Here is a 72,089-nt window from a genome sequence, read left to right as displayed (position 1 = left end):
GGGGCTGGGTGGCTACCACCCACCCCGTCCAGCTGTAGCGGCTTCCCAGGGCCACCGGCGACATGGCACCACAGACTGGGTGGCTTAAACGGAAACCTGGCGTCTCACAGTTCTGGAGGTCAGACATCTGAGGTCGAGGTGTTGGCAGGCCTGCTTCCTTCTGAGACTGGGAGGGAGATTTGTTCCAGGCCTCTCTCTGAGCTGATGGGGGTTTGCTGGGGACGCGCTGCTCTGATGTCTACTTTCACAGTCCTTGTGTGTTTGTCTCTGTGTTCAAATTTCCCTTTTTTAAGAATACCTGTCATACTGGATTAAGGACCACCCTTGTGACCTTGTCTTAACTAGAGACGTCTACAGTGTCTCTTTCCAAAGAAGATTGGGTACTGGGAGGTAGGGCCTCAACATGATTTTTTTTTTTTAATTGAGAGAGAAAGAATGAGCAGGAGGAGGAGAAGGGGGAAAGGCGAGGGACAATCTCAAGCAGAGACTCCCCACTGAGCACAGAGCCCAAAACAGGGCTCCAAGCCATGCCCCTGAGATCATGATCTGAGCCAAAATCAAGAGTAGATGCCCATCCAACTGAGCCATCCAGGCACTCCTCCAAATGAATTTTTAGAGGCCATACCTCACATTAGCTTATAGCATCCTTCTCGCCAGGCTCCTTGCAACCCCCCTGCCAAGTCCACTTGGCCCCTGTCACATACCACCAAGTAGTTGCTGACTTTTGGTCGAATTCCTCCTTTCTGTCACTGAAGACTGAGGCCCCAGTCTTTAAAGCCATGGTCAGCTGCAAGGTCTGAAGTGGTTGGTGACTGCAAGTCCACATTAAGTGGTCCTTCAGGGTTGGGAAGTGGCAGAGAGGGCACCTGGTGCACACGGAATGTGCCTTTTCTCACTTCTGGTCTGTCTACCTCTGGATCCCACTGGGAGAGGAAGCAGGGAGACATGCTGCTGCTTCACGTGGTCCCCGGGAGACAGGTGAAGAGTGGAGAAGTCAAGAGGGAGCATTGGTTTGGTGGGGGGCAGGTGACAAGCGGGGCTGTGACAGGTGAAGCCTGAGGTGACATCCTAGGAGAAATGTCCAGGAGGCAGTGGGGAACACAAGACTGATGTGCCCTCCGAACCAGTCAAATCAGAATCGCGTCACATTTAGCCAGGACCTCATCAGGATGCTATTGTGTTAGAAATTCATGTACCTTTGTAATTTTTCCCCTAATGTAAGGTGATAATTAGGAAGCATTCCACATATTCACAGAGTAAAGATTTTGTGGTAAAACATAGCTTCTCAGTGTTTTATTTTAGATGAAAAATGTTCCTTTGTGTGTTACTCTTATGAACAGCAAGAGTGGGTTTTTTTTTTCTCTACCAAAATGCCAGTTAAATTATATTTTGATAATTTTCTCAATGTGTCAGCTGCCAACAGCACTTTAAATAATAAGAATTAGATCCCTCCTAAATAAGGCGGTAATTCTATTAAAAAATGCTGGAGGCCCCGGAGCTCAGGATCTACGGAACTGAACCACAGGCTTGCTGCAAGGTTTACAAAATCCTGAGAACCCGAACATAAATTTACCTTGCTTTGCTTGGGATCCGCCAAGCACTGTTATCCTCATGAGGGGTGGGTTCATAGCCCTTTGGAGGTGACTAGGGACATTCATGTGGTTCTTATTTGGGAATCTCTGAACTCCTTGAGATCAGGTGGGATGTACTGTCTTCACTTACAGAAGAGGAAACCAAAGCTTAAGGACAAGACAGGACTCTTCCAGGACCATGCAGAGAGTCAGTGGCCCAGCTAGGAGTAGCCGCAGCAGCCACATCCTAGAGCCCCACACTCCTGGGCCATGGCCTAGAGACAGGTAGTAGCCTGGGCCATGATAGTATTTTGGGACCAACGGATTATACTTTTTTGGGATGTTGGAAATGGCCACCCATTTGCATTCCTAAATGGTTTGGTTTTGTGGAGTTCAAGTGTTGAGGATTAGAAAAGAAATAGGTACAAGTATTAATTATTTATGCCTATCACCGCGCGTGCCAAGCATACACTCCATTCTTGCGCTAATTTCAAGACACATGTTAACATGACACAAAACCCCATTGTCATCATCGCTATCATCATCATCATCCATTTTACAGTTGAGGAAACTGAGGCCTACACTATATATAAAAATATAATACAAGATATATAATATATATAAATATGACACATGATACATTATATATATAAATATCTGTATATATATATATGTATAAATTCTGCTAAGCACAAAGCAAATTATTTCCCAGGCTGTGCACATACACACTGTACATTCTTCTCAGTACAACACTGTGTCTGTGTGGAGACACACTGCTATGTCCTCGTGGAGATGTCAAATGCTCCTCTGTTCTCTTTTCACTATTTGTCTAATTAAAAATAAAGGTTTGGAAAAGGCAAGGAATCCAAGTGACCTGGAATAAGGAATAAATGTAAGAAGAATTTGTGCTCATGGAAAACTTTTGGAGAAAATTTCCCTGACTCATAGAAAAATAATTCTAGTTAGAAAAAAATCAAACAAACGGGTGTATATATATATATATATATATATATATATATATATATATATATTTACCCAACACCTAGAGTTCACAAATGTAAATATTTTGCTATTTTTCACCTTGACTTAAATATATATATATTTACCTACTCTGGAGATAATCCAGGCCCACTTTATCACTCTCTGATCCTAATTCTCTTTCTCTACCTCCGGGAGTCTCCAGGATTTTGAAATTTGTCTGCAGTCTTCCATCCACATCGTATGCTTTTATTACTCAGTATTTTTCTGTATCAATTTGTAGAGTATTTGTGGAATTGTGGCTGAACTAGCATACTGCATTTTAAAAAGCTTTCTAAAAAAACATGTATTCACAAAATATGCCAAACATATAAAAAGTACAGATCGCAATATAATAGACACAGATATTTATATAATACAGACTTGACACATGTGAATATTCTGGGGTTTTTTTTCAAATATTTTTTCTTTTTTTAAGATTTTATTTATTTTAAAGAGAGAGAGAGAGAGCACAAGCAGGGGGAGCAGCAGAGGGAGAGGGAGAAGCAGACCCCCAGCTGAGCGGGGGAGCCTGATGTGGGGCTTGATCCCAGGACACTGAGATCATGACCTGAGCTTAAGGCAGATGCTTAACTAACAGAGCCACCCAGTGCCCCTCAAGTATTTTTTCTTAAAGGATATAAAACATTACAGATTTGGCTAGTGGACCTGCCCTCATCCACATAGCACCCCCTCCTCATACAATCCTATGCCTTTTCTTTCTTCCCGACGAAATCTTTTCCAGATCTCTATGTTACTTTTTTCTGTTTTCTGCTGTATGAAAGTAGCTCTAATTTTACAGAATACTGTGTTGTGTGACTTTTAAAAATGATTTATATGCTGGTATCCTCATCTCTCTTTCTCTGCCTCTACCTCTAACTCTCTTCATTATTTGAATCAATTTTTGAGACTTGTCCATCTTGACACATGACACTTTATTCATCTTAACTGCTGTTTAACTCACTATTTCTTTATTCATTCTTCTTTGAATGGGTATGGAATTCGTTTCCTTATTTTGTTCTGTGACAACCAGTACTATGGTGAGCATCCTTACACGCGTCTCCTTATATATGTCTGCTAATATTTATCTTGGCCATGAATGCGTCCAAAAGTGGAATTGTAGATCATTGAGTACATATATTTCCAAGTTACTAGATTTTACCAAATTGCGCTTCAATGGAGTTGTGGCAATTTACACTTCTACTAATAGTACAGAAAACTACTGTTTTCTTCATTTTCACACTGACACAATGCTGTTAGATTTTTAAAAATTGCAGATTATTTTTTTTAAGATTTTTTAAAAAAATTATTCATGAGAGACACAGGGAGAGAGGCAGAGACACAGGCAGAGGGAGAAGCAGGCTCCCCATGGGGAGCCCAATGTGAGCCTGGATCCCAGGACCCTGGGATCACGACCTGAGCGAAATGAAGATGCTTAACCAATGAGCCACCCAGGTGCCCAAAATTGCAGATTCTTGATGTGAAATGATGATATGGGGTTCTCAGGCTAAAACTTGCATTTTTCTGATTACTAGTGGGTCAGATCATGTTTCTTTGCTTCTCAGTCATTGAGATTTCATCTATGAATTATCTTTTAAAAAATATTTTACTTATTTATTTGAGAAAGAGACAAAGAGAGCATGAGAAGGGAGAGGGGCAGAAGGAAAAGCAGAGGACAAGGATACTTCCTGCTGAGTGAGGAGCTTGACATGGGGCTTGATCCCAAGACCCTGAGATGATGACTTGAGTCGAAGTCAGAGGTTAACTGACTAAGCCACCCGGGCATACCTTCTATGATTTATTTGTTTATTTATTTATACAAATTATCTTTTAAATATATCTTTTAAACATATAATTTAAAAATTGACAATTTCTACGATGTTATTTTTCTATCTCAGTGATTTGATAGAATGTATATATATTTGCTTATATGGATTCTTTATATAATTTATATGTACCTATTATATATATATATTGTTTATTATTATATATTTATATATTTATATATGAATATAAAATATAATTTTAATATATAAAATATATTATATAAATATATTTATATATTTATTTAGATATATTTATATATTTATAATATATATAATTTATATGCTCTGAAAATACCTTATCCCAATCTGTGGCCCATGTTTTAACGTTGCTTATAATGTACTTAAATCACAAAAGTCTTTATTCTGAGTATAATTATATTTAATTAATCTTTTCTCAGTTCTTTCAAGAGTAGTCTATGAATAGAAACATCTTTTCATCTGTTTAAATTATCATTATTAATCTATCAATATTGAATAATAGTTTGGCTGAATATAGAATTCTAGATTATATAGTTTTCTTCTCTCAAAACTTGGAAACACTTGGCTTTTTCCTCTCCTCCTCTTCCTCTTCCACCCCTACTTTTACTTCTCTTCTTTTTTGTTTTTTAACATTTGTTTATTTATTTGAGAGAGAGAGACAGTGGGAGGAGGGACAGAGGGAGAGAGAATCTCAAGCAGACTCCACACTAAACACAGAGGCTTTAGGGGGCTCAATCCCAAGACACTGAGATCATGACCTGAAGCAAAATCAAGAGTTGATGCTTAACTAAATGAGCCACCCAGTTGGCGCCTGCTTCTCTTCTTTTTCTTCTTCTTCTTTTTGGTCTGATCTAATTGGCATTCCTTATCAAAAGTTCACATTTTCTTTTCTTGGCAAAGCTAACTATAGGTTTATTGCTCATCTCTATTTCACACTGAGGCTCTCACTTGGTCTCCCAGTTGACCCATTCTCCAGCTATCTAATTTGCCTTTTGGGCTTATACATTTGGATGTTTGTTTTATAAGTGTGTGTATGTACATATGTAATGTGTGTTATATACCTTATAACTATGGATAACACACATTACCTATGTAAGTATCTCTATTTCTTTTGTCTTCATCTGAATTTTAAAAATCACAAGGTTGATGGGGCACCTGGGTAGCTCAGTTAGTTAAGCATCCAGCTCTTGATTTTGGCTCAGGCCATGATCTGAAGATCATGAGATTAAATCCCATGTCAGGCTCTGTACTCAGCTTTGGTCTGCCTGAGATTCTCTCTCTGCCCCTCACACTTGTGCTCTCTCTGTCTAAAATATGAATACATCAATCTTTAAAAAAGTAGAAAATAAAAATCACAGAGTTGATATTTTAATTCCAAGCAAATGCAACATAGATTATTTTCCTTCCTTCCCTTTCTATAACTCCTTTTACATCAGTGGGAAATCTGTATCCTATTATCCTTACTCTGTTTACTCATTTGCTATCGTCTAGAATACACAAAAAGCAATTTCAGAATTGCTTACCCTACCACTGTTAAAAGCAAACCCACTAACTAAAGTTCAGAATGTATTTACAACTTTTTTACATATAGTTTACATATTTTGAAAAGAACAAATCTAAAGTGCCCAAATAGAGGTGTTTTGACAAATGAATGCACTCCATGTAAGCCACGCTACTATCAAAGCATAGAACATTTCCAGCTCCTCAGAAAGTTCCTTGTATTCCTTCCTAGGAAATTCTCCCTTCTTGATTCCCAACTGGAGGCAGCCACTCTTCTGATTATTCACCAGAGATCAGTTTTGCCTGTCCTAGAATTTCATACAGGGGCATCTGGGTGGCTCAGTAGATTAAGCATCTGCCTTTGGCTTAGGTCATGTAGCAGGGAGCCTTCTTCTCCCTCTTCCTCTGCCACTCCCCTTGCTTGTGCTCTCTCTCTCACTCTCAAATAAGTAAATTTTAAAAATATGTTTAGATAAAAAAAATAATTCCATAAAAATGAGATCACGCAGTATGTTCTGTTTTGTGGGTAGCATTTTTCACTTAGCATATGTTTGTGAGATTTATTTATGTTCTTGAATTTAACAATACTTTTTACTTATGAATTTGTCATAATCTATTTACTTGAATTTAATTTATCTACTTGAATTTATAGTAATTTATTTATATTTATATTCTTGAATTTATCACTTAGGTTCTTAAATTTATTAATTCATTTATGTTCTCAAATTCACTTGATTTTATTGCTGATTGATATATTATTATTTTCTAATTCACTTATCTGTGGGACATTTGGATTGTTTCCAGTATTTAGCTATTATGAATGTAGTTGTTATGGAGATTTTTGTACACATTCTTTTGGATGCATATATCTTTACTTTTATGGGGCAAATACCTAAGATTAGAAGTTTGGGGTAAAAGGTAGGTCTATAATTAAATTAATGTAAACTACTAAACTTTTCTAAGGGGGTTATGCCATTTCTATATTTTCACTAACAGTGTAAGAGACATATGCTCCACATAATCACAATATTTGACTTTAACAGTCATTATGATTTTAGCCTTTCTAAAGGGTGTGAGGTGGCATCTTGCTGTGATTTTCATTGTATTTCACTGATGACAAATGATGTAGAGAAGTTTTCAGGTGCTTACTGGCAATTCTTCTGTCTTCCTTTGTAAAGTATTCCCATCTTTTGTTCATTTTAAAACACAGCTTGTTTTTCTTTTTATTGTTGAGTGGTAAGAATTCTTTACTTTTATTCTGAAGAAAGTCCTCTGTTAGATAAGTGTTTTGCAACTTCCTCATTTATTTTTGTGTCTCTGGATAAGCAGAATTTCATTTTATTTTAATGAAGTCTATTTTTTTTTTCTTTTATGGTTAAGGCATTCTGTGTCCTAAGAAAACATTGTCTACCATCAGATCGTGAAGATATTCTCCTATGTTTTCCTGCCTAGAAGCTTTAAAGGTTTAGCTTTCATAAATTAAAGATTTTTTTTTTTTGTATAGTGTCAGATAAGAGGTGAGGTTCATTTTTGCTCCCATGTGAATATCCAGTTTGTTGAAAATACTCCATTCCTTACTTAATCCCTTTGACATTTTTGTTGAAAAAGTAAAAGCCACATAAATATGGGTCTCTTTCTCAATCTCTTATTCTATTTCATGGATTTATTTGCCTATCCTTATGTCAACACCACAGTCTTGTTAAACGTAGCTGAGTAGTAAGACTTGAAGTCTAGTATGGCAAGTCCTCCAACTTTGCTCTATTTGTCAAGGTTGCTGCAGCCATTTAGCTTCTTTTCATTCCCACATAACTTGCTTGTCAATTTATTCTATGATTTTTGTCTTCTTTTCTTTTTTTTCTAGCCAGCTAGACTTATCATAAAGATAGTGTTGAATCTGATGGGTCAATTTGAATAGAATTAATAACAATATTGAGACTTTGATCCATGAACATGGTATATCTCTCTATTGCCTTTAGTCCTTTTTAATTTCTCTCAGCAATTATTATAGATATTATTATACAGATCGTGCACATCTTTTATTAAATTTCTTACTAAATGTTTAATGTTTTTAAAATGAAATTAAGACATTTTATTCTCCATTATTTATAAAGTTTATTATCATATATTGATTTTTATATTCTCAGATTGTATTAGTTCTAAATACTTTGCTTGTTTATTTGAAAGATTACTGAATGTTTTCTAAATAAGTAATCACTTTGTCTGAAAAAAGAGACAATGTTACTGTTTTCTTCCCCAAGTTTGTCTTTTATTTATTTTGCTTGCCTTGTTAACCTGACCAGGAACAACTTTACCTTGTTGCTCATGTTAAGGGAAAATAATTCAGTGTTTCTCCATTTAGTCTGATGTTAGTCACAGGTTTTCCTATCAGTCCTTTATCTGGTTGAGGAATTTCCTTCCTCTCCTGTCTTGTGAGAGAGATTTTATAATGGTGTGTTAAATTTTGTCAGATGCATTTTCTACCTATGGTTGATCTTCAAATGTCAAACTTTTCACTTCTGGGATTTATTCAAGATGTTTATAATTTTTAATATATGATTAGATTAAATCTACTGATATTTTGTTAATGTTTAAAAAATTTATACTATAAATAAGCTTTGGTTTATGATGTACTTTTATCATTGTTTTCAAGTCTTAGTATCTGGGTTTTTCCAGTCTTATAAAACAAGCTGGAAAGTGGTCTTTGCTCCTATATTTTCTGGTAGTGTTTATGTGAGTTTAACATCACTTCATCATCAAGTGTTTTATAGAATTCAAGAGTGAAACTATCTGATCCTGGAGTTTTTTTTTTTTGTTGTTGTTGTTGTTGTTGTTGTTTTTTTAAGAAGATTATTTTTGTCTTGTTTTTTTCCTTGATTGATGTATTCATATTTTCAATTTTGTCAAAATTTATCTAAATTTTATCTGAATTACCCATAATAGTATCTTAATAGCCTTTAAAAGTCTGTAGGATCCTTAGTAATGTACTTTACCCATCCTTGATGTTGTTAATTGGGCTTTTCCTTTCTTTCATTTTTTGAATCAGTTTTGCAAGGAGTTTGTTGACTTTATTAATGACTTTAAGAAACAGCTTTGTCTTTGTTAATTTTATTTGATGTCCATTTTCCAATTCATTAATTTTTGCTTTTACCTTTATTTTATTTTTACTTTTTGCATTTAATTTATTCTTTCTAATTTGTGATGTGAATCTAGATCATTTTTGTAGATTTTTCTTCTACAGTTTAGTATAAGATATGATAAACATTTAAATTGCATATAAATATATTTAAATTATGCGTAATAATGTAATAAAGGTATACATTTCTATCTACGCACTGCTTTAGTTGCACAAATTTAGCTAAATTGTGTTTTTATTATCACTCAATTAAAATATTTTCTAATTTTCCTTGTTATTTCTTCTTTGAGCCATAGATATTTAGAAATATATTACTTAATTTCCAGCTATTTGGGGCCTTGCTGAATACCTTATAATATTGACATCTAATTTTATTATGATCAGAGAATATATTCTATATGAATCTTTTTTTAAATTAATTTTGATTTATTTTATTTTTGGCCCAGTATATGATCTATCTTGCTGAATAGCCCATGTACATACACAATAAGAAAATATAATCTCTGCAGTTTTGGGTGTAATTTAAAAAAAAATGTTGAGTAGGTCAATGTGATTGTTATTTTTATTAAGATCATTTTTATTCTTACAGATATTTTATCTAGTTATTCTGTAGTTTGAATTTATGTCATTAGCCACTTATCTGTTTTTTGTCTTCCTAATTAACTGATTCTTGTTTTCAAATGCCTTTTTCTTTTTTCAGATAAAACTACTTCCTTTGAAGTCTATTTTGTCTGATATTAACATAGCTATTGTACCTTTGTACAGTTGCTGTTATCATGGTATTTGCTTTCAATTCTTTTACTTTCACCCTATATGGGTGTTTGTATTTAAAATTCATGTCTTGTAGACAATACATAGTGGGTCATGCTTTTATGTCCAATCTAGGTATCTCTGTCTTTTATTTAGAGTGCTTTGTGTATTTCTACTTAATGGAGCTATTGACACTAAAGGGTAATAATTTATTTCATGTTATAATCCTTCTAGTCTAGTCCATCATTGTTTCATTTTCATATTATTTTAAAATGTTTGACATCATTGGTAAAAATTAGTAAGTAATGATATAAACCTTAGGACGATAAGTGTGCAAAATATTTTTGATAGAAGAAATATAACATCCTTAGATCCTATCATGTATCTTAAATTTATATGAATCCAATGGAGCTATGTGCTAATTACAAGATAGAATGAGTTTTATTTTATTATTCTTTAAGAGGTGCTGTTCTTTGGAAGATTTCTAAGAAAGAATAAAAGCCACAAAGTATTAATTTTTCCAAACAGATACAACTGTTCAGAAAAGACACTCAGAAACTACAATGTGGCATAGGATCTTATTAACATGCCAATGCTTACAATGTGGGTTAGTTGACTTCATAACATGGTTCAACTCAGAGACAGTTGTTTATATTGATTGTTTTGCTGTGTATGCCTGTGTGTGTTTCTAGACTGGTCACATTTTCCTGTTGAATAACTGGCAATCTTTGATTGTATCTCAAACAATGTAAGTGACACATAGAGATACTAGATTCGGTTATATTCCTTTTAGGAGTATTACTTTCTTTTCTAGTAAGCAGTTAACTGGGCCAGAATAAATTACAAATTCTATTTCCCTTGTGATGAACAGCTTCTCACATGTTCCCTTAGTTATTTTGGATTTCAGGCACCATTTTTGCCAGATCCTGTGGCATCTCTCAGCTGTTAGCCATGGATTTAGGCAGGTTCCCTGAGGACTCACACCCTCTACTTTTCCCTGCTTTTCAACATCCATCCAGCTCAATACACCATAAACATCAATGGGACTATATTACATACTGTGAAACTTATTTTTATTTTAAATATGTCCAATATAGAGCTCCTCAAATTTTTAGTTCATTGTATGGAATTTAATAAAATTATAATTCTGATGCAGATACAAAAAAAAAAAAAAAGAAAAAAAAGTCCTCTCCCCCCTTATTATTTAGCCATGCTAGGTGTCCTAAAGTGTCCCCTCATACACATGAAGTGAGTGAGATGATGGGTTTTTTTCCTGGCTATGGTGCACTGGTTGGAGAGTGCTCTTGGGTAAAAAGCCTCATGCACATATATTTCACCCAGTTCAAGACTTGCACCTGCCCTTCAGGTTTTGCCTGTTTCTGGTTACTCTCCAGTGCCTTCAAATATTTGTTTATTTGTTTGCTTTGCTTTCAGATTTTATCATTATGATTATGAGCTGTTCTACCATTACTTAAAGCCAAAAGGTAACCATATGGTGTTTAGTTTTGACAACTGATTTTTATTTCTGGAAATCCTATGTGTTTTTTCTAATCCTATCATTCCTTAATCACAAGGCCTCTTTCTTATGGTTGTAGCCTCCTTTTGTGGTTTTAATTAGGCCAAAAATACTTATTTTAAGGAATCTTTTAAGTTTTTCTGGAAGACTTGTGGCCCTGTGTTTTGCTCCAATGTAGGCATTACATTTATTTTTATTTTATTTTATTTTATTTTATTTTATTTTATTTTATTTATTATTTTATTTATTAATGAGATGCACACACAGATGCAGAGACACAGGCAGAGGGAGAAGCAGGCTCCATGCAGGGAGCCCGATGTGGGACTCGATCCCAGGACTCCAGGATCATGCCCTAGGCCAAAGACAGGTGCTAAACCTCTGAGCCACCCAGGGATCTGCACATTTCTTGCCACTAAAATCTACATATAGGACCAACCCCTGTAGGCCACCAAAAATTTCATCTCTAGCTTATATCTGGCTTTCAGTTCCCTTTTTATTTATAAAACTTGGGTGTTTCTCTTTCCATGAACTAACCTATGCACATTTACCTTTTATTTATGATGTTTGATCTTGCATTCTTGTTTTCTTGGTAGGAAGACCGAGATGATTCTCACTATAGTATGGAATAAGGCTTCAAGTGTATTGCTGAGCACGAAGCAGAAATTGAATATAATGACCAACTGCCATATACTTGTCAATATCAGAATTCAGAAAATTCAGAACCTGTACATTACAAAGGCTGACTCTGAAAGGGTGGACAGGTTTCTTGCCGTGTCCACTGTTTATCATAACCAGCTCTAACTCTGCTGTATTGTAAGCATGCATGGCTTTTCCTAATTCCATTTCTATCAGCACTGGAAAGGGACTACATTCCCTTGTCTCCACTGACTGGAACTCCTAGGATGCAAGAGTTACCCAGACTTTGTTGTCTGTTCCATAAGCCACAGTGGGTATGACTATAGCCCTAAGGCAACTCACAGAGCTGAGGGGAATCCTCACCAATGCTCTTCTGATATTCAAGTACTCAACAATTCCGTGTTTTCAATTTCTCTAATTCCTTTGGAAGACTGGGCCGATGGAATGTTGAAACTTCCAGTAACTCAAAACCTCCACACTCTGTCACACTTCAAACCCAGAGCTGTGCATCCAACCGAGAATTCAAAACACTATTTTCACACTTCACTTCTGACCAAAGGAAATGTGGTATGTTGGCTTTAGCATTGAATTTCAATCAATTTAATTCAAAATATATGAAATCAAAGTATATTTCCAGAACATCTGAGAAAGTCACCAAGTGCCTAGCTTCTTCTACCCTGTCCTGGCGAAGCTGGTTCTTATTTTGCATGTTTTAAGTCCCTGTTTGAAGTTCATCCATGGGGCTCAAGTTTTGGCTTGGCTCTCATTCCATGCCACATTTTGCACTCACTTTTCATTTCACATGAAAACCGGGGGCAGGAGAACAAATGAGGACTGTGGTAAAAAGGGGTTAGAATCATGTCTCCAATGAAAGAAGCCAAATCAGAATTTTCTCTGCATGTTTGAAATCAGATTCTAAGGGACAGAGTGTATATATTTTGGCAAAAATATAATTTATTGAGCATCTACTGTATGCATCATGTTAGGGCTTCATTTTAGAGGAAAAATAAATTGCAGGTTTTGTGCCTAAGCAAGAGCCAGAAAAGTAACTAGTAGTTAGGATAAAATGTGCTGAATTAAGAATTCTAGGAGCACATAAATACAGAGAAGCATTGAGGAGGACTTAAGAAAAGACCAGGCGGTTCCACTGGATTTTGAATCATGAACAAAGGATTTTTTTTTCTGGTCTTGGAGGGGAGCAAATAAGTAGAAAACTAAAGCCAAAGGTACTTAAGGTAATAAAGAGGGCCTGGATGTGACCCAGGTGAGCCAGGGTCGGGGCTGAGTGTGCTTGGCCAAGAGCAAGGTAAAGCAGTTCTTGACGAAGCATCACCAGGTACTAAAAACCAAAGTGGAAGCCAAAGAAAAGTCTGCAATCCTGTGGATGATAGTAACAAAAAAAAAATTCACATTTCACTGAACACTCACCATGTGTCAGGCCATATTCTACTTATTTACATTTATCAACTCATTTTATTTTCCCGCCCATCCAGAAAGATACATGCTATCACTCTCATTCCCATTTTATATGAGGAAACAGAGTCTGAAAGAGAACAAGTATATCCCCTAAGATCATACAGATCAGGAGTGGCAGACCCAGGATGAAGTCAAACTCAGTCCTTATGATGCCATAGTGTATGTGTCTTATTGTCACCTTATGTTGTCCCCCCTGGGTAACACTCTGACAAGGAGTATCCTAAGCATGGACCTTTTTAACAACTCCACAGGTGAATCTGATGCACAATGAAGTTTGACTCACTCTCACTGAGAAATGTGAGATTTACGTAACTGCCCACAAGCCCATAAGCCATAAAATCCAGAAGAATCAGGAGGTATGAATACTGGCTTGGTCAGAGATCCAAGAGGTTGGAACTTCTCAAGGATAAGAATGGAATTCTGGGAACTAGGGATGTTCATGTGAGGGGTCCTTGATTAAGGCAGACAGGTATGTAAGAGGATCTTGCTGGCTCAAGGGTTGAGGCTGGATGGACCCTAAGGAAGGGAGAGGCAAGAAGCAGAGGACAGTAGGCTGTGTTCAAGGCATAGGGCTTTACCAGGAAAGATTCTGAAAGTGAAGTTCTCCTGTGGGTGACAAAGACTAAGCTACAGAGGAACCAAGGTCTTGGTGAAGACAGAGTCCATCTCTTAGGTTGTTACACTGGTGGGCAGGGGACAGATCTGGTGGTGGGAGTTACTAGATGACATGGGAGGCTGGTTCCAAGTTGTTCATTTGGAGAGTACATGAAGAGTAAAGCAGGAACCCGATCGATCAATCTGCAGGTAAGGGATGGAACAGCTCTGGCATGGGACCAGGGTGTTGGACAGGGAACATGAGAACCAGTCTTCTAACCTCAAAGAGAATGGCACGCAGTGGAAAGGGATTTGATGGGCAGGCCAGCACTCAGGAGTCCACTCAGATATGCCAACTTCCAGGGCCAGCATGTACAGCTAATGTGGATGTTTAGTTCCAGGGGTGAGAATATTCATGATGCATTTGAGTTGTGCAGTACATAACAAGAATGCAAGGTCAAACATCATAAATTAAAGGTAAATATGCATAGGTTAGTTCATGGGAAGAGAACACTGCACAACTGTACTTGATGATGCTACTTATAGTTCATGATACCACAGTTCTAGTTCCTCCTTACTAGCAGAATGAGTACTTAATAATTCCAGCAATAGGCTCATTCCTCCCCCTTCCTCTCCAAGGCTGCTCTCTAGAAATCTGGAACCAGACTGGAAAATTGACCTGACTTCCTGAGGGAGACTTTGGGGACTGAAAAGTAAACACCTCTTCCATTGCTTCCTTATCTCTGAGGGTGCACAGACCCAGAGGCAAGACCAACTCTATAATCTGCAGGTCCTACGGCAAAATAAAACTGTAGGTCCCCTTACCCAAAAAGCAGGAAAATGTGTCATCAAAGGCAGTAACCTATAAGGCCTTTTCTTTCCTTCAGGAGAATCTTTCCTGACTTGGCAGAGTGGTTTTTAGTTTTGTTGTCATTTTAAGTAAATAGAAGTCGAACTTTTCAAATTTTGCTAGCATTGGTTTTCCTGTTCGTCTTTCTATTGTACAGTGCCCATTTTTAAATGTGTCACATTTAACTCTTACGTAGAAGCACCAAAAATCACACCATTTGTATTTTGCAGCTCCTATGTGTGTGTGTGTGTGTGTGTGTGTGTGTTTTGTTCTTCCCAGAACAGTGGTGCAAACACTGCATAAAACAAACACATCTGTTTACTTCGCCGCTTGATACATGCACACCCTACCAACTTCTCTACCTTCAGTGCCCTGATGAGTACAGAAAGATAGAAAGCAGAGGGCACTATAGGATGCTCTGTCTTCTTTCCTTGTGCGTCCTTGTTTGCAGTGTGGGTAGTTGGCTGGCACTGGGAAGAGACGTGAGTAAGAAAGGCCTTAGTAGGGCTCCTTGGCAGTTGGTGTTTCTTAGAACACCACTGCCTTCTTTCTGCATTTGAGGCAAGTTCTGGTTGGCATGGAAACCATAGCCCCTTGTGAGGGTTGTGAGGGCCCCTCACCTTCCTCTTTAGTCATGAAGGAACAACCTTGTGCTACTTTGAGTCTCTCTGAACTCCTGTGCAGGGTGGGTCTGGCCGCGTTGTGAACACTCTGTGCTAATGGAATAGCAGGGAAGGGTGGGCTCCCATGGTGCCTGCTTCTCCTCTGCACATCATATGCTCCGGTGCCCGTTGGGCTTTCCTCACAAACACAAGGTCAAAGGTAGCTTGTTAAGAATCTCGAGATAGCGAGCAGACCGTTAGTCAAATCTGGGGCTGTCCCAGTGCAGGGAGCCCTGTGTGACTGCCTCACTGACATCTGTGAAGCCAGCCCATCCAAAAGCACTGGATGCCCGTCACCTGTCTGATCTAGGCCCCTCGGGCCCCTCATGAATCAGTGGTATCCCAGTTCTTGGACTTCTTTTTGAAAACAGTAAGATAGTTGGGATGTCTGAGTGGCTCAACTGGTTAAGCATCTGAATTTGGTTCAGGTTGTGATCCCAGGGTCATGGGATCGAGCCCCACGTCGGGCTTCCTGCTCAACGGGGAGTCTACTTCTCCCTCTACCTCTGCCTCTTCACCCACCCATGCTCTCTGTTTCTCTCTCAAATAAATAAGTAAATAAAATCTTTTTAAAAAATTTTAAAATTATTTTTATTTTTTTTAAAGATTTCATTTACTTATTCATGAGAAATATATATATAGAGAGGCATAGATGCAGGCAGAGGGAGAAGCAGGCTCTTCGCAGGGAGCCCGATGTGGGACTCGATCCTGGGACTCCAGGATAATGCCCTGAGCCGAAGGCTGACACTTAACTGCTGAAGCACCCAAGCGCCTTTTCTTTCTTTCTTTCTTTCTTTCTTTCTTTCTTTCTTTCTTTCTTTCTTTCTTTCTTTCTTTCTTCTTTCTTTCTTTCTTTCTTTCTTCTTCTTCTTTCTTTCTTTCTTTCTTTCTTTCTTTCTTTCTTCTTCTTTCTTCTTTCTTTCTTTCTTTCTTTCTTCTTTCTTTCTTCTTTCTTTTTCTTTCTTTCTTTCTTTCTTTCTTTCTTTCTTTCTTTCTCTCTTTCTTTCTTTCTTTCTTTCTTTCTTTCTCTTTCTTTCTTTCTTTCTTTCTTCTTTCTTTCTTCCTTCTTTCTTTCTTTTCTTTCTTTCTTTTTTTTCTTAAGGAAAGTAGCAAGATGGATATCCACGCTTTTAGAGGCTGAGTCATGTGCTTTGAAAGTCACACGTCACCTTGTTCATGATCTGAACCAACAGTTTCCAAAGCGTTTTGGTTTGTGCATTTGTTTTCATCTTTAAAAAGAAGAACTCTTCCTTCAAAACAATCCTTACCTTATTTTAGTCTCCTCGGGTTGCCATAACAAAAATGCGACAGACTGGGTGGCTTACAAGCCACAGAAATGTATTTCTCACAGTACTGGAGCCTGAAAGTTGTGATTGGGGACCAGCAAGGTTGATTGGGGACCCTCTTCTGGTCTCAGGCTTTTTGTCATCTTACCAGAAAGGGGAGGGGGCTTTGAGGGGTCTCTTTTGTAAGGCACTGATCCGTCATGACCTAATCACCCCCAAAAGCCCCTGGTCCTAATACTTCCCAGTGGGCATTAGAATTTCAACATATATGTTTTTGGGGAACACAAACATTTGATGATAGCGTACATCAGTCCACTATGTCAAACGGAGAGAAGCAGTTCTTCCCCAGTTCAGCAGGATGGGGAAGTCAGAGCCTACCTCCCCCCTCCCATTGTCTCACTGATCCCAGAACTACTTCTGACCCCTCTACATGACTTTTGTTGATATAATTTAAAACAAAACAAAACAATACATCTGATGTATGTGATATATAACTTAATATATTACTTTTAAACAAGAGAGGAAGAGGTAGTTTGGCAGAGATCCTACAGCCATTTATGGACATATTGTCTTTTACAGCCAGGTCTCCTACATCAGTGGTTCTCAAAGTACGTTCCCAGGAGCAGTGCCATCATCAGCTTGTTAGCAATGTAAATTCTTGGGCCCTCTCCTGGTGGACCAAAACAGAAGCTCTGGGGACAGGTCCAATAGCCTGTGTTTCAATGAGCCCTCCAGACAATGCCAATGCAGGCTTAGGTTTGAGAACTGCTGCTTCCATATTCCTCTTCACTTGCCTAATTATCTCCAGGGAAGGAAAACTCTCTGGAGCTGGTCTGGCCCACCAAGGAACAGTTCTAATATTGTTTCCCTTTGTATCCCCAGAATCAAGATATGTTACCTGTAGGGATGTGAGGTCAGGTGAGAAGAGGCATAGCGGACCATGGCTATGCAACCACTGGGTCCTGAACTCCTAAAGATACAGGATCTCAGTGGCACCTAGAGCAACCTCTAAGTGAATGTCATTAGCAACATTTTCCAGGACAGGAAACTTCTAATGCATGGGCCTAACTTCAAATTGCTGGTGGAGCTGGTGTCCCACCTCCCAAGAATGTACTCAGAAATGTAGCTCCTTCCATGCTTGCAATTCGTCTTCCCTCCCCTCCTGCAGCAGCAGCAGTAGCAGTGGGCACTGCAACCTTCACCTTCTCTGTCACCAACGCCAATAGGTGCTGGGTCCTTGACCACACTTCTGCACACAAGTCTAGCTGTTGCTCACCACTGACTCATTAGCATGCCCATTTTACAGAGGAGCAAACGGAGCTGAGCAGAGGTAACTGGGTAAGCCAGTCTTGGAGGCGGAACTCTAATCTCAGTAGTGTAAGCCTGCAGCTGGCTTCAGTTTGTATTTGTTTGATAACCTTTTTCTTTCCACCCCCCACCCAATGTTTTTGATGATATTGTTTGAAAATAGCAATGCATCACGCTGTAAAATTTGGATTTCAATTAGAAAATGTGCACTGCTGCTGGGGATTTACCCCAAAGATACAGATGCAATGAAACGCTGGGACACCTGCACCCCGATGTTTATAGCAGGAATGTCCACAATAGCCAAACTGTGGAAGGAGCCTCGGTGTCCATCAAAAGATGAATGGATAAAGAAGATGTGGTTTATGTATATAATGGAATATTCCTCAGCCATTAGAAATGACAAATACCCACCATTTGCTTTGACGTAGTTGGAACTGGAGGGTATGATGCTGAGTGAAATAAGTCAATAGGAGGACAAACATTATATGGTCTCATTCATTTGGGGAATATAAATAATAGTGAAAGAGAATAAAGGGGAAAGGAGAAAAAATAAGTGAGAAATATCAGAAAGGGAGACAGAACATGGAAGACTCCTAACTCTGGGAAATGAACTAGGGGTGGTAGAAGGGGAGGAGGGTGGGGGGTGGGGGTGACTGGGTGGCCGGCACTGAGGGGGACACTTGATGGGATGAGCACTGGGTGTTATTCTGTATGTTGGCAAATTGAACACCAATAAAAAATAAATTTATTATATAAAAAAAAGAAAATGTGCACTGTTGAAATGATACGTTCCTCTCATGGCTGACCTCAGTTCCTCAGAAGTCCTCCCAAGGGAAACCAGTAGAACCAGTTTTCATGCAATTTTCAAGAGATCCCTTTTGCAAATATAATCAAATATGAGTAACTCTTCTGTGTTAATTTTGCCCAGGAGTTGGTACTCTGTAGGTATGGATTTGTTGTTTATGCACATGGCAATGTAACAGGGAGCATGTGCAGTGGTAGGTGGACGTATCTGCAGGTATGTATCAGTGTGTATCTGTGTGTAGCTGTGTCAGCAGCCCCTTGTGACAGCAGTACTGTGACAGCAGCACTCTAACAGATGCATCAACCTCCTTCGCTCAACGAGTCCCCAGTGTTGGGCATTTAGGTTCTTTCTGGCCCTTTGCAACCATAGCCAGTTCTGTGATGGTTAATCCTGTGATAACATCTAAGCACATCTAAGTGCGTCTACTGGATATTCCAGCAGAAAGGCCCCTTAGAGATCAAGTTTAGCCCATGGGATTCCTTCCACATTCCTTCTAGCATTCCTTGGGGATTAGCTCTTCCTCATGTTTAAATATTGACTCTTCAGCTAAAAGTCTTAGTCCCTCGAAGACAAGAGCTTTATCTTCACCCACCATGGGCACCTTCCTTTGCCTGTCTTAAGCCAGGTCCACCTTCCCTTGCAGGAAAGTTCGGGAAAAGGTCCTGTCCACTTAAGCTGGAGCACCAGGGGTCCCCCCAGCTTTTTCATAGTGGCCACAGTTCACCACAGCTCTTTCTGACTGTTGCCCCAGAGATGCTTAGAGCAAGCATAGCAGCTGAGTCCACGAGCCATGATTGTAGCCATTGCTGAGTGAACCCCATGAAACACAGCTCAGACAGGCATGAAGAACAACTGGATTGGCCCACAGGCACATCTCTCACATATGTGAAGTGGGGAGAGGCCATTCCCTCTCCACCCCTCCCCTCCTAGGCAGAAGGTAGGGGACTCAGCACATGCCCTGCTTCTATCAATGGGCAGATGAGTGTGAAGGGCCTCAGTACACATACTGCATTTGAATCGATCATTATAGAACCCTCTGACAAAGTCCTTCTAAATAAAATTCTTGTCAAATCAGATGATGATGAGGAGTTTTTCCTACACTACTATTTTTGAGCATTACATTTGGAGATGAGTGAAGGCTTGCATCCCAGCACCACTCGGCCTGTGACTTGGGGAAAGTCTCTCCCCTGTGCCGGGCTTCTGTGGCCCCACTTGGAAAGTGTGAGGATGGAATCCACATGCCTTTTCAGAATAGTTTTGGCAGGTTTCTGGTGTCCTTTCACTGAGGCCACCGCGTACATGCAGGTGAGTAGTGCATTCCTTTACCGAGCACATATCCATGTCCTGTCCGGCAGGTGGGATGGGCCTGTTCATGCAGGTCCAAGTCAGCCAGTTTCAGAAGATGCTTATAAGATCTGCGCCACATCCTTTTGTGTCTTTTTTGCTGCTTCTCTACAACGATTCCCCAGACTTGAGGACCAGATATCTCCATGTGATGTGATTTCTTCACTAAAGACTTCAGATATATGTCAATTGCTCACTCTGTGAGCAGTGGAGTAAAGTCACTCCAGAAGCTGTAATGGACCAATCCCAAAATCTCAGTTTCAGTTCTTCAATTTTGTGTGTGTGTGTGTAGTGGGCGAGAGATGATGAGAGGGAGGTAGGGAGAGAGGGGGGGGAGAATGCGTCCTCCTTCAACACCTCCTCAGACTGTGGGAGGAGCATCCCATCTGTTCACCTCTCATTGGCAAGAGTTCAGGAACGTGACCGTGATCTGGTTGCAAGGAGGCTGGGAACCCTGGTCTTCCTGCGTGACCAGGAGGGAAATTGGTGTGATGTGCACAGTGTTCGCTCTGCCACGTTTTGACTCTGCCAAGGGGCCATGTGAGAATTCCCAGGGTCAAGGAGAGCCCTTCAAAGTTGCCTTTCTTAGCAGACTGTCTTTTTCAGCAATGCCAACTCCTGCATGCACTTGACTTATGAACCATTGATTGTTGTGGATGAAGGAGGAGTGTCATTTCAGTCAGTCAGTGCTATGAAACCAGAGCAACTATTTTGATTAATGTGGCCAGTTAAGCTAAACAAAGAGATTGGTCATTACTGGGTAAAATCAGTCACCCCAGAAACCCCAGAGGGACCAGTTTCTGGAATCAAAGCAAATTAAATCCACAGCTGTGAATGGAGGGGCTCTGAAGAGAAAGAAGTCTTTCACTCATTGCTATAGGAATAGAAAGATGTAGTACATTGGAGGAGGGGGGCATTGGCAATATAAATCACTAACTTTATTTTCCTCATACTAATACAAAGATCCCACCTCTACCCCATGAATCCATCTCTAAATCTGTATCAAAGAGGAGGATGCATGAACATGTCTCTCACACCTTTATTTCAGGTAGGGAAAGATCAGGAATCACTACACACAGGGGCCAGTGAACATATTGTAGGAAAGGAAGTCCATGGAAGTCTATGCGCAACTTGGAATTATTTTTAAGAACACTTATTGCAAAGATTATTTAGTGACACTGAGAAATGCTCTTGTTACATTAAAGGGAAAAGTATGCATACAATATATTTATAGACTACAAGCACGGTTGCATCATCTGTAACATCATAGACCTAGAGATAGTAACAGCGCTTATTGAGCGTGTGTCATCATGAACTAATCTCATTTAGTTCTCACCTTAATCTAGGAAATAGGTGATTATATCCCCATTTCATGGGTGAAGAAATGACTCAGACAGGGGAGCTCATTGCTCCTGGACACATAGCTGTTGAACTGAGATTCACATGCCTCCCAAGCCCATGCTCTCAGTAAGCAAGTTCACTTACACAAATTCATTTGTGTTCACCCAACAAATGGGAAGGGTGAGTATCAGAATATTCACATGCAGTGTTCAACTCTACGTGGCAGAAATGGCAGTGGTTCAGGGGTTTCCTTCATTATACTTTCCTTTATTTTCACCAATTTCACATCAAGCAGTCTCTATATATTTTGTTCTATTCTAGTCTACTAACCTATACTATATTATACCATTCTAAATTATATTATACTGTACTATATCATACTATGTTATACTGTATTATGCTATCCTGTATTATGCTATTTTATATTATATTTCATTTTTCAATGGAACCTTGCAACTTACACAGATAAACTCATTCATGAATAGTAAACAACCTGATGCAGTAGGGAAAGGCTGGACAAATGTACCCCCCAGACTAAAAGGAACTGGGTCATGAGACCTGGTTATATTCTCTCTACTTCTTGCTTATGTTCCATATTTTATTCCTCACAATTTTTAGAATAGGAAAAAGAAAAAGGATGAGTAACTATGTTTATAGGCCTGTTTTATTTTTATTTCTCCTTGATTAGAGCAAGACACACTCATCTGCGATGAAGAAGCCAAAGCCAAATGGGGCTATGCCACAGAACAAAAGAATTTTTTGACTCACCAGGAAGGAGACAGCAGGACATGAATGCTTTCATAGTGGAACTAAAATGACCAAAGTGGAATGTTTATGTTCTGGGCTCAGTGCTCAGGAGCGTAACCACGTCCCACTGCTATTAGGGCAACATCAGAGCCAGCGTTGGGTCACCATGAAGAGAGAACGGCACCAATGTTGAAACTCTGCCCAGGCTGAGTGTGTGGGATTCCTGGAAATCGTGTCTTGCAGAGTCTTGGACTCCTGAAACCAGGTCTGCACTTTAGGGAGTTTCAAGAAAGAGACAGCAAGTGAGGGAGAGAAAGGCAGAGAGATGGAAGGACATGACAAGATTCTAATTAATTTGCCAGATTGGGTCTGCTGCCTCCTCTTTTCTTTTGCAGAACATCCACTTGGGCTCATTAATTTGGAATTTCAGGGCAGCTGGGGCTGAGATTCCAAAGTGGTTTTTACTGGGGCTCATGGTCTCCTGGAGTGGGCGAATGGGGAAATTTGTCTCTGTTGCTGTTTCTGCTGGGTCCTGAGTGTGACTGGGGCAAGACCTGGTTCTTCTCTCTTCTTGTTATTTATGCTCCTCATTTTATTTGTTGGGCCTATCTTTTAGAATAAACAAAAATGGAGAAAAAGCTATTTTCATAGACAAAAAGCTCTGATAATGGGGGAGGCAGAGGCTGACATTCACCTCACTGGCTGAGGCTGATCTTGCCAATTATCTTTGCTAAGTACATCCATAAGTTTGCCTTTTCCTAATCCCCTCTCTATCCCAGATGTAGCCAAGAGTCTAGAGAGGCTGAAACATTTCAAGAGGTGTCCTCCAGAAAGCTGGGGCCTGGATCCAGGTGGGAGAGTTCCCTGGGCACAGGGGGTGACCAATCCTTCCTGGTGAGGCCCCGCTGGAGTGCAAGACAGCAAGACACAGTGTCTCATCTCCCTTCCACATGCCAACAGTGTGGCCGGGAGGTAGCTTCTTTCTGACAGCTTAAATGGAATCAGCAGTAACCAGAGGCAAATGGCTTCAACCCAAAAGCACTGGCTCAGCCTTCTTGGCCATGAGTTTGGTTCAGATGTGTAACCTCCCAGGGACAGAGCCACCTCACAGGTAAAGTAGGGACTGAGCGATTCAATGTCTATCAAGGGTATTGATGCAAAGTGGCTTTCCTGGCATGTTAGCCCTCCTTTCTTCCCTTCCTATTGCCTGGACTCCTCAGTGCATGCGCTCCCCTTGAGATAACATCTTCTCAGCCATCTCCTAAATCTCTCTCTTGGCTCAGGGGCCACTAAGGTGATATGGAGATGGTCAAACCTTCTGAAATCTTATTCTCATCCCTTGCAAAGCCAGTTGGTAAAACGCTCTGGTAAATGCTCTCCACAGCTGAAGGGGAAGGTATGTGTATGGGGGGCAGCAAAGATGCCTGGACCGATGGGGATGTTTGGTTTCTTGCTCTCACGCCTCCTGATAAGTCAGTTGCCCCTTCTGGGCCTCAGTTTCGAGACAGGGGGAGAGGAATCCCCACTCCACCTCCCTCCGAGGGTGGTGGGGAAGACAAATGGAGCCGTGAATACTGAATGCATTTTACAAACTGTAGAGCATTTCCCTCAATATCTTGTGTGTGTGGAGGTCCTTTTAGTATAGTTATTGATGTGTTTGAGTAATTTTGAAAAAAAAAAAAACTAAACTAAAATGGCCACATTTGATTTTTTGAAAATTGACTAAAAGTAATCAAGTGCTTCTCCAGGGTTTCTGAGCTACTCCCTTCCATGTGGTGTTGGAAGGAGTTGCTGATTCCTCCAAGGCTTTCTTTCTCCATCCATAAAACAAGAGCCAAATACTGTGCACTTCATAGAAGTTTCTAGAGGCCCCAAGATGACTCATATGGAAGCTCTCAACAGTGTGCAGGTAATGAGTATGGAATATTATGCCTAAAGTGGACGCAGATTTAATAGTAGTGGATTAACATAAGCATCTATGGGGGGGGGGTCTTTCCATGACACTAGGGCTCTGTGATTATTTAAGGCAGGACAACAATAGACATTTTAAAAAGATTATAAATTTAGAATATGAATTATCTCATCTGTGTAATCTGGTCAGTCTTTCTGACTGGTCAAGCTGTACCTCAACTTTACTGCTTTACAAAGTCTGCCTTAATTTCGTTCCAATGTAACAAATGAGTCCCAATATAAAATATTAAATATAAAATATACCTCAAGGGAGCTGGGCCAATATCAATTGGTATTTTTGTTCTTCCCACAGCTATTCCATGTATGTTTTATAAAGTAGAGATACGAAGTCACTCCTGACCAGTCAAACAATAGGGTTCCCTCACACAGACGATGCTGGTCTGGCTCTTTCAGCTTGGGGATACTGAGATGGATACACTTTACAATCTTGGTGCTGGAGAAAAAAATATTTTTAGGAATATTATCATCAACAGCAAATGGCTTGCTATATCTCTACTCTTCATCCCCTAAAGAATTTCCAGAACTTGTTTTGGCCAAAAATGTGTATTATAAATATGTGATTTCCTGTTTAATGATTGTTTTAGAAAGATCTCAAGATGGAAACTGACCTGCAGAGCAAACACATGTGCGTACATGCACACACACGTGAAATACATGGTTTGGGATTTCATACACCATGAGACACAAAGTGTATCTAGGGACATACCTGTCCCTCAGTGTGCAGGCATGTACTAGCTGCTGGGACCAGCAACCGGCATTGTGTTGTGATAGTCCCATGCTCCTATCCTGGTCTTGCCAGGGACTTGCTGTGTGATTTAGACAATTTACCATGGTTTATTGATCCTAAGGCAATGTTTTAAGAAATATTTTAACATCTGAAGTGGAATGTTTCTTAAAGTGGATGGCATCTGACAATGAGAATTGCCAGGATACGTTTCTCTCTTCCTGCTACATAAAGTAATGATGCATCTTACAATGGATTGGACCTTAAATTCCATGAAATCCAGTAGTTACCCTTGTGCTGAATATCCCTTTCAAGCTCAGCATAATTGCTAACAGGGGGTTGTAGTGAGGATGGAAATCATTAATGAATTCAGTAGATACCCCAGAATGCCCACTCAGGAAAAGACAAGTTGCTATCATCACCACACTACCTTATTAACCGTAGCTTTATTTGTTTGTTTGTTTATTTATTTATTTATTTATTTATTTATTTATTGAGAGGGAAAGGGGATAGGCAGAGGAAGAGAGAAAATCTTAAGTAGGCTCCACACTCAGTGCAGAGCCTGACGTGGGGCTAGATCCCAGGACCTTGAGATCATGACCTGAGACAAAATCAAGAGTTGGATGCTTAACCATCTGAGCCACCCAGGTACCCCAACAATAGCTATAAATTTAAGAGCAGCCATTCTGGTGGCAATACTACTCCCATTGCGTAGATGAGTATATTTAAGCCTCAAAGAGGGATTATTTACCCGAGGCTGAAACTCAGTTCAAGTACAGCATCTGTCTGACACCAGAGTTTCCATCCTTCCTGCCCCACTCATGCTGCCTGGTTAGATATAAATACATTTTGCATTTCATATGTTATCCACACAGAGTATAACCCATTGTTCACAAGCCACAAATCTGTGCTGCTTCTCCGGCAGAGAAAGAGTGTGCTGTAGCCTCCAATACCAAAGAATGCCTCCATTACGTCCTATGGACTCCGCATGGGCTCCAGAATGAGGATATTTATTTCCAGGTACCTCCAAATGCTGTGGTTATTTAATCACCTCAGATGCCTCCAGTAATCACTCTGGATTGCATTATGCAAGTCAGCAAATTCTGTTCACTTTAATATACATGAGCAAGAAGGAGGGATATTTCTCACTGAAGGTTTTATGGAAAATTCTGCATTTATTGATTTCCTACCCTTAAATCTTATTCTTTAAATACTCCCCCCACCTACATACATACACACACACACACACACAGACACACAAATGCACACACATATATATGATGAAAATGATTGCTATGGTCATGTTTGTTCAACCTAACAAAAATATAGCATATTGACAACATTATCTGTCATTCCCACGTTTCACCTGGAGTAGGAAACTGTTTGATCTCAAAGCCTGCGGACTACATCAGTTCACAAGGATATCTTTTATTCATGCACATTAAAATAAAGACAACCATATGCAAGGGTTTCTATAACTTAGGAAAGGGGAAAAAAATGAAACTTGCTTCTGCTAGCAGAGCTTTGCTTGCTGGTTACACCGGCAGTGGTCATGCCATTGGCTTTTTTTATTTCTCTTGATTGCTTGTATTTTCAGTGATCAACGTGCGTGGGAAGGCTTCTGGAACTGGCAATGCCCTTAGAAGTCATCACCTTCCAAGGGGAAAAAAAACAAAAAGAGGTCCAATAATTTAGGGACTTTTATGGGGTTATGCATTGCATTCTCTACACGACAAGCCCAGAACAAAATGTACCTGGAGTTTTCATCTTGTATCCAAGTCCTGGTACAAGAGATCGATGGGACAACTTTGAGGAAAATATTTCATTTCTATTTCTGTTTCGTCTTCTAGATAACGAAGTCACTAGTATGGGCCCTGCAGGGTTATCGCAAGGACTACCTAAAATAACCTACGTTCAGGTGCTGCCCCACTGCTAGGCGCGATTCCATACACCTGTTTGTTTTACTTCCATTTCTCTGCTTTTTGTTTTTCTTGCGGTATATATGGTAGCTTGAAGCGACAGGTTTGTGATAGATTTAAGGTTAATGTGTAAACCATAAAAATATCTGGGTTGCCTCCTCCCATTCTCTTCTAGTCGACAAGAATTATCGATCGCCCTTGATGATACTTCATCTTCAGCAATCTCGGGAATCAAAGACAGTGCCTACCTGGTTCTCTGTTGGGATGCGATGTGTCAAATCTGGCAATTTGACGTCTGGGGGCCTCTCAGAAGGCAGCTACACCTTCACAGTCCTGCGACTCCTGCATCAGAGGAAATATTTCTGCTTCAGAGTCCTTGGCCCTGTGGGGTCAGCCAGGCAGGTGTAACTCAGCCAGTCTGGGAAACGCACTTTGGTATTTTCCTTTTGATCTTCTCCTTTCAGGGGGAAACACACACCATTGGCAATTGTTCTCTGAATAGAGATGGTTATGCTTCATTTTGATGCCCTTTGCTCCTTGATTGTCCACGGGGGCTTCACACAATACCAATAGAGGCTGAAGGCTTGTGTTTCTATCATCCACTAGATGTTTACAGCTAGGTCAGTTGTTCCAAATTGAACTCGAATATTTAAAATTCCGTCGTGGGCCTGGCTGCCTGGTCTTTTGGGCTAAAAAATATGTAAAACACTGTCATTCATTGAGCTTGAGAGATTAGCTCATGTAGTCCTCCCCCCCAAAAAAATGTGTCATGGAGGCAATAAAATATCTCATTTATGGGTGAGACAGAAGCTCAGAGAAGTCTCCTTATTTGATTGGGTCACAAAGCTAGTAAGGAGCAAAGATAGAATCAGAAACCAGGTATAACTGATGCCCAAACTGACCCTTTATTACACCACGCTGCTTCCCACTACACCTCAAATTTTTCACTATTGGAAAAAATGTGTACTTACTTTTCTAAAAAAAAAAAATTTATTTCTCATATTCACTTCTTCAAAGAGAAAAAAAAAAGACCAATGACATGGTCACCTGGAGTAGGGATTGTGCCTCTGAGGAGAGGACCCAGCCCAGAGTAGAAGCTAGGGAAATGCTTACTGGGGTGGTGGCTTGTTGACTGGCTTGCAGCTCCAAGGAAACCCTCCTGTACTCTGCTCTTTGATGGTGGCACCAGACCAGGAGCTGGGGTTCTTGGGCTCCTGCCTCCATGGAAGCAATAGTGAGCCACTCCACTCTGTACCTTCTTTTCCCACTTCCAGAATTAGCCTTTTCACGGCTCCTTAGATTTATGACCTGTATCCGGGTGGTGTGCTCCCTTTGTGAGGTCTGAGGACTATCTCACAGCCTTTGATGCTGAGCTCTGGTGCCCCCACCACGTCCCCCTTATTCTGAGAGTCCCAATCATAATTGCTTGTTGTGGATATTATCTGGTTATTCTTTCTGGGTAGTGTCATTTGTCTATGTAAGCTTCCAGTTCCCTGGTCCCTCACATTAAGCTGTTCTGTTAGAAACACCTACTGGGGTTTTATTCATGCATTTGTTGGAGAAAGGGAGGCCAGATGAACATACAAAGCCAAACAGGGTTTATCCATTTCCCAGGAGGGGCCAGCAGCACACGGAAGGGTTGGACCTAAATTCTAGTGCAGTGCAGAAGGATGTGAGTGCTAAACAGAGGTGTGAACCAGGGCAGCGGGATGAGACAGGGAAAAGGTGATTTCTTGAGACGGGAATCACTCAAGCGTAGGGTTTGATTATTAAATATTGATGAAGATTTTGCAGAGAATCATTAATAGGAATTCTGACAGGGTCTCAGAAACAACTTACTCTGGGTGACAACTTCTTAAGAGTCTCCTCAGACCAATTTTTGGAATGGGATGGAGTATATGTCAATTCCTAAATGGATAACCTGTAAACACTAACATTTATAGGACACTTATACGAGCCAAGTAGCATGTTTGTGGGTGACACGGACTGACCCATCTCACACTCACTCTGTCCTCCTCTGCTTTAAAGGGCACTCGGCTAAGATTCAGACAGCCAGTGTGGCTTATACAGGAGGTGTGCAGTGATTCTGCATCCAGAGGCAGCACCTTGTCACCTGCAAAGATAGGGTGGGTTGTTATCAGAGGACACTGAGACTCATTCTCCTCCTTAGAAAAACAGGAATGCCAGTGGGCTGGGAGGAGATTCGATGTTCAAAGGGATGCCCACCGTGGCCTGTCTGGGATTATTAATTAGCAGGACTAGTTTTATAACATCCCTATGATTGCACATCCTTTCCCTCACACCCTGGAGCGGAGAGAAGGCATAGGTGGGACAGTGGCTCGGTATCTTCCTGTGACTGAGCCAGTGTGTTGGTCATATATGACAGAGCTCCAACCAGCCCATTTTTAGGCACTGATGATTTGCATTCAATCCTGGCAAAGATGATTTACATTCAATCCTGCCCCAGGTCCCTTAGCCTGTGAAGATTGACCTCTCAACTAGACAAATGACATCAAGTGAGGGCCATAGTCCTGAACACTGAAGAAAACATGTCACCAAGTATGTATTTTGGAAATCCATAGTGAGAAAGTCACTTTCTTCAATTTTAAATAACTGAGTGTGGTAGTTTCCTATGGCGGCTGAAACATATTACCACCACCTCGGTGGCTTTAAAGAACACAAACGTACTCTCTTAACAACGCTGACCTAGAGGCCAGGCTGACTTGATGAGTCTTTAGGGCTGACATCAAGGTGTCATGAGGGCTGATTCTTTCTGGAGTGCTCAGAAATTAACCCATTCCTCGTCTCTTCCAGTTTGCAGAGGACCTGGCGTTCTTCAGTGGCCGTACCACTTGGCGCTCCTGTTGTCACATCACATTTTACGGACTCTGCCTTCTTGTGTTCCTCTTATAAGGACACTTATGGATACCTTAGGCCTGCTTGAATAATCCAGGACCATCTCCAGATCCTTGACCATGTCCTCAGTCCCTATTGAAGTAGAAGGTAACTTATTCAGAGGTCCTGGGGATGAGGACATGGGCATTTGGTGTGGGGGGAGGGGAGGACATTATATTCAAATATTCAGCCCACCACACAAAATATTGCTATTGGAGCTATTGTAGCACTTTCCTCTCTAGAGATAAAACCCAAAACCTGGCTCCCTCAGAGTAAATCTAGTGGGTTTCAGGTCCCTTCCACTTCTACACGAGGTCGTGGATCGGTTCCATTGGGATTGCCCCTGAGGTATGGGGCTGGTGGTGTCTGGCCTGCTGTCCTCACCTGCCCTGGCATCCCTGAGATATTTGTGCTCCCATCTTTGTCACATTCTCACTGCATCCTTTCATCTTACCCAAGGCCACTTTAGATCCACCTCTCCCTGAGTCACAGCCCTGCCATTCTAGCCATGTGACAAGGCAGTCTGCTGCCCACACCCTTAAGGGAGTGAGGTGCCAGGGTCCTCCACTTGCAGCAATGTCCTTCTTGCCCATGTTGAAGGTGGATGCTTACCTCCTCTGGGAACAGAGGGGAACTAGAGTTGCATAGTCCTTATACCCATCTGAGAATTCTACTCCCTGACTCATAGCCCTACATCCACAGGGAGAAGAAGGAGACCCTGGGGTGTTCAAGGCTCCTCCCTTTACTGTTTTCCTCTCTGCTCGCTCTTCTTTCCTTAATGTATCAGTTTGCAAGGGCTACCATAATAAAGTACACAGACAGTAGACATTTATTTCTTATAGTCCTGGAGGCCAGAAGTCCAAGGTCAAGGTCTTGGGTAGGACTGGCTTCTCCTGAGGCCTCTCTCATTGTCTGTACAGGCCAATAAAGTTCAGTAAAGTCTCAGAGTGGTAGCAAGAACTGGTTCTGTCTTCCCAGATCTTTCTTCTGGCTTACATCCAGACCAGAGCTTCTGAAATGCCAAACATTAGAGTCTAACTTCTCTGAGTCTCCTGTGATAGGTCTTCTCCAAAGCAATGAGTAGCTTCCATCTGGTTGCTTGGATTGGAGCAAAAGGCCTCAGAACATAGAAACGTGTGATGTGTGATTGTGAGTGCGTGTGTGTGTGTGTGTGTGTGTGTGTGTGTGATATGTATGGAAATTGGGGGATACATCAAATGATTTTTGAAAACATCCTGCAAAGCAATTATCCATTGATTCCTCAGTATGTGCAAGACATGTGATTCCTCACAGAGGACTCGCCCGTTTGCAATATCAGCCTCAATTTACTGATGAAGAACCTGAGGTCCATAGAGGCACTTGATCAAGATCTTATATCTATTAAGATAGAGATAAAATTCAAACACGGGCCTAGTTGACCATCAAACATCGTTTGATATTTCTATTCTCTCCACCGTAGTGTGCAGTGATGATGGTAATAGTGTTGAGGTCTTTGACTTCTCAACATCATTGTCAGATAAAACGAGAGGCAAGGAAAGGGCCATGCCATGACTGAAGCAAGAATTTTTGCTCATGGTGTCCCATGAGCACACCTTATCTGTCCTCACTCTGGTGGCACTTTCTCATTTGTTGGATCCTACTGATTTTTGGAACAAACCCATGTGGCAGTCTGTATGAATCCTACCGCATGGATGAGCAAGTCCAGGATAAATCAAATATCCAGTGCCCTCAGCTGATAAGTGGAGGAGCCAGTACCCACATCCTGAATTCAGGATGGAAGAAGGAACCTCGTGCAATACTCAGACCAGAATACATTTCTTCCAGGAGGAGACGGGAGCCTCAGAAGGTTTGGGAGAAGGCCAGAGAGCTTCAGAGTGCAATGAATAGCTTTGGCAGGCTTCTAACATTCCAGTGTACACCCTGCATCACTGCCTCACCAGAGTGGTCAGTAATCAAGATGTTTCTTTGGGGCAAAATTGTCATGTCAGCCGTCTGCCACTGATGAAGGCTTCACGTTACCCCATTTTTAGAATACACACGCACACACACACACAGACTCTCCCCTTAAACAAGGGGTTGATTTTGATACATCTTTTAACTAACCAAAAGTAACATTTTGACAATTTTAATCGACTAATTATACACTCATGGTCATCTTGAAAAGTGCCCATTTTGGGTCTTTATGTCTTGACAACTGTAAGAGTCCTCAGCTGGAAAATTGGGATGCAGACAGAGAATTTCAATTACTATGACCTTGGGAAGTTGAGAGCTGCAATTTCTATCCCACTGGGGCCCAAGAGAAGCAGAGACGAGGCCTGGAAGGATGGTGGTGGCTCCCTCTAGAACTAGACTTCATCTCTACCCTGCTTCTGCCTGGAAATAATTAGGAAGAACCCAGTGATCTGCATCAGAAAGCAAAGAATGAAGCAGATGCCACAAAGGTAAGCATCTGAGAGACTTAAAATAGGCTGGTTTTTCTGCTTTATTCCATTTGCTTATGTCCTTTACAGTTGGAAGCTCTCACGCATCTTTTCCATTCTTGGTCTCCTACCCCTCCCTCTTCCTACCTTCCTTCCTCTTCTTTCTTTTCCTTCTTAAGATACACGAATAAACATTCCATCTTTAAACCCACAGGGGGTATTGGTCTGTTGACAAATGCTAAGGATTTCTTTAGCTATTGATAATATATAGTCATCATTTCAGCAAATTCTTAGGTAAACTGAAGAGATGTCTTCCCCATTTTAACGATGCAAAATCTGAGTCTCGTGGAAATAAAATAACTTGTCCACAGTCACCCACTTGGTAAATTACAACTCCCTGAAAGCCAGCTCTGTCCGACTTTAGAACCCTCCCTGGGAGAGTTTTCTCATGATTTTCCTGGCCCATGCCAGAGCAAGCAGAGGGCTCTGCAAGGATGGGGCCAGGCTACTCATCTATTCTGATGTTCCCTGGGACCTGCAGTCTGGACAAATCCATAGTGGGTGCTCAGGGCAGCTCAGGCCTCCATCCGGGACAAATTTCAAAGCCAAAGCTTCAGGTGGCTGGCTCTAGACCTGGGCTCCAATCAATGCCCCTCTTCACGTGGAGGCCCAGGGTCCTCCTTGCTGAGGGCCTTCTGGGAGGGCCTGGGAGCAGGTCACCCAGACAAAGGGGTGCTCCTATTTTTCTGGGAGCAGGGAGGGGCAACATGAACCCAGAGAATATCGTAGGGGGGAAGTCTCATGTGTGCCCCATCATGACCATGCAAAGGCCCTGTTGCATGGGACATACTTGTACTAAAAAGAAGTCATTGTTTATCTGATTTTCTGTTTTAACAAGATGCCCCGTATATAAATTTATTAAATCTTTTAACCTTATCTAGGTGCCAGAGAGGCAAGAGTAGTAAATGCAAGAGCTATTCTCTTGCCTGTATATGGACAATGAACAGTCTGTATTCCTTCCATTCACCCTCTCTCTTTTCCTCCTGAATCCATTTTCTTTTCCACGTAACTCCTAAAGAAACAGATAGCTTTCATGGCCACTTACTTTCTTGAAGGGCTTCTGCTATCAATGCTGTTTCTCCTCTGCTTTGTGCTTTGATTGGCTAGCAAAGCTCTTGGGACATCAACTGATGCCTCCCTGAGAAATGGCCAGCCTCATGCCCCTGCCAGCTTATTGCTAAGGCCACTCCTGGTGCCAGCCTTTGAGGATGGTGATGCAGACGGTTGGGCCATCTTGGCTTCTCAGGACTAGAACCTAAAGAACCAACTGACCAATGGCATGTGGACCTCCAGAGAACACTGGGTGAGGTTGGCTCAGGACTGGTCCCCACAGGTGCCATCCTCATCCCTGGAAACTCTGAGTGCTTCCCAACGTGGCAAAGGACTTTGCAGATGTGCTTAGGTAAAGAATCCTGAAGCAAGGGGATGATCCTGGCAAGGATTATATGCCATTATACTGGTCTTTGTAAGAGGGAGACAAGAAGGTCACCAGGGGAAGGGGATGTGGTGATGGGATAAGAGATTGAAATAATGCTTTGAAGGCAGAGGAAGCGCCATGAACCAAGGAGTACACATCACTGCTAGAAGCTAGGAAAGAACAATGGATTCTCCCCTAAAAACCCTAGAAGCCTGTTGCCATCTTGGTTTTATACCTCTGACCTCCAGAACTAGAAAGGGAATAAATATGGGTAATTTTTAAGCCACAAAGTTGGTAGTAATTTGTTAAAGCAGCCACACGACACTAATAGATAAGGAGGGTTCCAGAGGTAGGATGGCTAGTGGAGGTCCTGCCCAGGCTGGCTGTGCAGAGGCAAGAGCTGCCTCTGGACGTACCGTCCATTCCATCAGAGGTCTGCTACACTCAGGCACCGGGCAAGCCCTGAACCTGGACTCCCAGGGTGTGAGAGCGGAGGGGGCCTCCCTTCATGCTGTTGAGATGGAGACAATATCTGTGTGGGGCTTATTCCTGCTGCTATTCTCATCCACAGTGGCATCTCTGGTGACCCACTAGCCATTGACACAGCAGTTCTCTAGAGTATGAGGCTCAGAGAAGTAACGCCAGGAGCCTGGAGTCACACAGCAGTCAGGGGGCCTGGGCAAATGTAGTCCCTGATCCTGAGCCCTTGTCATGACCACCCTTGGGAGGGATACCGCTTCTCCCATGCTCTTGCAGCTGCCGCCTCCCTGCCCGTTCTGTCCAATGCCTAGGTCACTGCTGCTCCCCGTAGCCTGTTCCTGAGGAAGGTTGCCACGTTTACATCTCAAGCTGCAGCTTAAGATCCCAGATCTTGTTCCAGGCTCCCAGGAACAAATGCCCTTGTGGTTTTCCATGACTCGGGAACCTCACTAGCAACGAGAGCTGTGGGGCCCGGGCCTTGGAGAAAGAATGGTTTTTGATGTGGCCTTGACCCCATGCCCATGAGCCAGGAGACTCGTTCAGCCCTCAGACTACTTTTCCTGCCTGAATAAAAGGGTCATTGTTCCCTAGCTGCCCAACCAGAAACGCCTTTGACGTGTGCTGAACTTCAGCTAATAATCAGAACCAGGCTCTCAGGGCAGGAGGTGGAATGACATGGTCGTTTTGACTTAAAAGAAACATTTGAACTTCACATTTGCCAAGCTAAAGAGAAAACTTCAGATCACTTTTCCCCAAGCACCACCCTCACCCACCTCTATCTTTAATTTTTATTTGTAATATATACTCACCCTAACCCAGGGCTGTCGGGCTCAGTGTCATTTGGCTTCAGGCTCAAACCACTGCACAGATTGGCCCACGCTGGACAGATGCTGGCTTCAGAAGGTGGCCTGACACTCTCTGGATCCCCATTGATTGGCAACCGTTGAGTTTGTCAAAGGGCTGCCCAAACTGTGCTTGGCTCAGACCTGGGTGAATCATTTCCTTCTTTTTGAAGAGCCCTGTGGCTTCCATATGGGTCCGGAGAGAAAATGGGAGAAAGCAGGAATAATGCAAAGCTAAAGCTCTTAGCAATTCATCAGATGTACCATTGCTCACTCCATCTTCCAAGCTAGCATGCTGCTTTACATTTTCTTCCCTCTCCCCCTGGTAGCCCCTTTTCAACCTGCCTGTTTCAGTATAGATATCACTATTGATTGATGGGAGCAATGGACCCAGTTTTTTGAAGCCTCCCTGGGTCCAGGCTCTTTGGAACCTTTCCACACTGAGTACTCAGGGCTGGACCATGTGGTTTGCTTTGGGATGAAATAACAGTATATGTGATGCAAAGAAAATCCTAAATAAAAGACCTAAAAAGTGCTTGGCATTCAGGCTTTCCCCTTCTGAATTCTGTGACTGGCATGGAAACAGTCTTGGACTAATCTGATATACAAAATAAAACATGGAGAGAGGCTCCAGTCACACCAAACAGGGTTATCATCAATCTGGCATGTCCAGCCAACATACTCATGACCCCAGACCCATGAGTAGATAAGCCCAGCTCAGACAAGATGAAGTACTTAGCTGGCCAGCCCAGACTGCCAACCTACAGACTTGTGGGCTCTGTGGCTATCGTTTCAGGCCAACAAGTTCTGGGTTGGTTTATTACACGGCAAATCTAACTGATACCCATTATCTAGGGAACTTACAATGACTGGTCGGGCTGGGTCATTTGTTTCTCCTTTATATTGCACCCTACATTTAAGATTATTTGCATACTTCTTTGGCTCTGAAATTAAACTGCAACCTCCATTAGAACAGGCACGATAAGTCACAGATCATAGCTGCAATATTATGGTCTCCAACAGGGCATGACATATAGTTGATGTTCAATAAATACTTGTCAAATCAGTTAACAACTGAATAAGGAAATCAGACAGATCTGGATTAGAGTCCCAACTCTTCCAGTATTGCCTTGTAACTCTGATCCGTCTCACTTAACTGTCCTGGGCCTCAGTTTCCCCATCTATAAAGCAGGGCTAAAACTAGCCACTATGTTACTAAGAAGGGCTGAGTGAGGTGGTGCGCACATGGCTTGCTTAGGATTGGGCCAGGCCAGTACTCAACAATGGTAGCGAATGTGTCCAAACAAAGGCAGTCTGAATGTTTTCTACAGGCTCCTTGATGTAAAACAATTCTCTCTGCAGACACCTTCAGCCACAATTTCTTGGCAACAATTGCATATTCAAAGTGGAAAGTTTGACATTGAGACCAATCCCCGCCTGTGCTGGCATTTTGATTCCTTTTGCTTTTCTTTTGACTTTGGGGACATTTGCAACCTCAGAAGCCCATGTGCAAACACATGGAACTATTTCCACTCCACCCGCATGAGATGTTCCTTTTATAGAGAAAGTATCACATTCATAAGAGAGAATAATGAAGAAGAAAAGGAATATCAAAGACATTTCATTCATTCATTCCAGAAAGAGGGACTGGAGTGCACAAAGACTCTAGAGCAAAAGGGATCCTAACTTATTATTAAAGGAACTAAAATAGAGTATGACTGGAGCTGACATTGAGTCTGAAGGTTCTGGAGGCTGAAGCCAGAGAGTCAGGCAGGGGTCAGGCACCCACATGGCTGGTGCAGGTCATTTTAAATGCTTTTTGCTTTCTCCTTGGAGCGGTGGAAAGCCAATAAAAGATTGTAAAGAGATGGGTTTTAGTCCAAGTTTAAATCTGGCTCACCCGGTCGAGTCAGTGGCCGGGACCTCTAAGAAGAAATTGCCATTAAGTCTCATGCTCCTTAGGTTTCCCAGATTTTGCTGCAGTGTTAGCCAACCGAACCACCTTGTGCTGTTTGTGAACTGCACGTTCGTGAATGATTCGTTGAGTGTCTGTAAGCCAGGAATGGCAATGACAGAATCAGCACTACCAGGACAAAGGACTGTGGTTTTTGGAGCCGCGCTGTGGTATTCCTGTTCTCAGTGCCTCGTGAGCATCACCCACCAGTTCCTGGTCTCTGACCCTCAGAGAGCGTGTGCATGTGCTTTGACACGAGTGTGTGTGCAAACCCCTTCAACTCTCCAAACAACACCCAGACTTAGTCTCGATTGAGGCCCTCCTTCCACAGACCTGGAAACTACGCCCTAGGGAGGGTCAGCACTTTGCCAAGGTCATGGTCTGCGGTGCTGAGGTTTCGACCTCAGTGGTCTGACTCGGGAGGCCCTGACCTTGCCCCCCGGGCACAGCATCTGAGCACCTGAGATAGTGCACTCGCTCCCATTTTGCATGGAAGGTTTGTGACCCATGAACACAGGCCATGTGGCTGCTTCACAGTGGAGCCGAGATTTGAACCGTAAGGAGGTTGAAGACATCAGGCTGTTAATCACCACTGTATGCACTACCTTCGTTATTGATCTTGGCATGAACGCATACAGGGAAGGAGCATGCGTGTGTGTACATGCAGTACGTGTTAGACTCTTTCCTTCTCTGTGTGTTTTATTTGGGAACATATGGAAGAACTCAGCATTGGGAGCAATGGCCACTGATTGTAATGAGCCAGGACCAGTGCCAGGACAGGCGCAGAAGATGTCACTTTTTAGTGCTTCCTGAAGGCCACAAGCCTAGCAAGTTACAGAGCTGAGCAAAACTCTCTTCTCCGTGCACTTGCACTACACTCTCATGCTTTTCCTTTTGAAAAAAAAAAAAAAAAAAAAACAAGCAAAAAAAGCAAGAAAAGATTGCCTATCTATATATACCAGGGCAGCTCTGTTATTTTGCAAATTGGATTTTTAACATTTATAATACATACTCTCTGATGATCTATATCTTCAGGTGAGGGCAGCATAAAGATGAGGCCGGGGTGGACAATCAAGCCAGCCGCCAACTTCCCACTGGGATCTTTAGGTCTGAGGAGGACCAGCTGTATGGCGGGGTGGCTCCCCCTGTGTTCAGGGCCATGCGACCATTCATGAGTGTGGTCCTTTGTGTCTAAATACCGTTTTTCTTGCAGTGACTCAGCACCCAGGCCCCTGGAAACTTTGCACATGTTGACAGACACAAGGGCTTCTTTCTTGGGCGCCCCGGGGGAGTCCCCAGTGCTGCCTGGCTCCCAGGCCTCTGAGACCAGCAGAGTTCTTTCTTCCTGCCCCATGGGTTTCTGGGTCTGTCCCCTAACGAGAACCAGAGCAGTTTGGCCTACTTTGGAGGTGAACAACCCAACGGAGCCGAGATGGGAGGAAGTGATAAGTAGAGCTGCCTCCTCAGCCCAGGACTTCCTCCTCTGCAGAAACCCAGATTCTCACGGTACCTATGGGGCCCTGGCAGCTGGGCTGGAGCTCTGCCCTTTACAGTTAGTCCCTCATACGGGGAGGCCTTCCCGCTCTGCAACGGAGCCCAAGATGACAGTGGCAGATAAAACAGAGAGGCAGGACTGGGCCGTCCAGGTGGGCTCCGAGAGGGGCTTTATTGCCATCGAGGGCAGGACCAAACTGGCTCCGTGCTGGCTTGCTGCCCACATCAAGGGGACCTTCCTTCCCCAACAAAGGCCACCTGTCCTGAGCAGAGGCAGAAAAGGGACTTAAGACCATTGCATTTCTCATGTCTTTGCCAAGTGCTAGCCTCTGGTCTGAACACATTGGGAGAGTGTCTTACTCACTCTTCACAACTTAGGACTAAAGCAGAGTTTCTCAGCCTCAGCTCTGTTGACACTGGGGGCTGGGTAATTCTCGATTTGGGGGGCGCTGCCCTGAGCATTGCAGGAGAGTTAGTGGCATCCCCTGCCTTCTGCCCGCTGGAGGCGGGGAGCACCCCTATTCCCAATTGTGACAACCAAAAAAATGTCTCTAAACATTGTCCATGTCCCCATTTGGGAATTGGTGGGGTCTAAGCAGGGAACACCAGAGGTTACTGAGAAAGATGAAGAAAACAGTTGTCTCAGACCCTGCCGTGAGACTGAGAGTCAAATCCAGGACATTCTGCTATTTCTGTCTGCTTCTCACACCACATGCTGTGCGCGTCCAGGAAACCCTAATCTTTCTGAGATGAGGCCTTCCATTGCAGATGACATCACAGGTATCTGCCTCAAGATCAAATATGACGATAGGTCCTTGACGTGCAAATGTAGACCATAGGGTTGGGTTTGTGGTAAGCCCCTTCTCTTGCAGTGGGAATACGCTCTGTGGATTGTAGCACATCTCAGCCTTGTCTGCACACTGGAGTCCCTTGGCAGCCTCAATGGCCACAGAAGCCTGTGCCCCAAGCAAGAGGTTCTGGTTTCATGGATCTGGGTGGAACTTGGCATCAGTTCCCCAGGTCATTCTGGTGCTCAGCCAGGGTTGAGGATCATTCAGAAACCCTCCTAAAAATGAAAGCACTCCCAACATCAAGACTACCTGCTTTGCATTCTCAGCAGGAAGAAGTAAATCCAGTGGTGAGGGAGCAAGGGAAATCTGTTTGCTATAGTCACCACTTTTAGTGGGGACATTTGACAGAGATGATGCCACCCCGGAGGAGGGAACCAACTGGATCTTTAGAGTGTCTTCTTCAGAAATTTCAAGTAGTAACCCGACATGTACGTGCCATACGTAACTGAATCAACTACAGCTTGAAGGGGAGGGAAAGGAGATGGAACATGAGCCTTAGGGCAGGTACTAAATGTAATGAAGTTCTTTATAAGTGTTCTTAAAAGAAAGCCACAAGGGATTTTCTTCGGTGACGATTAGGAGAAAAAGTGGAGTTTCTTTTTCTTCTTCTTCCTCCATTCTCCTCCTCCTCATGACCTGAGCCAAAATCAACAGTCAGATGTTTAACCAGCTGAGCCACCCAGGTGCCCCTCTCTCTGGCACGTTAGTGCATAGGCACTGATATTTTTCTAAACTGGAACATGGTAGACACTATGGTATCATGCTATTCTCACTTGATAATAATAGCTTCTCTCTGTATCCTTAAAAATTCTTATAAGCATTACTTTGATGTCTATATAGTCTTCTATCCAGTCTATATATATCCATAGTTTATGTCCCCATTTCCCATTTGCTGGTCATCTATATTGCTCCCGTATTTCCAAAAAAAGAGAGAGAAAAAGAAAAAAAAAAAAAAAAGGAAGAGAGGAAGGAAGACCAAGCAAGCTGAAGTGAGCATCCTTGCAAGAACTTTAAACATCCTTCCGTTTGCTCAGGGAACATTCCTAGAGGTAAAATTATTAGGACAGAATTAGGTATTGGTGATTTCATGTGTCATGATGGTTACGGACTGCTTTCTATAAAAAGGATGAACAAATTTAGATGCTACCCCCCTCAGTGTGATAAGCTGAGTCATTCATCCTCAGCCACTCTGGTGATTAATGTCCTTCAAAAGTTGACAACTTAATAGCTAAAAAAAAAAAATAGTACCTTCCTCTTTATTCAATTTGTCTCTTTTGGATTGTTAGTGGAGATAGATATTTTTGAGATGTTTATTATTACTTGAACATCTTTTTGGTTTTAGATTTTTTTTGTGTGTGACTGTATATTGTATCTTTCTTTGCCTAGCTATATATATATATATATATATATATATATATATATATATATAGAAATGACTTTTCCTAATTTTCTTTCTAGATTAAAGATATTAATATCTTGTCTTTATGTTACAAACATTATTTCCCAGTTTGTTTATACCTTTCACATTTTTGTGTGCTTTAGACAATATTTATGATCTCTTTCCCTCTGACATTTATGAGAAAAATATACTCATGGGGAAAATTTATAAAAAAACACACACAAAAAAGAAATGTAAACTGAAAAACAAACTATGTTTTGAGTTCCACCAGAAATAATCACTATTATACTTTGGTGCAGTTCTGGCTGCTATAACTAAGATGTTAAAACCTTTTTTATTTTAAAATTGGAATTATATAGTATATATTATATTGTAATCTTCTTTCCTGGGCATTTTCTTAGTTTCTTCAGGAGTCCTATAAGATGTGATATTTAGTAGCTATAAACTCTTCCATTTTGAAGTTGCAATCTATCATTCTATTCAGTTACCTTTTATTAGGAATTGTAGATATTTCAAAGTGTTACCCAGAATAAACACCGCTACAGTGAACACTCCTCCCTGTAAGAAAAACATCAACTATTTCCTTTGGGAATGGTCCTAGGAGTGGAATTGTCAAATCCGCAGTGATCTGCCCATTTTAGAGATCCACTCCTCTGGGTGTATAGGTCTGATTCTGCTTTTTGTTGGTTTGTTTACTCATTGGTTTTGTAATTTTCGATACCACATGTGAGTGAAATCCTATGGTGTTTGTCTTTCTCCATCTGACTTGTTTCATTTAGCCTAATACACTCTAGGCCCAACCATGTTGGTCACAAATGGCAAGATACCATCCACTCTTATGGCTGCGCAATATTCCATTGTATATACAGAGAGATCACATCTTCTTTGTCCATTTGTTTATCGATGGACACTTGGCACAGAAATAAAAGGCACAGCTGAGGGAATACAGTCAACGTCATTAGAAGGCATTTTATGAAAAAAAAAAATAGAAGGCATTTTATGGTGACAGATGGTAGCTCCACTTGTGGTGAGCACAGGGTAAGGTATAGACAAGTTGAAGCACGACGTCATATGCCTGAGACTAATGTAACATTGTGTGTCAACTATACTCAAAAAAAAATTTTTTTTAAAGAGTATAATTGCAAACGACTTAATTATTCCTTACAAAGGTCGGCCAAAGTACCCTTCTGCCCAAAGTCTATGAGAGCCAGAAAGCCTAAAAGCCAATAGTAATAGAGACGACAGTCTTTTACACATGACGTGCTTCCTAAGGGTGCTTCTCTCTCCCTTGTTTCCTCCCATCAAGTAGATATTCTCACCCATTGTGACATTTCAAATGAATCCTTTGGGAGTTGCAAAACTGTTCATCTTAACTATTTATTCTGTGGAGTATATGCCTGTGTGGAGTATTTCTAGTTTAAAACAATATGCAGGCTGACCTCTCTCCCCTCAAATCACTGTGTCTTTCCCTCTAGTTCTCTCTCTTAATCATGTTTTCATAATTTCCTTGCGGCTATCACACAGAGTGACAAGCCCCATGCTGTGTCTATCAGGGTCAGTTAGGGCTGCAGACAGCTGATATCTTCCAAAGTGACGGTGCAGTGTGGTGCTAGGACCAAGGCCTTCTAGGAGGAAAATCATTCCAGGCAAACTCGGGCATGCGGCTGGATGGTGGGAGGAGTGTACAGGTAATCTTGATGCTCTGGTCAGCAGACACAAGAGTGCCAAGCATCCCTACGCAGAGAGTGCAATTCGCAACAAAGATCATCTTTTATTCAAAGGAAGAAGGACAGAATTAGAGGCAGGAGTCTGACCAAGTGAGGTATAAGTTACTCCAAATGCCAGCAGTGATGCCCATCACAGTGTTTGCTATGGTCTACAAACTTTGCTGGGGCTCAGCAAACGAAGGATCACGGGCTGAATCTGGCCCACTGTCTGTTTATCTAAATAATGCTTTGTTGGAACACAATCACACTCAGTTGTTTGCATATGGTCTGCTGCCGATTTCACACCATAAAGGCAGAGTTGTGTAGTTGTTGCAGGGACGGAAGGACACACAAAGATGAAAACTGATCTCGTTCAACTCTGGCCACTCGACTCTTCTCTGCCAATACTCCTGAGAGCAGGGGCATGCCTTGCCCAATCTTTTATAGCCGGCACCATGGGCACAGGGAAGGTGCTCAAAGAAACTATAAAAGAAAGAGGTACCACAGACAGTGAGACACTTACAAGGGGAGGCTGCCCGACAAGCATGGGCCAGGGGCAGGCTGACCAGACTTGGAATTCTGATTCTTGGGTAAGTCACTTTACCTCCTGGACTCCTCCCTGGTAAGATGGGAAATAAAAAAAAAAAATAGCTACTGCGGGATCATCTTCATGCTTAAATAAGAAAAACAAAATACACAGAGCTTCTCTGTTCCCTGTGTTTGGAATCAAATGGGGTGAATGACATAGAAAAGCTTTTTGGCTGTTTTTTGGTAGTCTCAAAATTTAGAGAGATGCTTATGTTACTGGTACCATAGGAGGAGGACCAGTAGAGGTGCGGTTCTGCCTGGAGTGAGGACTAATCCTACAGAGCAGGAGATGGCTGGATTGCACAACACCGCGATCCAAAGGGAGACAAGGAAGTGACCAATGTCACCGGAGCCCTGCAGCCTCCCCAGCCATTAGGTTGTGTTGATGAAGCATAAAGATTCAGCCCCGGTGTCATCATCATTTCTCTTAAAACAGATAAGTGGGGTTGTGAGAACTCAGGTAACCAGGGTCAAAGGATTTTAAATGTTGGGGCCAGGGTTCAAATACTGAAGGGCTGCTCCACAGCCAGCTCAGCCACTCTCCTGCCTATGAGATGCTCACAGAGGCAGGAAGATGGATAAAATGGGCACAAGGACTGCACATTTGGAGAGTGAATGCAGCAGATGGGAGGAGGGAGAGAGAGAGAGAGAGAAAGAGAGGTTACCCTCATATATTAGAGGTTACCCCCATATTTTCTTAGTCCCGCATGGCCTTTACACGGTGTTGGGCAAGTCAGAAACCCCTCCACCACAGCGGATGTGAAGGTCGCAGACCCCTTTCCCCATGCTAGTCCTGGTCAAACCCAGAATGTGGGCTGTACAAACAAAAATCCATTTTTTGAAGTGAACATTTTCAACACTCTCCAGGGCTTCCGTTTGACTTGAGGGTTGGAGTTGGGGCTCATGCTGTCCAACCCAATCTATCCTCCGTGCCAAATTCCAGCTGACAAGAATGGGAGAGAAATAGATATTTCTGAGGGTTTCCAGGGGCTTGTCAGTTTCTCCCATTTCTCACAGGTCAGAGAGTTCAAGGACCAGGTCTGCAATGCTCCCTCTGCACTTTTTTTTTTTTTTTGATTCTACAGTGTGGTCTGGAAGTGGGACCCCTGGAATGCCTGTATGGCCTCACCTGGATCTTAATTTGCTCTGCTACCTTTCCTGACTAGGACACAGTCAATGTTTGGGGAGAAGAGCTAGGAAATACTGCACACAGACTGCAGCATTGCAGAAGACCCACTGGCTTGAGCCACACCCAGTCCTCATAAGCTCACCCACAGTGGTGCCCACTTACACCCACGATGCTCAACTCCTGTAAACTCTGCGGCCCAGAAATAACGAATGGGCTGCCGTGGGCAGCAGACGTGGACATGGCAGATGGGAGTAGACAGCAAGTCCTCCCAACAGTCCTCGCCAGAAAGCAACAGCAAGATGCTAGACCCAGAGGATGAGAGGCAGGGAGTTGATGGGTAAAAACCACCTATTTATCAGTTGCCATGAAACTCCTTGTGAAATTAAAGGCTAGTGAAATAAGGTGGTTTTTTTTTTTTTTTTTTTGCAAAAATGAACCCAAGCCAGAAAAAAGGAAAAATGAGTAAAAAGGTAAGAGAAAAGACAGTTCCCTTTTTAAAATATGCTTTTATTTTCACGCAGTTTTAGATGCACAGATATGTTGCAAAGATAGTACAGAGTTCTCATAGAACCCAGGCTCAGTCTCCCCCATTATGAGCATCAGATTTCCTCAATTTCCCCCTCGTGTCATTTGTGCATTCCAGGAGCTCACCCAGAACACTACGGTCACATTTGGTCGGCAGGTCTCGTTAGGCTCCTTACACTGTGGTGCTTCCTCAGGCTTTTTCCTTGCTTTTGATGACCTGGACGTGTGTGCAGGACGTAGGTGCCCCTGGATGCGGTTCACCCAAAGTTTTTCCTCTTGATTAGACTGGGGTTACCAGGCTTGGGGAGGAAGATCCAGAGGTAAGTTGTGCTTCTCATCACACCCTATCAAGGGACATCCTAGTGTTGCTGATTCTGACAGTCCCCTGGCTTGGAGAAGTATTTCCCAGATTTCTCCATGATAAAGCCAGCACCCCTGCAGGCCACCACCTTCCACGCTGTCCTCATTGGAGGGAAGTCAGGATGGGTAGCCCACCATTAGGGAGTGGGACCTCAAACTCCACCTCCTTGAAGGCAGGGGAGCCAAATAAGTTATCTGAACTTCTTCTGCGTGAGAGATTTGTCCCTTTTCTCCTACTTCTCTGCTTATTCATTTATCCATATCAATGTAGTATCATGGATGTTTGCTATATATTTTGGGTTAAAATCCAACACTACATTGTTAATCTGTTCCTCAGATTGCTTCAGCTTTGACCACTGGGAGCTCTCAGTTGTCTTCTGCGACTTTTTATTACACCCCGTTATTTTGGTTTCTGAGCACTTTCTTACTTTCTGGCACAGTAAGATCTGCTAGACTCATTTTTCCCCCTATTTCTTGCCTCCCAATCCTAGAATCAGTAATTTCTCTAAGGATCTGTTTTCTTTCATCAGAGGTTGGTATGAAAAACCAGCCACTGTGTACTACATGTGCTCGTGCTACCAGGATCCCATTTCTTCTAGAGAGCCTCTTACCTTCTACGGTAGAAAAGGACTAACAATAAGAACACCCATGTATTTAGTTACTTGGAAAACAAGGATACCCAGAGTGACTCATTTTTCACTGGAGTGGGAATAGAACCACCTCAGTTTAAGAAAAAAAAAAATATTTTGCATATATATATATATATATATATATATATATATATATTGCATAGACTTTAATGCTGGCAAATAACCACTTGCTATGTAATCTTTAGCAATTTATTTACCTTTCTGGTTTCTTATTCGTAAATGCGAAAAAAAAGATGTCTAACTTATATAACTATTTTTGGAATGCACTATAAAATGCCCCGAACAGTGCCTCTCTATGGTAAGTTCTCAGAGGTGGTTAGTAACCACCTCACCCTAAAATCCTAGCCTTTAGTGCAATCTTACATAATTAGTAGTTAACATGGGAGTGCTTAGTATGAGCATGGCTATGTGCATTCTCCATATATTAACACCGTCACTCCTCATAACAACCTAAGAAGTTGTCCATTTTATGGACAAGGACACTGAGATATAGAGAGGTGAAGTCATTTACTGATGTGACACAGCAATGGGGCCAGGAGCAGGTGTGCTCTGGAGCCAGGGTCTGTGAGCTTGGGTAAACCAGATACCTCAACTATAGAATGGAGCTTATAAAACCCAATCCATAGGCTGTTGTGTGGTTCAAATGCATCTATTAATTCTATCAGAAAAGAATTTTAGACAGTGCCTTCCAAATGCCAGAGAGCATATAAATCACTCAGAACTTGGTGGCATGAGATCTTTGAGCTGACACAGCCCCACAGGAGAATAATTTGGCAAGATGGATTTCAGTCCCTTTTTATTTTCTTGGCTAGCCCCTTTGTGTGGTGTATGACCCGCCCAACTGTACATGGTCAGCCTGGCAGAGTTTGTGATAGGAATGGGCCCTGATAAATACATTTCCTACCCTTGCAGGATTTATGTATGTTAAACATGCATTAAGATATTTTTGCAGAAAAAAAAGATATTTTTGCAGGTTCTAAAGCATGGCATGAATGTAAGGCACACTCAAGGTCATTATTACTGTCATTTTTACTACTGATCAGTCCCTCCTGGTTGTGAAATATTCAGCAGCACTGCCTGGTAGCTGTGTGGCTCTGTTAATGCCAAAACCAGCTTTCCAGGGGAAGCAAAGCCTTGATTTGTATCCTTTTTCCAATTTCCCGAGTGTAAATACTCACCCTGTGGCCCATTTCCAACTCCCTGCTTGATCACTGAGCCCAGAGTTGAACTGATGAGTGCTGTCATCTCTCATGAGCAAGAAGGAGGGACTGAGCACACCACGGAGTTTGGTGATGGACGAGGAGACCATTGCCACCTGCTTTGTGGGGAGAGGGGCAGGGAGAAATGGGTAGACTGAGGCTCAGAGGAGGAAGAAGGGGACAGAGGGGTCACACAGTTTGCATTTGAACTCAGTGCTGTTGGACTAAAAAAGTTTTATTTGTTTTTTGGTTTTTTTTTGTGGTTTTTGTTTTTTCCCTGCCCACCAGGACTCTGAAAAACTTCCTTGTAGCTTCTCTGTCTCTATCCGAGAGTTTGGGGCTTTTTGTCCATGGATGCGGTTGCCAGCTCGGGAATCAGTGAGCGATTCAGTTTAGCAGGTGCTTCTCGTGCATTATGTATGCACATAGCCCTGCTCGGGGCCCTGCGGGGGCCATCTGAGGAGGAAGATTTAGAATGTCACAGTCCGTAAGGGACTGAGCATCCAATGAGAGGCGGGGCGGCCCGCGATCTGCAGAACCACCTAGTGTCACGGGCAGGGGTTCAAGGGAGCCCTGGTGCCAACCTCACAGGGTATGCAGTTACCCCGAGAGATGGAACACTGGACTCTGAGCTAGGACATTAGGGAAGGCTTCCTGGAGGAGGCCTTTGCTGGGGCTGGGCTTGGAGGAAGGGGAAAGACCACACATTCTTCCCGGGAAGTTGCCTGTCTTTCTTTTGATGAACCAAGAGCAGACTCACACTCTGCAGTGCGGGCACTGCCGTCCTCAGGCAGAGCTGCGGACTCTTCGTCGGGCCCTCGAAGCCTGGGAGGTCTCCAGCCACATGCCCCTTCCTCTCCACAAAGCTCCAGGGCTTCTCCTCCTCTGTCATGTGCTCTTGGCCCACTTTTGCACCTTCTCATCCCCACGCCTACAGCAGACTCTCCTCACTGCGTCATGCAAGAGTCTGTTCACCCTTCGAAACACACCCACTCCCAACCCCTTCAGTCTGGGCTGCGTCCCCCTTTTCTGCCTTCTTACAAGAAGCCCTGGGTCCCTGTGCTTTAGCATTTAACTTGTGCATTCATTTAATGAGCATGTCCAGGACACTCGGTATAGTCGTGGTGATCACAAACATGGTGCAGCATTAACTGTGATCCCAGCACCGCCTGCACTGACATTTAAGCTCAGCAATCACCCTGGGAGGTGCGCTATGATTCTCCCTGTTTCCTGGATGACCAAATTAAGGCATAAGGAAATTAAGCAGCTGGTTCAAGGTTATGCTACTAGCTGCTTAGTGGGGTGCAACTGGGGTTTGAATCTAGGTATCTAGACGTCTGCAGGGTGGGGAGTCTAAGTGACCCAGCCCTCTGCTACCTCTCGTGAAGTAAGCAGGGGATCCATGGAGTACACAGAGCAGATAGCTAAAATCTTCTAGAATGTCAGTCTAGGAGGGGATACAGGTGCACAGCACAAAACACAAAATAAAATGCGAGTGTACGTTGCATGATGTAAGATAGGGAAACGGATCTCTTCGTGTCTTGCTTTTCTCATCTGGAAAAGGGGAATAATAAGAGCACATTGTTCGTAGTCTGGTGTAAGGATAAAACAAGATAATCTGTAGCACACACCTGGAATGGAACCCGAAACTAGCAAGCCCCCCATCAGTACATGTGGGCTGCACTTATTACATGTTACCTCTGCCCTCCTCATAGAGAGCAGGCCTGCAGCAAATGTTTGCAGAATAAACGCACGGACGGAATAGAAGCTGGAAGAGCGCAGGGCATTCATCCCAAGTACCCTTGGCATATTATATTTAAGAATGGGTTTTAATATTCCTGCCTTGTGAAGCTCCCAGAAGATGAAATATTTTCTGGAGAGCAGACGCCCGAGCCTCCCTTTTCTCTCCCAGCCCCAGGGACAGCTAATGTGGCAAGTCGGCGGGGCTCTTCCCCGTTCGTGAGCATTTGTCAGGCAGTCACTTGTGGCTGGAAATGTGCAAATACAATAATGCGCGCGATCCAATAGAGCGGTGGAAATCTCTATCTAAAACAGCTGTGTGGGTACCAGCTGCTTGGTAACAAATACATCTTTAATGAAATCAAACAATCCAGCAGGATTTATTGATTGAGAACAATTGCTTTTAAATACAGTCTAGTAGCCAGGACTGTTAACATTCTTTTTCGTTCAATTAGTTCAGTTGGTTTGAATTAGAGACACTTGGCTATTAGCTAAGAAAAATAAATGCTATTGCCTTTCAGCATGAAAGCCCCCACCTCCTTCCCCCCACACTAATGCATGGCAGAGCTACCCAGTAAGAGAGATTTTTGAGGCAATTCCAACTGTTTGGGGGGAACGGAGTCTTCCAGGAAGCCAACATACTCCAAATGGGAATCCAACTTGACCCACAGTCTCGAATAAAGGGCGGCAGAGGGGGTGGGGTGGGGGCTTTCTCATCCAAGCAAGCTTCCCTCTCAGAATCTGGCGGTCGATTCCGAGTCCAGGCAGCTCTCAGGCTGGACGGTGCTTCTAAATCCAGATTTCACAGCACGGCTGTAGGCTCTTGGAGGAAGAGATTCTAGTTCCTGTATAATGTGTCTTATTTTTTTTATTTCTGCCTCTCTTGTTGATTTTTTTAAATAATAAATTTATTTTTTATTGGTGTTCAATTTGCCAACATACAGAATAACACCCAGTGCTCATCCCATCAAGTGCTCCCCTCAGTGCCCATCACCCAGTCACCCCCATCCCCCACCCTCCTCCCCTTCCACCATACCTAGTTCATTTCCCAGAGTTAGGAGTCCTTATGTTCTGTCTCCCTTTCTGATATTTCCTACCCATTTCTTCTCCCTTCCCTTCTATTCCCTTTCACTATTATTTACATTCCCCAAATGAATGAGAACATATAATGTTTGTCCTTCTCCGATTGACTTACTTCACTCACCATAATACCCTCCAGTTCCATCCACGTTGAAGCAAATGGTGGGTATTTGTCATTTCTAATGGCTGAGGAATATTCCATTGTATACATAGACCACATCTTCTTTATCCATTCATCTTTCGATGGACACCGAGGCTCCTTCCACAGTTTGGCTATTGTGGACATTGCTGCTAGAAACATCGGGGTGCAGGTGTCTTGGCATTTCATTGCATCTGTATCTTTGGGGTCAATCCCCAGCAGTGTAAAACAATCAATGTGATTCATCGTATCAGCAAGAGAAAAACCAAGAACCATATGATCCTCTCATTAGATGCCGAGAAAGCATTTGACAAAATACAGCATCCATTCCTGATCAAAACACTTCAGAGCGTTGGGATAGAGGGAACTTTCCTCGACATCTTAAAAGCCATCTATGAAAAGCCCACAGCAAATATCATTCTCAATGGGGAAGCACTGGGAGCCTTTCCCCTAAGATCAGGAACAAGACAGGGATGTCCACTCTCACCACTGCTATTCAACATAGTACTGGAAGTCCTCGCCTCAGCAATCAGACAACAAAAAGACATAAAAGGCCTTCAAATTGGCAAAGAAGAAGTCAAACTCTCCCTCTTCGCCGATGACATGATACTCTACATAGAAAACCCAAAAGCCTCCACCCCAAGATTGCTAGAACTCATACAGCAATTTGGCAGTGTGGCAGGACACAAAATCAATGCCCAGAAGTCAGTGGCATTTCTATATACTGACGATGAGACTAAAGAAAGAGAAATCAAGGCGTCAATCCCATTTACCATCACACTCTTGATTTTTTAAAACGTTTGTTTTATTGAGCTTTGCGGAAGTACGATCATATTAGTTTCAGATGGACAGGAAAACGCGGCAACAGTTCTATACCTTGTCATGATTAAAGGAACCACTGTCCTCTCGTCACTTGAATGAGGACCCCGGGAATCACCCACAGAGTCTTCCCTGGCACGTCTCCTATGAAATGGGTCCCCACACTCTGCGAGTTCCACATCCTGCATTTCTTTTGAATCTGCCACTACGTCTCATTTCTACATTCTCAGGGAAGACCAAGTCGTTATCTTGATTCATGCATTCAGGCCCTACACTGGCTTGCCTACTTTTGTTAATCTCCCTCCTACCCACCAGTCCTAGAAGCTGGGAGGTATTAGCTTACTCGTAAACACCAGAAAATTATATCATACAGTCCCGGACGCTGGAAGTCTGAGAGCAAGGTGTTGGCAGGGGCACTTTCTTCTGAGGTCCCTCTCCTTCTACTTGGTTTGTGGATGATCACCTTCTCACCATGAACTCCCACTGGCATCCCTCCATCTGCATGTTGTATGTGTCCTGATTCCCTTTTCTGGAAAGGACCCCAGTCATATTGGATCATTGCCCACCCGTATGACCTCATCTTACCGCCATCACTTCTGTAAAGACCTTATCTTCAAAAATAGTCATGTCTTGAGGTTAGGACTTCAACATATGAATTAGGAAGGGGACACACTTCAGCCCATAACAGGTAGATTCCTAAATCACACATCGAAGCAGGCCGTTCCTCTACACAAGCTGTCCAGTAGATCCCTATGGCCTTGGGGATAAAGTCAAGCTCCTTAGCTCTACACACGAGGCCTTCAAAAATCTGGGGCCCTGACTGCCCATCTCTTCCCCCTACTCTGAATTGGGTCTCTTCTACTTCTGTCCCAGGTGACATTCTAAATGCTTGCAAATATTAACTCCTCTCTTCCTCATAACAGCAGGGATGCAGAAGAACGTCAGTGACCCACACTCTGTGGCAAACTCCTCTGGACAAGCCCCATGTGCTACTTATCCTGGAATCCTCAATACTGAGCACAGGTCCAGCATCAATAGATTCTCAATCAGAGATCCTAAAAGGAAATATTTTCAAACCAGTGTTTGGCTTTTCACGCAGATGTGTGTACTCAGAAGCGAGCTTCCTGAAAAGCAATGGATTTTTGGGATGGACCCAAGTTTGGAGGCTTATCTGAAGCATTGCATCACCGCCCCTGATCAGGATAGAAGCCAGGGCTCTCTGGGGATGAGGTTGCAGGCGTGTGGGCTGTATTCTTGCGGTCAGCACCCACTACTTGAGGCTACCGTTAGAGACCCTAACTGATGGCAGGATGTTGTCAGTTCACTTGTGCCAGGGGTGGAATTTAAGACTTCTTCCCACTCTTGATGTTTCCTTCCAGGTGAATGGGGCTTCCCCAGTGGTATTACTTATGCCACTTGTTTGTGGGGGGTGGGGGAGTAGCTCATCGGTAATCTCTGGAAAAGCAAGGAGGGCATGTTTGGCTCAACTATCGCTTTTCCCATTGGAAGCAAGCATTCCACGGGCAACTTCCCGTCTCCATCCCCTTTTGCCTTCTTTCTCCATGTCGTTCTCATAGGGAGGCCAACTGCCTCCAGTTCTATTCCTGGCTGGGTGCCACATTGGCCCTGGTGTAGGCCTCACCCAAAGCCCCAGTTCTATCGCCTGCAAACTCCACCTTCCTCCTGGCAAGTCAACATTAGTAGGGAAGGTGGTCTCTATCCATTCCTCTCATTCCTTGTGTTTGGAGTTCAGGCAGAGAAGAAAGATGATATTAAAGGCGCTACATCAGGTATGGGTGCCTGGATTACTCAGGTATTTGGGGACATGGGATAAAATGGGAGTGATTGCAGCTAGGGTGGGGCAGGGGATGGGTGGGTGGGGCCTGAGTTTTATGGATGGGGCATTTTGACCTTGGCAGATGCTCAGATGGGCCAGGTGAGCCTTACCAGCTGTGCAATTGGCTTTTAACTGCTAGAGGCCAGGCAAGAGGCTACAGGTCTTGGGGTACAGAGTGATTTGACTTTGCTGGATGATGACAGATTACGATGATTTTTGCATAGCAGAGCAACTCTCTTTAGAAGCAAGCTGTGTATCTTCGGCTGCAGAAGGGCCCAAGGGCCATGTGAATAGCTTTAAGTGAAAGGAAATCAGGCATAGAAGCTCCTCCGGAAGGGCACGTGGCTGCTGTAGGTGACCTCAGCAGATGTCACCCACAGGGGGCCCGTTGGGCATATGCCAGCTGTGCAGGCTGCAGTGAAGGTGTGGGCAATGGGCAGCCACTGGCAGCCTTAGGGGATACCTTGACCTTGAAATACACAGGTGCAGGAAACAAAGACCTCGGGGAGGGTAAAGGCCTTCTGCAGGTGGATCAGCTCCAGATGCGGTTGTTGCTTTACCTAACCTGGGCTAGAGGAGGGAGAGACTTTCTGTGCACGAGACATTAGTGGGAGGAGCGGGTATAGCCTTTAGTCTGCCCAGAGGCCTTAGGGCAGCCCTACAGGGAGGGAAGAGATCCAGGTCAGGTGTGGAAGGCAGCACCACACCAGCCACGTTAGCCGGGTTTCTATGAGAAGAACAAAAGCAAAGGCACGGACTCATTTCATTTTGGAAGAGAAAGTGATGTCTAGTGGCCAGGACACTGCAGAGCTGAGAACTGGCAGCAGAGGCCAGAGGTCTAGACTTTGCTGGGCTCAGAGGTCTAGGGAGTAAGGATCTAGCAGGACAGAGGTCTGCTGAGCATCGTTCCCCAGCCAGTGTGGGGACCTGTGAGTACATGTCCCTTTGTTAAGAAATCCCATAGCAAGATTGCAAATGACCACTGTGTCCCCAGCTCTGAAAATGCCCATTTGCCCGAGAGGGTGCACGCTGTCCTAGGGGACAGAGCCCACACTTGGGTTAGTATTATGGGGCGGGAGCACTAGGCTGGGGGGGGAAGGTGGGAATTCGGAGGTTGTACATACCCTGATGGGAAGGGGAGGCAGCTGCAGGGAAGCGGGGTGTCCGGGCAGCTCTTCGAGTGGAGAATACACAGCACACACTTTAAGTTAACCTCTGGAAGATGATCCCATTTGGGTTTAATTTCCCACATTTCGGGCTACAGGTAACTGACACAATTGGATGGGCAACCTGACAAGCCTCAAGCCACGAGGGTTTTCTTCACCTCCCTCCTTCCCTGAGCTGCTGTGAGAACTTGAGTGGCCCTCACAGCTGGCCGGGGGTGGGGGGTATAAGGGAGAGGCATCGTTTTTCCTGGGACAACGTGCCTTAGGACTGGGGAGGGGGGCTTCGGGCATTTGGTATCCTGGGAGACGGGGCTCTAATCTTGTCCGTCCTATCTGCCCTATTAATTCTCTCAACTCTTTAAGGAGCGAGAGGTTCATAAGAGAATTGACATTGAAGTAAGACATTGAAGAAATCACACTCATTTCAGCAGGAGATGACCTGGTTAAGGAACCCCAAGTGCCCCCCCCCCCCCCCAGAATCAAAGACCAAGTCTGAGCAGCTTAAGAAATCAGGGAAGAATATTCCAACACTTTCACTTAAGAATTTCAAGCTTTAGACTTTTAACTCAGGAGGACCCCAAATCGCTTGATTTGAGTCTTTAATTTCCTTGTGGTTTCAACTTGTGAGAGGATTGAATCTTCAAACCATACCTTCTCATCAGGACCTTGATAATGGGAGAGGTTCCTACTCAAGTTGGGGCATCTCGAACGTTGGTATTTGACAAGCAGAGGGTCCATGTGCCTTTTATTCCCAGCCTGCCTTCCTGGTTTATGTCCTCTCACTGCAGAGCCTCTGATGGATGCCCAGGGTGGCTGGAGATCATTCAGGACAGGAAGAGGGAAATGAGTCAAGTTCAGACTCTGGGCTGGGATGCCTGGGTGGCTCAGTGGGTTAGCACCTGCCTTCAGCCCTGAGCGTGATCCTGGGGTCCTGGGATCGAGTCCTGCATTGGGCTCCCTGCATGGAGCCTGCTTCTCCCTCTGCCTGTGTCTCTGCCTCTCTCTCTGTCTCTCTGTCTCTCATGAATAAATAAATAAATGTTAAAAAAAAAAAAAAGTTCAGACTCCGGGGAAGAAGTCTTGTTGATGACCCACTTCAGAGCTGGTGGCAATGTCTACACTGTCCCTGAGTCACTCCGGGAGCCACATGGAGGAGAGGGGCTGGTGTCAGGCCATGCATGTGGGAGGACAAGACAGACGGCTGCTCTGTGGCTCTCATTCCAGGGGGCGGTGGCATCACACACTTGATTGCCAAGCCCACTGTGTTAGTTAGGAGCATGCTGATCTGCGGAGAGTCCGGGCAATGCCTCTTGCCTACTTCTGCTTTTCCTTCAAAGTGGACAAGGCTCTTTGGCATCTCTGTCCTGGCTTCCCCTCTGCCTCCTTCCTGATGGCAAATGTGGGAATGAGCAGTGTGTGCTTAAAGCCCATATTTTTCTCTGCTCCCTGGAAGCAGGCCATCCCCAGCCCTCATCATGGACAGGTGAGCCCCATCCCAGAAGAGCCTGTGGCTGGTGGGCAGAGGAGGCCCCTTTCAGGCTCCCTAGCAGACCCTCCTCCCACTTTGACTCTGTCTTCTGACTGCGATTCACATAATAAGAGATATGTTGGTCTTGATCTGCTTTTTTCCTTGTCTTCTTTCTCTACTTGTTCTGAATCTAAGTAGGACAAGTGGTTGCTTTCTTCCTAAGCAGGGACCTGCGGCACCTTAACCCCAGTATCCTTTTCTAGGTTTTCCAGATTCTGGGCACGCTGTTGGGAGGGAGGCATTGACAGAGCCACATGGCAGAGGAAGGAGGACCCTGCCGAGGCTCTGCACTCCCAGAGGAGGGTTCTTTGTCCAGCATCTCACACTCTGTGGTCTGTGACATCGCTCCAGTCCGGGAACATAGCTGCCATCAGCAACGGGCACTGGGCACCATGCAGGGCCTGCCTGTTGTCTCATTTACTCTTCAAACTAAGGCTGGTCCCTCGGGAGATGGGGCATCAGAGAGGATCCCCCAGGTTATGTGGCTTCTCACATGCTAGAGCCGACACCTAGTCCAGGCTGGGGTTCAAAGCTTGCGTGTGGTTTTGCTCCACTAGAGAGGTCAGTGCCTCTCTGCCCTCGGAGCAGAATCAGCAGAGCCGGGCTCATTCTCTGACTTACTGTACAGGTGATGGAGCCTGGGGACATCCCTGAACCTCCAAGGCTATGACCAGACGACCTGAGCCGCAACCACAGAGCTGTCCGTGGGAGCAAATGTGATTCTGAATATCACAAGACATTTGAATCACGAAAGCGTCACGCCGGACTGAGCGATGCCTTCCACTGGCATCGTGGCAGGCAAGGACGCCTAGGAGAAAACCCTTCCCCCCTGCTCTTCAATTTTCCATTTCAATGCTTGTAAAAGCTTTGGTGTCACAAATACCTCCTCCAAGTCTTTAGAAGTTCAACTTGCAATAGGATTTGACAAGGAAGTCCTTTGCTCCTGTTTTCTCCTCTTTCAAGATTAAAAGAAAAGTCTAAATACGCACAGGCTTCTGCTTCCCATAGTGCTGTTTCAATATAAGCAGAGTGAGAGCTCCATCGGCCTGATGCAGCCCCGCGCCCCTGGCTGTTCCCAGCCCCTGCCCCTAGACGCCCACCTGCATGTCCACTGCAGGGCGAGGAGGGGCCAAACACGGCTCTGGGGGTGCTTTGTCTTCTATTCAGCTGTTTGATCTTCCTTTAGCTTCAAACCTGCTACTCTTTGTTCTCTGTCTTCCCTCTGTCTTGAACTTGGCAGCCTTTCATTCTGGAACCCAACCTGCTCCCTTCATCCTGCCCTACCACCTTCTCACAGCCCGCAGGCAGCACTTCTGCGGGGGCTTGGGAGGGGAGGCCCGGGAGGCCAGCTGTGTGCCGCTCCTCCACCCCAGCTCCTGCTGAGAGTACCCTAGCTGTTCGGGGCACAGGCCCCAGGCATCCTCCTGCCTCCAGACCTTTGCACAGGCTGTTGTCTCACCCCTCAGCTCCCCGCCTTCAATACCGACATCCACCCTCGGGCACCCCGCTGCTTGCCAAAATCTCACCCTCAAAAGCTTAACAGACCCCCAAAGCTGGATCTTCCAAGGAGGCCTGGAGGCCTCCCCAGGACAGAGGATCTCTTCTCCTCCACACCCCCATGGTGGTTGATTCACGATTCCACAAACCGCATCCCTCTTAGCCACATCTCATCTGTATTTGTGTATTAGCCAGTCTCCCAGAGGAATATGAATTCCCCAAAACTAGGGACCACTTCATTGTTGGCATTCGTGCCTCCAGTCCCATCCTTTAGGCCCCAGCATGGAGCCTCCTACATGGCAGGACCCGGTAAGAACACCGCTTGAAATGATGCAAAATAAATTCCTCTAGGGACAACCCGTGTCAGAAAAGTGCCAACTGTGGTACTTGTGGTAATCAACTCTCAAAGTTGATTTCTTCACCTGTGAGGGAAGCTAATAATGCAAATTCCCGTGATTCCTGTGAAGAACATGCAGTACTGTATTACATAAATCACATATGTGAGGAGATGCCCGGTACACGGTAGGCTCTCAGGCCGTGCTACCCTCAATCACCCATCTCTTGGAGCTTCTCTGGACTCACTTAGAAGGCCATTGTCTAATGATTTTTAGCTTCTAAGTTTCTGAAAACAAATTGTTTTTCTCCTTCTCTTTTTATTTGCCTCTCCTATTCTGTGTTATCTATCCAAAGGCTTGAACATTTTTATTTGGGGCAGGGGATGTATTAGGAGAAAAGAAAATGTAGAGTGATCTGAAATGCCTTTTAAAAAATTGTTTTTAGTAGCAGTAAACTGCACATAACAGAATTTACCATCTGAACTATTTTTAAGGCACATGAAGAACATTCGTATTATTGTGCAAACATCGACACCATCCATCTCCAGGACTCCTTTCACCTTGAGAAACAGTAGACTTTACAAACATTAACTCCGTTAAACACTAACCACCGCCCCCTCCAATCCCACCCCCAGACCCTGGCACCCACCATTCTACTTCTTGTCTCTATGAATCCATCTGCTCCTGGTACTTCAGATTAAATGGACTCATGGAGTATTTCTCCTTTTGTGACCAGCTTCTTTCATCTCGCGTAACATCCTCCAGGTTCATCCTCATTGTAGCAGGTGTCAGAATCTCATTGGTCTTAATGGCTAAGTAATATCCCATTGTATGTATAGACCATGTTTGTTTAGCCATTCGTCTCTGATGAACACCTTGCTTCTACTAAAATAACCTTTTTTTGGATCCATGTAAAACGATGGAAGTATCTTTCCAGAATCTTCTCTCTAACTCTTCAGTAAGAGGTGAATCAGATTGACCCTGGTTCCTGTTTTAGCTCAGTTTTTAAAAGATCTTTGGTGGTTTTGGTTCATAATATCTAATCTCTCTGAACCTCAGTCTTTCATTAATTACCTGGATAACAATAGCTGCCCAAACAGGTGAGTACAAGAGACTGTGACCATTTACCTTGTTCAGCTGTGAGTCCTGGCATGCTAGCTCTGTGGTGTCTGCTGTTCTTAGCTTTCTGGGCATGTGTGACATCAAATTCTGAGTACTTCCCTTTCTTGGTAATTCCTTCACTCAAGAAAGACTTTGGGAGTGGCCATAGCTCTTCACCCTCATCACGAGGGTCGGCAACCAGTTTGGGTAATACATTCAGGGACACATGTGGGTTATGGAATTCCTTCCTTGACTCTGACTTTATTATTGTTTTCTGTGCTTCACAATGAAAACTGGGAGCATTTTGACACCTGAACTGCAAGGCCATCTAATTACCCTGTTCTTACTTTCTGAAATGTCTCTTTGTTTTTTCATGCCATGGAATTTAACAAATGCTCCCTTAGCCTGATCACTCTGCACCAGGTGCCCTCATCATGATATGGTACTGGGTGATGACCAGCATCACCATCTAACAGGAGCACACACACCTACCTCTCTGAGACTCAACAGGACGAGGCACAGAACCATCCTTTGTTTCCTGTACATGGTGCATTCAACTGCAGGACTTGAAATGAGACATAGGCTTACCTATGGTTGCATGACTCTCTGAAGGAGGCTCAGCTTCCTCAGCTGTCAAGTGGGGACATATCTCCCTTAAAAGGCCTTTGTGCCAGGAATAAAAAGGTACACATTCTTGACGCCTGCAACAACATGGAAAATCCCATGTGTGTCATGCTAAGTGAAAGAAGCCAGACTCCAGAGCTTACAGACTATACGGTTCCATTGAGATGATATTTTGGAAATAGTAAGACTTTAGGGAATGAAATCCGATTAGTAGTTGCCAAGGGCTGGGGCTAGGGGCACAAGGGAACATCAGGCAATGGGAAAAGTCTCTATCCTGATTGTGGTGGTGGGTATTGGTTGAGTATTTTGCCAAATTCTTAGAACAGTGTACCTTAAAAGGGTGAATTTTACTGAATGCAAATTGTACTTTGATAAATAAACAAACAAGTAAATGAAAAAGATTGCAGTGGACTAAGTGAAATCATCTCTATGACAGAAACTGCCATGATGCCCAGCATCCAGTGGGTGCCCCATAAGGATTTTTTTCATCTATTCAACCCAAATTAAAGAGGATCTTCTCTGAAATGTACAGATCCAGGTTTGATTCCCGCTCTCTTCTATTTATTAGCTTTACAACTTTGGACAATTCGCTTAAATTTTCTGAAGTTCCTTGACTCAAAAAATGGAAGTAAAATGGTGATTTTACAAGGTAGGAGTTTGTGGGACCTAAAATCAGGGTGTGTCACGTAGAAAGTTTTATTTTATTTTATTTTAAACACACTGACACTATGCCTATTGTACATACTCTGACACTATACACAAGATATTGATTGATTTAATCCCTACTATGGGTCCATTTTGGAGATAAGGAAACTGGTCTTAGGAAGGCTAAGGACAGGGCCAGGGCCATGTGTGGTGTGGGCAGGACCAGGTGCAAAGCCAGGCAGGTGGGTTCCAGAGCCCTTGCTTTCATCTTCACTCTATCCCATTGACTAATCATTGACAACGAACCCCCTTGATGCAGAAAACCACTTCTGTGCAGTCGTATGTGTTAAAAATCCTACAGAGAGAAGCAAATCTTTTATTCTTTTCCAGTGAAGCCCCTCACTGGAATTTTGTAATCATTTATGGATGATGGAACTGGTTTCCAGGATGCCAGGCATGCATGGGGGCAGCTGAGGTATGAATTGATCCCAGATTTTCTGTCACCAGATCTTGACTTTCCTACTCAGCATTAGAGTCTGCATAAACCCCACTTCCCTCGTCCACACTGCAGCTAGAAATAAGCTCAGGCAAAGGTTTCTAAGTGAGAACCTAAATAAACCCTCTCAAAAACTGCTGGCAGGGCTGAATTGCTAAGATTTTTCCGGAGGACAATTTGGTGATATATGTCAAATGCCTTAGCAGTGAACCTTGCTTTGACTTAGCAATATTAATTCTAGGGATTTTTCCTAAAGAAATAATCCCATATAGGCAAAGATCTATAGACAGGCAACTCCATTACATTATTTATGCTGCTGAAATTCTGGAAACATATTAAACATCCACCAGTAATAGAGTAGTTAACTAATTTATGGGGCAGTCATAAAATGGAATACTAAGCAGCCATTAAAAATCATATTTTAGAAGGCTACTTAATGACATGGAACATGTTCATAGTGTTTTTGAAGAGAAAAAAAGCAGAATTGAAGTAAAATTATGCATATGTGGCTATAGAAAATAAGACTAGAATAAAATACACGAATAAAATAAAATACATGAGAAAGTTTATAGACCAATCAAGGTGAGAGGAGTATGGGTGGTTTTATTTCTGGCTTGTTGCTTTTCTTTATTTCTAAATTATGTATGTATATTTATGATTTGCAGAACACCACACACCATTACAACTGCTAAAAGCATGTAAGGTTCTCTATTCCCTTAAGGATGAAACTATAAGTGGGTCATGTTGAGTCCTTTATGGTAGGTCTACACAAATAGTGACTTTATTTCCCCAAGCACAGGATCAAGTATCCCCCCCTGTATACTTCACTTTTCCCTATGCAGACTATATGCAAAGGCGATGTTAGTTAGAGGCTTGGTGCTCTGTAAGCCCTTAAGAACACACAAAGTATTGGAGTTTAGAGTGCTTGGAAGGGAGCTCTGGACCCCAGTGCAGAAATGTCTAAGTCCACAGCCCTGATAAAAGGTCACCTTGGCTTCTCCAGGCCTGGGGCCTCACAACTGGGGGCTTTCAGAGTGCTGTGCTACTCAGGTTGACTGGTGCTTCTTCAGAGCCAGAATCTGTGTTTTCTGTCTTCTGGAACTACATGACATGAGTCAGTCCCCCGGTATAAGTGATAGCCTTTCAATGTCAGAAGACAGCCCTGTGCCCCCTAGGCCATTTCTTTCCCAGGCAATTGTGTGAAAAAGACTGAAAGGCTGAAAGTCAGCATCAGTCTGCACTGTGGGTTGGCCAACACAGCTCAACTGTGAAGGGATTTCTTCCTCTGGAAGCCTTCCCCGCCCTCATCCCCCTTTCCTACCCAGTGGACCCAGGATTCCTCCATTGGACTTTTACCTGAACTTCTCACCATGCTGTGATGATGAGTCCCCTTTCCTCAGCACATTGCAACCTCCTCAAGTCAAGGGACCTCCTCCAAGTCTTCTCTACATTCCCAGCGCCTAAAACAGAGATGGGTAATCATTCATTCACTGAGTCATGCAGTGCACATTGACTGAATGTCAACCCTGAGCCAGGTACCTGAGGTAGATGCTGCAGTATTGCAGCTATAAACAAAACAGATGGGAGGCTTCCCTGGATGGGGTTCATAGTCTGTGGAAGAAGTCAGACTATAAATAAATGATTGATAGATAAATAAAAAATAGATAGATTAGTTAGATTGATAGATGATAGAGAGGTAAATAGATAGATAGATAGATAGATAGATAGATAGATAGATAGACAGATAGATAGATAATAGATACATAGATAGGATAGGTGGACAGGCAGATGGCTTACATGGATGGATGGGTGGATGGATTGATGGATGGATGGATGGATGGACAGATAAGTAAATGACAGGTATTTTACGTTATAACATGAAAAGAAAGAAGAGGGAATTTAGCAGGAGTTACAGTGAGCATGAAAATAGTATAGCATTTAGGAGGAAGGATTCTGGAGCCAGAGAATAGCAATCCTGGTTCTATTTCTCACTGATTATGTGAATGCTAGCAAGTTTTTGTTTCTGTTTTGTTTTTATCATTATGTCTCCATTTCTTCATCAGTTAAGTGGTAGAATTAAATGCGTTTCTTTCTTTCTTTCTTTCTTTCTTTCTTTCTTTCTTTCTTTCTTTCTTTCTTCTTTCTTTCTTTCTCTCTTTCTTTTTCTTTCTTTCTTTCTTTCATCTTTTTTTATTTCTTTCTTTCAAGATTTTATTTATTCATGATCTACACAAAGAGAGAGGCAGAGACACAGGCAGAGGGAGAAGCAAACTCTCCTCAGGGAGTCTGATGTGGGACTTGATCCCGGGACCTGGGATCACGTCCCAAGCCAATGGCAGATGTTCAACCATTAAGCTATCCAAGCATTCCTAAATGAGTTTATTTCTGTGGAATGTTTAAAGCGCGCACACACAGGTAAATGGTGGTGGTTGTTATTGTCAAGATATGTGTGTATGGTTGGATGGTGGAGCAGTAAAGATCTTTCTGGGGGAAATGGGGAAATGGCTCCTGAGAGTTCAAGGATGAGTGAGAAATGGGAGAAAGGGGGGGGGGGCAGAGTGTGAATGAGGACTCCAGGCTGATAAAGAGCCTGGTGTATTCCAGGAACGAAAGGCCAGGGCATCTGGGGTATGAGGGTCGAGGAGACAGGGCCCAGAAACCGAAAGAGAAGCCAGCAGCTCACCTCCTGCCAGTGGCCTCCCAGACCACTTCCCAGTTGATTTAAGAGTGTAAGGAAACTCTGGAGAATTGGGATAGAGAAGGGCCACATCTAACTTTTTAGTTTCTCCGGCTGCTTAGTGGGGAGAGGGAAGCAGGGAGGCTTGAGAGGAAGTTGAGTGGGGGTCAGGCAGTGGTAGGATGTGCTACAAAGGCAGAGATGATGCTCCAGCATGTGGAACTTCATGAAAATGAGGAAAATAGAGCATACACACAGAAATACACACAACTTCTTGTGCATGGGCAGACACGACCTGGGTTCCAGGGAATAACACATGAGCCATGGACATAAATTGAGTTTAGTCTGTGCTAACACCCCTTTTCAGGAGCCCTTATTGAAGAAAGTGTTATTTGTGACATTTGTTAAAGATAGAAAAGTAGCAAAGTATTCAGGATTATCCTGATCAGTGTAGGGACCACTGTGATAGAATTTTGCAGTGGGGTAAAGAGGGTGGGCTCAAGTCCAAATACAGGTGGGAATTTACAACCAAGGGTGGGGATCAGTGGATGGGAAGTTTCCTAGAGGAAATCTTGGATATAGGAGAAGACTCTGTCTAAACTAGCTTAACAGGAATCTTGCTGAAGACAGGTCAGGGTGATCAGACATCTCCTAGTAGGTCATGGAGGATGAGGAACTCTTGACAGTTATTGAGAAATCCCACTCGTAGGTATACACTCAAGAAGACTTAAAACCAATGTCCATATACAGATTGCACAGAGGTGTTTATAGCAGACTCATTTGTAATAACCACAAAGTGGAAACAACTCAAATGTCCATTAACAAATAGATGAGTGGATAAACGAGATGTGGTATCTCCATAAAGTGGCATATTATTTGACCATAAAAGGGAATAAAGTTCTGACTCATGCCTGATGGTTGACACTTGAAAACATGATGCATAGTGAAAGAAACCAGACACAAAAGGTCTCATATCGTGTGGTTCCACTCATATGAAATGTCCAGAATAGGCAAATCCATAGAGATAGAAAGCAGATTAATGGTTGCCAGGAACTGGGGAGCAGGGAAAGGACAGTGACCACTCATGAGTACAGGATTTCTTTTTGGAGCAATGGGAATGTTCTGGAATTAGATCTGGTGATAGGTTGCACAACTTTGTGATGTACTAGACATGAATGAATGGCACCCTGTTAAAAGGGTTTTAAGGCATGTGAATTCTATAGCAATAAAGCTGTTATATGAAAAAAAAAGAATACAAGAATACAGAAATAAAAGTACTCCGTACTTAGAAAAGACAGCCAAAAGCACTTTAAGCTTATTACCTAAACTGGACAATACAGAATGCTAACAGATATACATTTTATGTATTTTTTACAATAGTAGAACCAACCTGTATAATAATATCATATAGCAGGGAGTGTTCCATGCAGCAATCTACAATGAGCCGTTCAATGAGCCATGGCTATGTAGGTGGTTTCGATTCCTACATTTGATAAAGACTGTTATACAAACATCCGAGGCCTGTATCTTTGCAAGTTTCTCTAGCAATTTTCTGAACTCTAATTCCTAAATCAGAATTTGTCAGACAAAGGCTTCGTACAGGTTTTTGGTAATTGAGATGCATTGGCATTTGCTCTTCATCCAAACTGTGCCATTTTTGTTGCCCTACTGGTAGGACATGGGATTAATTCCCACTTGCCTTAATGTACCCTTGGCATGGGTTTTGCTTGGCTGAACAGGTCCTTGTAAGGCTTGGGGACAGGATAACTGAAGTGAAGATTCTGTTGGTCAAGTTATGGTTCTTACTTCTTGCTGAGCGAGGCCTGACTTCCAAGATGAATCTCTCCCTGTACTGTGACCATTAAAGCCTCAGCTAAAGAATGGGGAAGAAAAAGGACAATTAAGTTAAGTCAGGCTAATTGATGCTGAACCTTTACAGCATTTGGAGGTGCTGAGGATGTTAGCCCTGAGTCATCATGGGCTCTGAGTCGGGTAAACGACATGATCAAATGACACTTAATCTTTCTGTAATTAATTGAGGATCTATAAAAATAGCGTAATTGGCAAACTGTCCTACAATTAGCATATTAATACAGTGACCCTTGCCAGGTGAGCAGCATGGATTTATATGTGGGTGTTGTGCTGGGACCCATGGCTGGAAGGCAGATCAGGTGCAGGGAGGTATCTGAGCTCCATTATCCCATCGACGGGTTGCTTTGTTCCAAGACAAGGATTAGTGCTAATAATTTCTCCCCAGGGAAGCACTATCTAAATCCAGGTTTTCTGCAGAGTCTGTAAATACAGCCAGAGTCCTATTGGGGAGCAGAGAGGAAAGGCACACATAAGTAGGTCAATCCGAGTGCTTTTGTGCACCAACAATGACGGAGAACATCAAAGCTTCCACGTCGCTTAGGCAATTGTTCTGTTTGTATTGACCAAGTAAGCTAGAAAATCCAGGAGAGAGATGATTTACGGTATTCAAAGCCACTGAGTCTCCCAAAGCCTAAATAAATAAATAAATAAATAAATAAATAAATAAATAAATAGTAAAAATAAAATAACCAGACCAATTCCTATGGAGTTGGGTGTGTCTGAGTGATGGATGGACCCTTCTGCCCCTTGCTCCCTCTTGCCTTGCTGTTACTGGATCTGAGGGAGCCCTCCATGCTTTGTGGCAGCATGTATGAGCAATGGATATTCACAAATGGTTATGTTTTAAATGTGTCCTCTGATCCAGTTCACTATAAGAACAGGTTATTTAGAACTCCACTTAGGTGAAATAGCATGGTAGGAAAGAAACATTATAGGCTGTAGACCAGGAGGCTTGGGTTCTAAGCCCAGCCTGGTGAGTGACATTATGTGTGACTGGAGGCCAGTAACTCCTCCCTCTTTTTCACATGTTACTATGTTTAAACTTAGCAAGTGGGCTGAGTGGCTTCTAGGACCCTTCCCCCATTATAAATAATAATAATAAGATTAATTCTAAAGTCACATATGAATAATTTGGAGAGGGACGATATAAAGGCAATCTATAAACCTACTGATGCTGAAGGCACTCTGATGAAAAAGAGTAGACATTTATTCTGTGCTGACTATGTGTTAGGCTCTCTGCCATGTGTTTTCTCATAGAATCCTCAGAGGCACCCATGATTTTGGCTGAAAATGCCATTTTTGCAGTTGAGTCACCTGGGGTCACATTTTGCCACTTACCTGTTTGTACAGCTAGTATGTAGCAAATGTGGGTCTTTATTTATATGAACAGATAAAGGTAGCAGAAATCATGTGTCAAACAGTCTTATAATTGTTTATTATTAATTATTTTTATTACTAATTCATTTAATCATCTCAATAACATGGTGAGATAGGAAGTTTGGTTTGACAGGTGAGAAAAGGGATGTTCAGAGTAGGTCAATGGTTTTTTCAAGGTCAGCAGGTTAATGAAAAGTTATGAAAAAATATTGCTTTTTGACTGCATGAATGAGTGGATGGATAGATGGATGGATGGAGGGATAGCTGGACAAGAGACTAAGGAAGTTAATCAGACAAGTTCCTGAAGGGTCTTGGACAGATGAAGCACCAACAAATTATGCTGGCCAGCAACTATTGGGATATGATCTAGCCTTATGCATCTACTGTTGAAAAGTCTTCAATAATTCCACATTGTCTGGAAACAAAAAAGTTTCCCCCAAAAAGTATATAATAGTCACACTATCATGTATTGTTTGTCTACTGTATCTATGAAGAATTGTGTGTGCTCTGCATAAATTGTCTCATTTGACCCTCACAGCCACACTGTAGAGCATGATTTTATTTTGCTGATTTCACAGTAAAGAAACCAAAGGTCATAGAAGCTAACTAATTTGGACATACAACTGGGAATGGATGACCATGTAATATAGTATCCTAACTGGGAAAGTTTTTATGGTGAAAGGGAAGAGCTTTGCCAATTTTGTTGAGACAAGAGGCATGACTAGGACTCTTGCACACCTACAAAAATACTGTCATTTTAACCTGGAAGTGGAGAATGTGAGATGTAAGAGCTTTCTTATCCCAGAGTCCATGCTTATAACCTCTAGCCTCCCAGCCCTGCCAACATCTTTGCACTTTGTGGTCCAAGCCAAGCATCTCTCACTAGTTCCCATGGTGCTACTCTCATGCTGCCATGTTTAATCTGAGTCTGTATTTTCTCCTGAGTTGAATTGCTTGTGAGACTCTCCTTTTTTGCACATTCTTCTGCCTGGTATACATCCCTCCTCTTCTTTTCCAAACTTCCCTTCAATCTTTAAAATTCCATCTGTCCACACTTCTCTGGGAAGCCTTCCATAATATTTACTTTCCTCTCTCATAATTTTTTTTTAAAGATTTTATTTATTTATTTATTCATGAGAGACACAGGAAGAGAGAGGCAGAGACACAGGCAGAGGAAGAAGCAGACTCCATGCCGGGAGCCTGATGTGGGACTCCATCCTGGGTGTCCAGGATCACGCCCTCAGCTGAAGGTGGCGCTAAACCGCTGAGCCAATTTTTTATTGTTATTGTTCATATCACTTTACCTTTCTTTCTCACTCAGCTATGAGGTCTCAAGGGCAGACATTAATCACTGTAACCCCAGGGCTCATCACTGAATGGGACTTTATATTTTTTAAGAAAGGAAAGACAATCAGAAGAAAGAATATTTCTACAGCCTAGATCAAACGTCACATCCTCAAGGAAAACTCCCTAGCCTTCTTCTCAGCCCTCTTCTCATAAAACCATTTTGAAGGAGGCAGGAAGGGAATTATCATACCAAATCTGCAGATTCAAAGATAGAAAATAAGATCAGTAGAGACATTTCCTGGGTGGTACAGGCTAGCAAAGCGAAGTGGGATGTGACCTTCTCCTCCCAAGATTTTCCTATGAACTCTAATTAATTGAAGCAGACTCTACCTGGAAAGTGTCACTAAAAATATAATTCAAAAATGTCTTTTACAATATTAAAATACGATATTAAAACACATACATTAGTTTTCTAGGCTGCCATAACAAAAACCCCACAAACTTGCTGGGTAAAAACAATAGAGCCATTCCATCAGGTTTTTGGGAACCCAGTGTTGGAAATTACTTTGATTGGGTGGAAATCTATGAGTCAGGAGGGCTCAAGGGCTCCCTGTGGAAGTTCTAGGGGCAACCCCTTTTTGTGTCTCCCAGCTTTTCATGGCTGTTAGCATCACTTGGCCACATCACTCCTTCAAGACCAGCATCTTCAAACCTCTCTCTTCTCTGTTTTCACATTGTCTTCTCCTCTAGTGTAGTCAAATCTCTTAAGGACACTTTTCATTGAATTTGGTTCCTTTCAGATAATCCAGGATAATCTCTCCATCTCAAGATCCTTAACTGAATCACATTGGCAAAGACTGTCCCTCTGGGTTTGGATGTTGTAGGGTAACATATTCACTGGTTCTAGGGATTAGGAAACAGACATCTTTTGAAAGACTCTTTTGGTTCACTCCAACAACTAACTCCTAACTATACTACACTAAGACTTAGTAGGTGCTAAGGATATTGACCCATATTCTATCATATGTTCATACATCCTCTGAGATACCACCTACAGGTAGCCACAGGCTCTGAAATGGGAGCCTTCAATCTAGCCTTCCTAAGCTCTGGTCTCAGACTTTTCCCAATACTTTCCACTGGAGCAGTCTTACTAAAACAGTAGATTTTTTTTTTTCCTGGACCAAAGTCTCTCATCACTAAAGTTTCCCAGTTTGCAAAATAAGTAACTTTCCCTCTGGCTACATGTTCCTGGGACGGAAAGCTGTATTTTCCATTTTGTCCAAATTTGAGTTCTTTAATAGCAAACTCTGTGATCTGTTTGTGCAAATTATCCTCGTTGGCAGTGATGGGCAGGCACTCTAATCCCAAGAGAGTTAATACAGCCCAGAACCAGGGTAGCTGTCACTTTGCCACTGTCCCCAGGAACAATAGGACTTGTTTTCTATTAGCCCAGCCAAGTGCTGGCAAAGGAGGGATCCTTCTCAGGTCCCCTCACCTGTAATTTTCTGGTTCCTGCAGCCTGTGTGTGTCTGGTCCTCAGTGAAATGATATGAAGCTCAGTTGAAGGGTACTGGGGACCCAGGTTCTCCATTCCAGGGCATGATTCCAACCAGCTTCAGGCTAATTCTAATGTGATCCCCAAACCAACGAATGTATCTTTTCAAAAGTGAGGTCAAAATCAGGTTGTTCTATTTTGTGAATATTGAATGTTAAATAATATTCATTGGTGAATAATGTTAATGTTCCCCCAAACATGTCCAGTTTCTTTCTCTTTCTCTTTTTGCTGTCATTCTCATCTTACTGATAGTGTGTGAAAGGCAAAGTCTTTCCCCTCCCAGCTCAAACTTAATACAGTTCAGGCGAGCTATTTGTTCCAGCTCCCCAGAGACATCTGAAATTGATTTCAGAGGCTGAACTCTCAAATTAGACATTTGAAGCAACGGAGATAAATTTGAAGATGAATTTACCCTGTCGAGGCTCATAGGACAACTGATGAAACATTTTTTTAATTATTATTACTATTCTTAACCCATAAAGTGGATCCTTACCCAGTCTGTCATTTTCTGTAATCTTAATATGCAAATATAGAATGTAGAGTCAAGTACCTACCTACAAGGATTGTGTACCATCAATATCTGTCTAGGTTTTCCTTGAAACCAAGGATGGATTTGGTGAGCTGAGCTTAGAACACTGAGGCGATGGATGCACTTTGGTTCTAGAGCTCCAGCTTCACCCAGGTTGGACTCAATGTAATTTCATATGGGCCATTCTATTTCCCTTGCTCATAAGGTCATGAACACTTGATTTTGTACAAATTTGGGAATCCTACAGGGGGTAATAGAGCAAAACACCTCCCTTAATACTAATGTTTTAATTAAAAAAAACTACATTTTCAGATTCGTTCACTAGAGACAAAATATTTTCAAAATGAATGTTAACAGGAATACATTATGGCCCAGAGGGAGGGTCTGCATATGAAATATCACAGAGTAAAGGAAAATAAAAGGTGGAATCTCTTCAAGTATCCCCATAATTTCCTGTGACTTTATTTCATTTTACTCTAGTTTATATATTAAACCTGTGCATGGCCATAGCTTCTTTCTGGAGCATTTCACTGTCCTAGATATTTCACTCTTTTGGATGTGAAAATAATTGTAAATTGCAATATCGGTTTGAGAGGGTGGAAAGAAATAGCTGAGTTTTCCAGTGGAATGCAGCAGCCCTTAAAGATATAGCATCGACTTTCTGCTGAGAACAAAACCTTCATTTTTAAAGCAGAGACCTGGGATTATTTGGAGACAAAAGGATGGGACTTCTGCCTTGACTTCTCTACTTCTGACTGAGACCTCGGTGGAATGAATTTAACCTTTTGAGATGTATGATTTGTTTGCCAATTCTTACAACTTACCAGCTTAAATTCTCAATTAATGATGGCTGTACGTTTAGGTGGATGATAAGGGCATGCATCTACCTCACAACAGATTTAGGTTAACTCAACCGTGAGTATCTGCTATAGGAAATGGGCATGGAATTACATTGTAAATTGTGCCCCCGAAAGGCATTCTTGCAGTTTTTAGAGTGGAACTAGAGAGAGTTCTGGAGACAAACAGTCCATGGTTTGATCCTAGGTTCTTCTGAATCCCTATTGGGTGGCTTTCAACGAACCAATTAGTGTCTATGTATTAGTAAAGATAAGCTATGTTATGCTTCAGTAACAAATAAGTCCAAAATCCCAGTGGCTTAATACAAGATAGGTTTATTTCATGTTATATGACATTTCTATTGGGGATATGCACCACACCATCACTCAGGAAACGGACTCGCAGGGAATCCTTCATCTTGGGGCTGTACCTTTGGAAGGCATGGTTTCCCTGATTCCCATAAAAGAAGAGGTAGTTGAAGAATTGTGTGCCATTTCTTTACTGTTTCAGCCTAGATATGGCACAAGCTACTCTTGCTCACAGTCCATTGGCTCTAATTATGAAGGGGCTAGGAGATGTAGCAAAGTTGGTGGAATGTTTGGTGCATGTCTTAGTCTGTATGCATGTTTTCCAATTCAGTAAATTGAGTCTAGCAATATCTACCACAAAAGGTTGCTCTGATGATTAGTGATAAAAAATTTAAGACATCTACTAGATGCTGGGTGAAATTGAGGTATTAATATGGCAACAATAAGATCGCTCCAGGGTGGTTCAACTTGTCAAGATGCACCAATAAATAGAGGTTCTTACACGTTAGATAAGATCAAGTCTTATTTCATCAAGTTCATTATGAGTTATCAAGAACCTTTTAGGTGCCAGGCACTGCGCTTATAGCTGCAGACAATACAAAGGGAATTAAGATTCAGCTTCAAGCATCAGGAACTGGTGTCAGTCCAGGAATGCTCACAAATGCCCAAAATATATGGCTTAATACAAGATAGGCTTATTGCTTGTCATGCAACATGTCTATTGGTAATGCACCAAGCTATCACTCAAGATGCCCACATAACCAAACAGTGAAAACAGTTGATTAAAGCATATGGAAAGATATCTAGCATCATTAGCCATTAGGGAAATATTGATTAAAACCATGAGATATCATTTCACACCCACTAGAATGGCTATAACAAATACACTAAATATATGTATATATGTATGATAACAAGTGTTGGCTGAGATGTGGAGAAATTGGATCTCATGCACAGTACTGGTGAAAATGTAACATAGAGGGACCAGGTGACCACCAAGTCCATTCTAAGGCATAAACCTAGAAGAATTGAAGATGTATGTCCACTCAGAAACTCGCTTGTGAATGTTCATAGCAGCACTAGTCATAATGATAAAAAAATGGAAACAACCAAATGTTGATGAGTTGATGACTGGATGAGCCCAATTTCTGTGCCATGGAATCCCAGTTGGCTGGGAAAAGAATGAAGCTTTGCTACATGAAACAGCATGGATAGACCTTGAAGATATCATGCTAAGTGAAATTAAGAAAAAAAGTAGATCTATGGTTTCCAGGGTCCGAGGGAGTAAGAGTGACTGACAGTGTGTGCGGGGTTACTATTTGTGGTGATGAAAATGTGCTGGAATTAGATAGCGGTGATGAATGCACAACTTTTGAAATATACTAAAACTATTGACTTATGTACTTCAAAAGGGTGAATTTTATGGTATGTGAATTATATCTTAATTAAGCAAAAAAGTCCTATGAGAAAAAAATGAGAATTCAAAGTGGGGAGATTATCTTGTTTGGAGAATCTGGAAAGTCTTAGTTCAAGTTCAGCCTGAAAGGATAGCAATGATTTTTTTCAGGGAATATGGGTGTTGTGCAGGGGGACGGTGAATTATATGAACACAATCTGAGAAAATGTCTGCTAGGAGCTAGTTGCCCTTTGGATCTTTTTGCTGATCTGCCCCAGATGCACAGAAGCAAGACCTTAGGCACCATATTTGAATTTTAT

Source organism: Vulpes lagopus, chromosome 6 (genome assembly GCF_018345385.1).
Source record: "Vulpes lagopus strain Blue_001 chromosome 6, ASM1834538v1, whole genome shotgun sequence".
Classification (NCBI taxonomy): domain Eukaryota; kingdom Metazoa; phylum Chordata; class Mammalia; order Carnivora; family Canidae; genus Vulpes; species Vulpes lagopus.
Note: the sequence above shows the minus strand (reverse complement) of the source record.